General features: G+C 31.3%; 1 protein-coding gene across 1 annotated transcript; it reads left to right on the top strand.

The window, feature by feature from the left end:
• Positions 1–13560: 13560 nt before the first annotated feature.
• On the top strand, positions 13561–71089 carry LOC129221012 (wings apart-like protein homolog). The gene is made up of 18 exons (XM_054855448.1): positions 13561–13798; positions 31387–32543; positions 32893–32949; positions 38515–38658; positions 38732–38868; positions 39223–39334; positions 47983–48249; positions 49511–49622; positions 50987–51102; positions 51213–51289; positions 54761–54924; positions 57126–57241; positions 59180–59314; positions 63050–63197; positions 64970–65058; positions 67386–67481; positions 68371–68618; positions 70489–71089. The coding sequence occupies exons 2-17, from the start codon at positions 31395–31397 to the stop codon at positions 68434–68436; spliced, it is 2985 nt and encodes a 994-aa protein (XP_054711423.1). The 5' UTR covers positions 13561–13798; positions 31387–31394; the 3' UTR covers positions 68437–68618; positions 70489–71089.
• The last annotated feature ends 1000 nt before the right edge of the window (positions 71090–72089 follow it).

Genomic DNA, 72089 nt, shown 5'->3' with positions numbered 1-72089 from the left:
GGGAGGGCGCATAGGCCCACGGACCAGTCTGCCCCTGGATATAGCCTCTTATGCATCTCCTGCCCTTGATATACACAGATTCGGAGAAAACAAGTCATAGTTGAAAGAATAATAAAAAAGGTCATCATAATCAAAACTTACTTCCTTATCTCTAACATGCCTCACTGTGAAATCATGTACACAATCTTGAAAGCATCTTTCAGAAAGTTTGTTATAAGATATCAAAAAATCCCTAAACTGATAAAAAAATTGAATTAGAATATTCAAAAAATAATCAAGTACAAAAAACGTAGTTTTACTTTAGTAATATCGAAAAGAGTATAAAGTATGCAATGAAAATGGAATCATGATACATGCATGCACACAATCATAGTAAGCTTTTACTTGCAATCAACAATGTCAAATTTTTTATTAAAAAAATTAGTCTTCAAATTTAAGAACATGCATTTTATCACATTACAGTTTGAGTTGAACTCTATTAATACATACACGATTAATACAAAATCAAAGCTAAAACGTCTGATGAAAGTTTATGGGACAAAGTAAACAACACAGTTATTTTCATGAAGTAGCCAATTGAATTCTTATAAATCACAAGACTGCAATACACTCTCATAACCACTAGAACAGAGGTTCTAAAATTCAGGGTTCTAAAATATCATGACATTTTCGAAAATATCCGATATTTTGATATATTTCCGATATTTTCAATCAGCACAAGCTAAGGACATTAAAATAGTAAATGCATCCTCAAATCGCTCTTTATTTTCTTAAATTATTACAATATGTAGACTTAAAATTAATGTTCTTTCAAAATTTATATCTAATATTTCATTTTACATTTCTATCAATTTTAATGGAGTTAATTTAGCATTAGCTGTTTTACTCATTTTACTTCTTTTAGCTACTTTTAGTAATATGATTCAGAAATAAATAATATGCATTAGTCGGTGAACAGTAAGGTGTCCCAAAAAAATGAAAGTCGTTTTTTTTAAACGCATACCCTCTTATTTTTTTCCTTTTATATCAAAACTGTTGTAAAAAAAGTTTCATGCAATTTGAAGCAGGGTAACCCGTGCCGACTTGTGCCTAAAGGTCTAAACGTGTAAATAGCATGTGTATTCATAAGCAAGCGAACGCTGGCGACGCGATACTTTGCAAAGCTCAAAACAACTGTAAATAGTGCACAGAAAACAAATGAAAACAGAAAAACATATGTTGGGGGAGGGGGGGGACTTATCCGTAGCAATTTGCAAACCGTCAAACATGTCAGTACGAATACATTCCGGTCAGCGAGCCCAGTCTAGTCCTTCCATAGGGAACGAAACATGGCAGTGGAATTGCAAAGTTCGAAAAAAGAGATATTCTTAATAGGAGTCGTAAAACACCAAACTACGAGCTTGCAAACTTCTCTCTAACGGACAAGTTCTGTCTGTTTTGTTTTATAACATTTGAGACGCAAAATTTAACCATCAGTGAAAGTGCAAATCTCGCTATTCGGGAATGCATCATCTTTTGGGAAAAGGCACGCATTCCCACCAAATCGTTGCCAAATTGTGTGAATAAACTTAAAAACCTAAATCAAATTTGGAGGGACTTAAAAAAAAAAAAATGCAATGAAACAGCAAGTAGTATTCAGGCAGCGCCAACAAGAATTTTAGAGTAATTCAAACAATTTATTCATCATTGCACATGTTGATGAACTTCAGTTAATCAAAATAGAGGAAGATGGGATTTTCTTGCAACTCCAAACAGAGACCAGCCAACGTGGTCACTTTAGGTGGAGTGGATGAAAAGACTTGCCAACAAAGAGGAAAGGGCTCGACTTTGAGCTGTCAAAGAAGAAAACAGGCGCATTAAATACGATTCCACTTTAATATCCGCAGAATTGTATGAGCAAGTATACAAGAAGATTCCTTTTCGAGCTCTAGTGAAAATATTAATTCAGAAAATTTCCCTGAAACATATAAATCAGTATCTGGAACAAGTTTATCAGAACCTGGAACAAGTATATAAGAACCTGGAACAAATATATCAGAACCTGGAACAAGTATTCCAGAACCTGGAACAAGTATTATCAGAACCTGGAACAAGTAAATATGTAATGAGGAGCGATTTTATTACTCCAAAGTCAGTTGCTGCATTGGACAGGTGTCCAAGTATACGAGATTATGTGTTTATTCTTGAAGCTACTATTGTCGCACTTGGATGTAACATTGATGAATGTCCCATAGGTAAATCTTCAATTCAAAGAATTTGAACCGAAAAGCGGAAGGAGCACGAGGAAAGAAGAAAAATTGGTTTTCAGTACGAGGTACCTTCTGTTGTGAATTTACCTAGGGATATGAAACTGTTGCATGCTTTGAGTGCTCAAAAATCAAAAGAAGATCGCTTATCTATAGTTATTTTATATGGATGTGACGGAACAACTCATTGCTGAGTCTAAACTGGATAATTCCATAGGAAAAGAACAAACAGAGGCTGTTTGAAAGGCAGTTTTAGATTGGAATCTCGAAGACAAAGTTAAAACTCTCTATTGTGATACTACAGCTTCCAGAACAGGTCCTTTAAGTGGTACTTGCGCTATTCTTGAGCAAAAATTTGATAGAGAAATGCTTTCCTTTGCTTGCCGCCGTCATCTATATGAACTGATCTATCCCACTAAAATACAGTGCTATGGAGGAGCTACGGAGTTGTTCCGAACTGTACCCTAACTTGGAAAATTTACTTGACTTTTACTGTGCTAAACTTAGTAATATGACTATCAAGAGTTGATAAAATTGCCTATCATATTTTTAGGTGGAGATACAGAAAATGAATTTAAAATAAGACCTCCGGGAGCCATGCACAAAGCACGATGGATGACTCAAGCGATTTACTCCCTAAAACTATTACTATTTTATTTCGTTCACAACTAAAGTTAGATACGAAGGAAAATGAAGCATTGTTTGGTGTCTGCTTGTTTGTAGTGACAATATACGTGAAACCATGGCTTCAATGCATTTTGGCAGCCAAAGCATCCAACAAAGATTTGTGCTTTTTGATAAAAGTGTACGAAAATGTGGACCCAATTATCTGAAAAGCTGCTCTACAAAAATTAATCCAGCTTTTATGATATGGTCAATAATATTTCATTCCTTGATGTGAAAAAGACTATCTCAATGCTTAGAGCAGTAAACGATGCAGCTGAAAGGGCTGTAAAAATGATGCAGGACTTTCATGGTTTGCTAACAGCTGATGAGGAACAAAAACAATCTGTGTTACGTTGCGTTCAAGAGCAGCGGAAGCTCTATCCTGACTGCAAAAAGCAAACAGTGAATTAAAAAAATGTGCAGTAAAGTTTCTTTTAGTCTAATATTGTTGTAAATATCTGCTTTAAATAAATTGATGTCGCGTGTAGTAAGGAATCATGCAGTTAGCAATCTTTCCACTGTAGTCGCCGTACAGGATTTCAGGTCCAACTTTGACCTCAAGTTGGCACGGGTTCCCGTTATTTTATTGCAATGAAACTTTTTTCTCATGTTTCTGAGGTAAAATGGAAAAAATTTGGAGGGTATGCGTATTCGATTTCACAATTTTTTTTTTCACCATTATATCTTGGGACACCCTAGTGAACAGTTATAAGACATTTTCTTTTTTTCTGAGCAATGTTTAATATTTAATTAGGCACTTTTAATATGAATCAAAATTGGTACATTACTAATAATTTTATGAATATAAACTACAAGTAAAAGAGGAATATTATATTACGTTGTTATATTAATGATGTATAAATACATCACAAAAATAGACTACATAACTTTTTGGCTATTTTTAATAATAAATGAACATTGAACAATATTACTATGATTAATGTAATTTTTATATTGAAAATACCATAGTTGAAACAATAAATATCTAAAATATAATATCTTCAAAATAAATATCCAATATATACAGTAGGCGCCGCTTAATGTGATCACTTTGGGACAAATATAATTTGATAACAATAACCGTCTTATAACATTAACCGAAAAGAATCCAGGAGACACAAAATAATGATTTTTTTTTTAAATTAAGGTGCATTTATTTTGGCAACCTCAAATTAAAATCGTAGTGACTCAACTAAACGCACTTTCAAATTATAAATTCTTAAATTAACAGAATGGAAATATCTGCATTATAAAAAGTTAAAGCTAAATTATGCAATTTTTAATCACATAGTAATAGGTGAAGTAAAATATGACCGTTTTCCCTGACATTCGTAAACCAGTTTCAAAGCACATTCTGCTTTTCTATCTTTTCCAGCATGGTTTTGCATGTTGTTTAAATTTTAATTTAACTTCGCTTTGTTTTCAATCTCGACACAATTCTATAATAGTTTACAAAGTAAAGGCAACAATGGAGGTCCTACATCAATGCCTGCAACGTATCCAGTGACTGAATTTTTTTAGGTGCAAAAGAAAGTTTTCTTAGGGGGAGTCTGTGGTCACTGGGGGGGGGGGGGGGGGAGAGAACTTTCTGTAGCTTCATTCCTAGAAAAATTTTGAACTGCTATTGAAAACCACAAAATGCTACACAGAAAGTTAGTCTCATCAGGGTTTGCCTATGTATTTCTGTTAATTGAGGAATAAAAACGTGGAAAAAATTTAAAGTTTATGAAAAAGTGATAACAATAAACAAAGACGCTGATTCAATATGCGACTTTTTTAACGTGTGTTAACATACAAGTGTTCCGGGACTTCGTGATTCTGATAACATTAAGCGAATGATAACATTAACCGAGATCACATTAAGCGGCACCTACTGTATCTCAATATATATCATGATATATATTGGTGAACTCTGCTAAAACTTCAGAAAATGTTTATAAAATATACATTACATACAGTGTTGTAGTTTGGGGGATAATATTTGTTTTTTTGTTGAAAAAATAATTCTAATTGGTTTCAAACCACATTTTCTTTTAGTGGGTTCCCTAAACCACAAGATGAATTTCCCCCAAATATTTTTTTACAACTGTAACACTGATTACATGTATATTACTTCTATTTAATCTTTCATAACCTGATAAATACAGCCGAAGATTGTTATAACGCACACCTTGGGTTTAGAAGTTTTGCAGTATAAAAATTAAAGAAAATATCAAGATTTTAAAATGCTATTTGTGAAAACTGCTCAACTTATACATGTATAACAACCATCTGAATAAAAATTCATTAAGTAAGGCCATTAGAGTGATCTTTTGATAAGTTTTTAAGCCCTCCATAATGAAATTTTTAGTAGCCAATCAAAATTGAGCAAATTGAACTGTGCTTGATCTCGTTGTTGGCATATTTGGAAACCTTAACTGCATTCAAAATTGACATTACATGCATGTAAAAGAAAAATTGGGTAAAATATCAAAAGATATTCTTTACTAAATATTAACAAGTAATTAAGCACCAAACATTAGTCACCTGCTGTATTTGCTCCGCTTCAGTAACTTGTACTTCTGTTCCAGACATTGAATAAAAATTCTGCAAGAACAAATTAGAATCGTTAGGCTGTCATAGATAAAATGCAGCGTTAACACATCAAACAAAGTGAGCAATTTACTTCAGCGATTTTTATATTACTTTAAAGTTTTTCCCGTATCTTTTCATTAATAGAACTTTGATAACATAATATTTTCAAACTGGAATAACCCTTTTAAAAGGTAATTTACAAAAAATCCTACAAGCAAAAATTTCCTTCTTCTAAAGATTATGCAAACTATTTTTTTTAAATTCATTACAAAAAGAAAAAAAAATGTCTTACTTGCAAGCCAAACTTTAATTCTTCTAGAATGACAATTTTGCTTGTAATAAGAATGCGAAAAAATAGTTTTCATATTCTTTAAAAACAAATATTTCAGATATTGGACATTTTCTCCCTCCCCCTTTTTTTAAAGAAAGGAAAAAAAGCACAATCCAACCTTTATCTTTACTCATAAGTTAAAAGAAAACTTGCTCTTAATACCCACTAGCAAATATAAATCATTAATGAATTTTAAGCCTACCTAAATAATGAATTATCTGTAAGTATTGAATTCCAACAAAGATCAGAATATTTTGTTTAATACCTAATAACTAACACAGGGTGGGGATAGGAACTGTGAAAAATATTTACCCGACTTTTCCCTGATTAAGTTCACCTAATTTCCCTGATTAACGTCGCCAATGATAATGGTTTCCTTTCTTTGCCATATTAAATAAACTGAAGTGTTTAAAAGATTTTAAACTGCTAACTAAAAATATATTTTGAAAAGATGCTCTTTTTTTTTTTTTTTTTGTAAAAATAGTACATTAAATTATCTGCAAAGAAATATTATAGGAAATCTAAAACAAATACTTTATTTCCAGTAACCAGTTAACATAAGAATTCTAAGAAACTATTAAAACTACCCTTAAAGACATATAGCTAATCAAGAAAAAACTAAAAATTTTATATGGAAATAATTTTGAACTAAATATTCAAGCAGTATAATTATTGCTGCAAGAATAACAAGTAAAAGCATAGAAGTAATGTAGTTTTACTTATGTAAATAAAAGACATAATTATGAAAAATAAATTGAAACATTTTAACAAGCAGTCACATTGAGCTATTCTTTAACCAAGAATTTAGGTTTTAATGTATGAATACAGTATTTTAACTATTTGAAAATAATAAAAGTGTTTCTTATGTACACAGCTCAATTTCAGGTGATTTCATTATTTGTGGAAAAAAATCTTAAGTTACTTTTGTAACAAACAACATTGAAATGCAAAAAACAATTATTAATTTCAAAATATATATATGTTTGGTTACTTGGTTTTAAAATAAAAGTATTTTACAGTCTGAAAAAAAAAAACCCTTTATATAATCTGAGGCGACAGCAAATAATATGATGGCAAAAAACAAAGTTGATTTTCATTTAACATTCAATTTTAACAATTAAATTAAAAACACCAAGTTATAACTTTTAAACTTTTATTAGTATTAATTTAAAAAACACAATAATAACATAGTGTAACAATAACATAATGTAATATAGTAATCCCTCGTTATAACACGCTTTTCGAGGGACAAAGAAAAAGACCCATGATATATCCAAAAGAGTGATATAACGGAGGTCGTTAAAAATAGTTATAAGTCCAATACACAAGTAAATAAGCATTCACTCTTTTTGACATGATTTTCTAATGGTTTCAATGTAGTTCACGAATGTACTATCACACCTATTGAAATTTGAATAAGATTAAAATTTAAGTACATTTTCACCGTCAGAAAGTTAAAAACATCAAATGGCGAATGAAGACGATCTTTTTGAGCTGCCGCGAGATAAGAGTGAGCATTCCAATACCCTCCTATTCCCAACAGACTTTCTAATCCATTTGAAGTCTTCTAATCCATTGCTGTAGAAACGATGTGAAAAGTAAAAGTAACCACATTATTAACAGAAAACTCTTTCGCCTGTCCAGACCATTCTTCATTTCTTTGATGCAAATCCCCGTTTGTGCAACCAAGCACAAATCTTTTCTGTCCTTAAAGAAGGGCGTATGTTCTCTTCTACATGGGCTAGTATGACACCTGCTTGACATATCTCAATCATTGTAAAGACAATGTATCAATACAAAAGAAGATGTCCAGTAGTTTACAGACTATCTGAAATATACTGTGCGAGTATATAAATTTGGATGACAGGTATTGCTGCTGCTTTTCCAGCAAATTCAGAAGAACAGCTTCCTTTTGTTCATTCTCTGAGCAATACCATATGTTTTCAGAAATGGTTTCAAACTTAAAGCGCATTTTTTTTTTTCTTATTTTAGACTTTAATATTTCGGGAGACAGAAGAAAACAGCGATATATCCGAATGAGGGATATAACGAGGGGCTACTATAATAGCATAAAGTACATAATAATAAATATTCAAAAAACAAAGTAATTTAATTTCTGAATTAATTTTTCTTTTGGTGGAATTTCTAGTCTGGTTTAAAGGCATGTTTTAGTTCAAGGGTCATTAAAAAGACAAAATATTATATTGTTTCACCAAAAAAGTAGTAATTATTAAACTCCAACCAAACATAAAATGAAAAATATTTGGCAAGATAAAAATGGGAATAGTGCTCATAATTCATACTCAACAAATTATCACACACTCCATAAAATTGGATCTATGAATGCAAACACTTCCATCATATCATAACACTTTGAGTCCCAAACTCGTCTTTAAGAAAGCACCTTGTAATGCACACAGTCTCAGAATTTGTAAAAGTGATTTATAAAGTACAAGCAGCACAAAACAAATTAAATTTGGATTAAAAAAAATATTGCGTTTAATGAAAGTTGCATTAGAAGCACACATCTGAGCAAAATTGTTACATTGAGTCATAAAAAGAGAAGAATGTTAATAAGTAATAAAACAATATTTATTCCGATCTGGTCAAATTTCAACAAAAACCGCAAAGCAATGGTGTGTGCTTACATCTGCTAAAAGAACTCCTGCCAATTATGGGGGGGGGGGGGGGGGGAGACAACCCCTACTCCCAGTTTGAAATACGAATATTATAACATAAGTTGGCATGGTTTCCGTTGTTTTCCGATAAAACTTGCATTGAGCTTTTGATCCCTCCTCCCCCCCCAAAAAAAAAAAAAAAAAAATTCGTATGACCAGTCTGGCTAAAGTGATACTTTATTAATAAATTTGAAGTAAAAGTACATGATCAATTTAAAGCATCTCTGCCAATAAATTTATTCCAACAATGCAAGCATTGGGCCTATCAATACGAAAAAAAAAAGTAATAATAATACATGAAATACACCGCCAGCTCAGTCATTTCCAGCCGAGGACTGCAATTTCGTGCTTATTAGCATTCATCAGTCCGGCATAGGAAAGTGACTGAGCTGGAGATGGAAAACCTCTTAAGGAAGCCCAGAGTGCCAAACAAACTGGTAGCTAATATGATTAGCACAATATATAAACTCCCACCTAATGCAATTAGCACAATATAGCTAATATGATGTGCTAATCATATTAGCTACCAGTTTGTTTGGCACTATGGGCTTCCTTTAGAGGTTTTCCATCTCCAGCTCAGTCACTTTCCTATGCCGGGCTGATGAGTGCTAATAAGCACGAAATTGCAGTCCTCGGCTGGAAATGACTGAGCTGGCGGTGTATTTCATGTATTTCCGCTGTAGCCCTGGCTAATGGGCCGGTAATTTACTGAAACTAATAATAATGATAATAATAATAATAAAGGGGGGGAGAGAGGGTCAAAGTGCACATGGGTCGTTCCATGTCAAATCAACGAAAAAAATGGCATTTTCAACCTGACCTTCTCAAATTTTTTTGATATTTGGCTCAATTGTTAGGTTTACATAAAAAGGAATAAATACACAATAATAAGTCTCTATCTATTTTAGTTTCTGAGATAATTCGATCCAAAGATAAGCAAAAAATGTAAAATTTTGCATTTTTCTAATCATATAATGAGTCATTATTTGTTCCCGTATTGTCGCAGTACATTACTTTTGGTGTTTTTAGAAAGTGCTTGAATAGACCTTTTATTTGATATGTTACATGCTTATATTTCTTGATTTTTTAATTTCAAGGTCAAACACTTTGACCTTTGACCTTCGATATTTCAGAAAGTGTATTTTAATTTTTCTTTAAAAAAAAAAATGTTATTCCTACATCTATTTTTTACAATATACGAGCATATAAACATGGGATTGCCATGGGATGCTAAGTTATAAAATAAAATGTAACTTACCATTTCAGTACAAAATCGGCATTTAAGTTTTATTTTATATACATATTTTTAAAAAAAATCAACCATACTGCAGCAAATATTTATTTCATAATATATTAAAATTAACACATTATTAAAGGGTATTTATACTATACATATCTACTGAACATAAATTAAAATTAGTTTTATTATATGAATTTTAAAGAAAAATTTTTTTGCTGGCATATTTATTTTTAAAATGGCGTAACATTTTTTTAAAATGAAAAATATTTTTTAGTATCCTAATATGTATATATCTACTAAAAATAAAATAAATTACATGACTTTTTCATTCTAAATTTTTCACCTTCAGTTCTTTTCATTTAAAATATTCCCTTGCTCTTTTTAAAATCATACACTAAACAAGAACAACACTGTGATCAAATAAATATGTTGTTGGTTTTTGAAGTATACTAAAGTTTATATATAGAGAGAGGAAATATACTAATTTTTGTTTGTAGCAAAAATCCATTTATAATATAAAAATTCCATATTTTCTATACTCACTTTTTTGCACAATTTTTAATAAATAAGTTTTATTAACTTTGGGGACATTAAAATAAAGATTTATTTCATTGAAGCATTACAAACCTCATTATTCTTGAAATTTAAATTTGACTTGTAAATGATTGCAGAATATTATATGTGATTGGGCTTTTTTATAAATTTTAATATCTGTCTTGGACAATATTCAATTTTTTGCAACTACTCGGTATTGGCCGAGTATCTGATCAAAATTTGGCCGAGTACCGAGTAGTTGCCGAGTAATCGGTACGTCTCTAATCAATATATTTTTTGAAAATCTCCCAAAACTTCTTCTTCACTCATTTCTTGCAAGTCAACAATCAAGCTATCTCACGCATCTAAAACAATCGTTAAAAGAAGGTGAATACCTTGAAATCTACGACTTTGCAGAGAATTATTCTTTCACCCTCCAGGATGCTGCCCAAGATTTCCATTGGAACAATGCTCAAGCTACAATTCTCCCCTTCACCATTTATTTTCAGGATGCTTCCACAAAAGCAGTAATGAATACATTTGTAGTAATAATTTCTGATTGCCTTGTACATATACAACAGCAGTCCATCTTTTTCAAAAACACCTAATTTCTTCCATGCAATCTCATTATAACACAAAACCAAATTTAATTTTTTACTATAGTGATGGTGCTGCTTCTCAGTACAAAAATCGATTTAATTTTCTGAATCTCTGCTACCATGAGTCAAACTTTGGTATCAAAGCACAATGGCACTTTTTTGCAACATCACATGGCAAAAGCCATGCAGTGATGTAGGAGGCACTGTGAAAAGACTAGCTGGAGCTAGTCTTCAAATGATACATAATGACCAAATTATGACTCCTCGACAGCTGTATGAATGGGCAAAAGATCACATTAAGACAATACATTTTCAATATAGTACAACTGAAGAACATAAACAAGAGGAGACTTTGAAAAACAGGTTAATGACCGCAAGAAGAATACCAGGTACTCAGAAACTGCATTCTTTTGTTCCACTGAACATGAATCACATCAAGTCAAAATATTTTCATTTTCAAAAAAATCAAGAATAGAATATATAAGAGCTGCTCGGGATTATATTGAATTCGCAGAAATGGTCGGGGTTTTAATCTGCAGGTATGATGGACATTGGTGGTTAGGTTGTGTTTTAGACTCTGATGAAGAAAATCAAACACTTAGATAAAATTCTTGGATCCACATGGACCTTCATATACTTTTTACTATCCAGACGTAAAGGATATTCTGAATGTACCTGTAGATAATGTAATATTAAAAGTAGATCCCAGGATAAATCCCACAGGAAGAGTTTATAACTTGTCGAAGGAAGAAATGGACAATGCTAACCAAAAGTTGTAAAAATAACTTGTGTCCTTCTGTAAATATTTTCGGAAACGCTACAAATTGCATTTAAGTAGTAAGTAGATATATGTTCACTATTTTATTTTATCATGATCCCATTGCAATCCTATTATGAAATTTTTTCCACATATACAGTGCATTAGTGGGTAAAAAATATTTTTTTTTCAAATTTTTAAAAGATACACTTTTTGAAATATTCAAGGTCAAATTATATTTTTCGTGACCTTGAAATATTAAGGACCCCAAACCTTATAATGTGACATATCCTATAAAAGCCCATTTCAAAAGCTTTAAAACAAAACCAAAATGAACTCTTTAGCTCCAATAGAAGCTGAGAAAATCAACTTTTTGTTCTAACCAAAACCTCGTTTTTTGCATTTTTTCCCCTTTTTTACATAGCCCTACACAAAAAACCGGGCAACTTAAAAATCTGAAAAAAATATTTTTCTGTATCATTTTATATATATAATCAATCCTCTGAAATTTGTTGGAATCCGTGATGGTCAAGTTGTGAGGCTCGTTGATTTGACATGGAATGACCCACATACTCGGTGCATATTGTATCAAAAAACAATACAAATCACATCCATATATATGAAAATATATTTATTTCTCAAAGCCAGAGGGGATCAATTGATTTCTCTTAATCTCCTAAATGATGGGCCTCTTTCACAATACTGTTGAAATACTTGGTCCTTTTTGCAGACGGCAAATTTTGTCTAAAAATAATTTTGAGGATTTCAAAACCAATAATTCAATTTCAAAAACGCCAGATACTTACTCAGTAATAAAATTTATTTTCCCTCTTTATGATTAATTTCTCAAAGCTAAGTTGACGGTTTTGTTCACTTTCAGCTTAAAAATCTGTAGATAGGAAAAGTTATACAACCTATATAAAAAAAAAGAATTAAAGCAAACAAACAACGCAAATATTATTCACTAGATTACAGAATGCAATTGCAAATAATTAATACAAAAGAAATACTTTTATCCTTGTGCTTTAAATACAAGTTACTTGAAAATAGGAAAGTGCAATGCCTATCTATTTGTTTATTTTATTTTTCGAGAGCGGAAGGTTGGGGGGAGGGGGAGTGAAGTGATGCGGTTAAAGAGAAAAAAGAGTGGTGGTATTTTGGAAGGAAATTTTATTAGGCTACACTGGAATCTAATCGGCCCCCCCCCCTCCCGAAAATTAGATTTTGTTCACCTTGCTGTAAATGCTGACTAATTTTTTAAGAATTGCTTCGTTTAATATAGTTCAAAATACGAACACACATTGTGATTTCAATTGTGCACTAAGGCTCCTCAGTAGGCTTAGCTCACTGAGGAGCCCCTAGTCAGCAATTTTATACAGTAGTGCCCGAGTTTGTTAGATTCCCACCCTAGTACAAGCTGCAAATTTTCCCTTTCTGATCTTAAATTGTATTTATTCAACTGTTCTTTTTTACCATCTGTATTTTGTGGCAAAAAAAAAAGTGGGGAAGTGAAAAGCGTATGGTCTGAGTTTGTGCTTTTTCCCCCCACAAGTCCTCATCAAAAGCTTGAGCCAAAGCTCCTTATTTAATAAATTTTAGTAAAATTGTAACAAAATTACAAATTTTAAGTTTCACAACTAACATATTAACAGTGGGAATATTACGTATTATTACGTATACAGCATGACAGGCAGAGAAATATTGCAGAGCTCATATGCTCGAAGAAAAGAATGTTCTGACTTTCAATAAAGATCTTAAGGCCCGAAATTGAAATAATAACCGGATTCATTTCTCTAGCAAACGTTCTTTTTGCTTACAATCGCGAACATGGACAACTTTCTATAAAAGTTGAATGAACGGAAATCGATTTCATTAAATAGTATCACAATCAAAATGTTTCTTTCTGTAGCAAGATGAGGTCAGTGTAATGGCGGTTGCAACGTTGACTCGGTGGATTTTAATGTTTATTGTCAATAAACGCGTCACAATGCTTCTAAGTTCATGCATTTGACAATTGAATTTAATTTCGAAGGACACTAATGGATACCCATTATAGCATTCTTGATTTTATTGGCCTTCATAATAACACTTGAATGTAGGAAGGTGGCTTGGAAGGCTGTCTATTTCCCGTTCTGTAGTTTGTAAATAAGAAGCTTTCTGGATAATTTTCGAGGTAAGTTCTCCAAGCAGGTTTTATTTGTATTTGTTTCCTTTATTTATGAAATGTTTTGATCTTGTTCACGAATCTCTTTTTACTTTGATTTCCATGTAGCGTGTTTACATTTTCAGCAATCTTTCGCAATAGTCGCATGAATGATTTTTTGTTACCATCAATAACATTTGACATCTACCCAAAGAATGTTGAATAATGAAAGAATAACAGTGATTTCGTTCGAAAAATCAACCTGATTGTTTATGTTTGTAAAGAAAAATAATTTTGATTCGCATCGTATTCTTATCTTGTTATTATGATAATGAATGACATTTTGATTAAGTTGAAAGACCCTTCTTGAAAGTTTAAATATCCCTTCTGAAAAACTTGCATTCCGACTTTATTTTGCATTGAAATTCATTGTTAGCATCGTGAAGACTTTTTCTCTTATTTTACATAATGTAAATCGCAGGTCACATCAACGCATTACGTAGTTTGTATGTTGTTCTTGCATGAAATTAGTAAAATATTTTAAACGATTATCTGATTGCGTCGTCAGGAATTGACATGTAGTTTAAAATTCGTTCAAAAGTTAATTTGGGGGCGCCATTATTTCGTAACACTTATTTCTCTTAAATATATGGTCAATTTTGTAAACACCATTGATTGATTGATGTTCAATTGATTTTCAGAAGTAAATAGCAAAAATTCTAATTTTTTAAACTCTCTATTGTTTTTGGATGTTTTTTATATAGATGCAATTATTCTGTAACTTTTTTAAACACTTTTTTTCTGTAAGAAAACTTTATTGATATCCAGTATTTTGAAAGTGTTCTGCCCAAGATAATCATGAATGGATTAGGTTTGATCAAAAAATATTTTTTTTGTTTTCATAAGAAATCTAATTTTAAGTAAGAGTTTGGATAAATTCTTTTCTGGTCTTTTTCAAGTAAAGTTTTGTTCTTGAGTCAAGCCTGAAAATTTAATTATTTAAGCATAAATTTATAATATGCAAGCACTCCTTTATTACTGCTCGACTCATGTGAATACTAGGGCTGGGCAATGTAGGTATTTCTACATCATGATGTAGCGATGCATCTTGATGTAAGGTTCTTTTTTTTAAAAAAAACTAGTTTGTATAACAGTTTTACAAAATATATACAAGGTTTAAAAATTATATATCATGCCAGATACGAATTAACAGATTTCAGCCCAGAAAGAAATTTATTTGTTATAAAACTTTTAAAAGCGCAAGTTAATGTAAAATACGGAAGTTTTGAGACTACAGTAACACTTTTTTTCAATGCAAAAAGATGTAAGTAAATGGATGCAAAGTAGAGACGTACCGAGTACTCGGTAAGTACTCGGCATACTCGGCCAATTTGCCGAGTACTCGGTACTCGGCCAAATTTTGATCAGATACTCGGCCAATACCGAGTAGTTGCAAAAAATTGAATATTGTCCAAGACAGATATTAAAATTTATAAAAAAAGTGCAAGCATTTTTAATATTCTGCATTCATTTACAAGTCAATTTTAAATTTTGGGAATAATGAAGTTTTTAATGCTTTAATGGAATAAATCTTTATTTTTTATGTCCCCAAAGTTAATAAAACTTATTTATTAAAAATTGTGCAAAAAAGGTAAGTATAGAAAATATGGAATTTTTACATAAAAAATAGATTTTTGCTACAAACAAAAATTAGTTATAAGAAATATAAAAATTCCTTTGCTTAAAAAAAGGGAAATAAAACAACATTAAAAGTGTAGTGCAGGAACACTGCAGACACGTGTTTTGGCGTTACAGGAAATTCCTTTTTCAATGCACAAAATGTGAGCTTGTAGATTTAAAGGCATCCGACGAAAGTCGGATTTTTTTGTCGAATGTCTTAACATTCTTTAGCTCACATTTTATGCACTGATAAAGACGTTACTTGTAACACAGAAACACGTGTGTGCAGTGTTCCTGCACATTTGCTTTTAAAAATTATTTATGTTTGGCGGACTAGAACTAAAATAGATTGGTATAGTTTGTCTTAATTCCAACTTGATGAATCATACCTTTTATTTATTTATTTTTAATTTAAAAAAAAATTCTTTTGTAAAATTTTTGACGTAAGCAAAATTTTTTAAATAATGCAAAACTAAATTTCAGCAGGAATTTAGTTTTAAAAACTTTTATATGGATCATGTGTGTTTCAGTGGTTCTTCTTAAAACATAATTGGTACTTGTTAACTTGGCCGAGTAGTGAAATGCCGAGTACTCGGTAACTCGGTACTCGGCCGAGTAGTGAAAGGCCGAGTACTCGGTACTCGGCTACTCGGCCAAAGTGCTACTCGGTACGTCTCTATCATGCATTCCATTCAAAAACTCACATATTCTTGAATTAAAAAAAGGTTCCTTGTAATCAGTAGTGGGAGAAGGGGACCACATGGGGTGACTCAAAGAGGATTTTATAGTTTATGGGTCATTCCGTGTCAAATCAACACACTTTTTGCAAAAACTTGACCTCACCATCTCAGATTTTAAGGAAATTTGGCACATAGGTAACATCTATGTAGACTAAGAAAAACACCAAATTTCATTAAATTATATCAACGCATTTAGAAAATATAGCAATCCAAAGTTACCAAAAATCGACCAAAAAAGCATCACCTTGCCTTCTTGAAATATAAATTACTCCTCTCCCAATTGCACTAGAGATATGAAATAAGTGTCATTTTGTAGCAATTGTTATGCTCTTTCTTGTGATATACAACAGTGCATATGTTGTAATTGAAAATTTTTTTGAAAATTTCAATTTTAAATTTCAATTTAAAAAAAACGCATCTTTAAAAATTTTGAAAAAATTCCAAAAGATACAATAGCTTATTGTTAAATGTTACAAAAAGTTTCAAAATGGGAGGGCAATGGGCTGATGGTTAAAAAAATTTAAAACTAAAGTGGTTTTATCAAAATTTCAACTATAGTAAAAGTTAACTTACTTTGCTATAGAAAACGCAACTTTCGGACAGTGAGATGAAGAAAGTTGAAACTTATTCCATGTGATATAGAATGTCCATATACTTTGCATAGTTAAAATCGTCATTGAAATAATTAAAAATAAAAGTCTTTTTTTTTAATGAAGACGTGGGAAAGGAATTAACAAATCACTGTCACTTCAGTCTAAGGAAGTTCATTATGTGTTATTGGATAGGGCTTCATTGCTTTGTGAAATATCATGTTCAGGAAGAACATACATTCTTCCAGTAGGAGTCACAGGACTTACTACACATAGGACATCAGTTACAATTACATGTACCCACAGTACATCTGGTTTACTTGGATAATTAAATGATGGGAATGGCTCATGTGGATGAAGGCATGTAACTTTAACCTCGTCATCTTCTTCATTTTTCTGCATTGTAATGTAACCAGGGTTGGCAAGTTTCTGCCGAGGCGGTTAAAACCACTGGTAGAAACCGGTTAAAAACCGGCATGGCAAAAACCACTTTCTGCCACTTTCGGCAGAAACTGGCTAAAACTCACAAAATAAAAAATTAATTCTTGGTATATAACTGAAAATGCATGGAAAAAATAATTAATTGTTAACCAAAGTACTGTAATTTTATTACAAAATTATCACAATTCAAAATTAAATGTTACATTGTTTGGACCCTGCAATTGCCTCTTAGAAAAGGTAGTTTCAAAAATCTAAACAGGTTCTCAATGTACTACGCACAAATGAAAAATTTTAGAATATTCTTAAAACAGAAGAGCTAGCAGACAATGCATCAAGGAGCAAGCAATGTTCGTGAAACTTTCATCTATTGTATAACTGGTCCACCATGTAGTAACTGGGGTTGTGGTAAAAATTTGACTGGAAAAATAAGTTTTGAGAAATGGGGCCAATTTGTTTTGCAAAGCTGTGACATTAGCTACAAAATTTAGGCAAGTAAAATTCTGGCACTTTCTTCTTGAAGCACATGACATGATAATTTCAATCACAAACATTTTAGAGCTGAAGCGTATAAGTGAGCAAATTATAATCAGTAATGCCTGTATGTCACTCCTCTTCCCTAAGCACCCCTGTGTGATTTTTTATCGTTTGTTCAATCAATCCAAATACTACAAGCCTCTGCAATTGGAAAGTTCCCTTTCTGAACTAAATCAAGGGCACTAGCATGGGATTTCATTTTTTTAAATGATGGAATGATGTTTAATTTTTTAGTTTACTTAAACAAATATCATTTTCTAATTACTTGAGTTATTAAAGACATTTTTAAGTTTTTGCCAGTTTCTGCCGGTTTTTACCGGTTATAACCAGTTTCTGCCACTGGCACGGCAAAAACTAGTTTCTGCCGGCAGAAAGCCAACCCTGAATGTAACCGTTACAATCTGATAATTTCAGTTTATCTTGGGATCTTGAGAGATATACTTCAGAAGAGGTTGTATCATATGAAAATATGTTCACTGACAATTTAGTTTGACTTGATGCAACAGGAATGAATGCATGAAGTTGCTGTGTACCTTTTATTGTTACTGCTTCTTTAAAACGTTCTTTTAGGAATGTTTCTGATAAAATGTAGTCTTCTTGTGTACTAAATGTAAAATTTATTCCACAAAAATTTTTATCTGCCCATTCATACAGTTTGAGAGTAGTCAAGATTTGATTCTCATATGGTCGCTGTAAGCTGGCTCTGGCAGTCAGGCTTTTCACTGCACCACCAATGCCATCACAAGGCCCTTTACTGTGAGCAGTGGCGAAAAAGTGCCATTCTGCTTCAATTTTAAAATCTTGTTTCTGATGGCACAAGTTAGAAAAATTCTTTTTATTTTTGTACTAGGCAGCTGACCCATTGGAAAAGTAAAAGATCTTTTTTGGAGTATTTCCAAATTTTTTTGTTAAAGAATTGATAAATTGTTTTTGAAAAGTATGCACACCAATATAATATGTTCAAGGCAATCTGAAATAACAACACAATTCAGATGCTTCATTTAATTTTCCTTTTTGTAGTGTACTGCAAAAGGATAACTGTGGCATAATTACTAGCCCAATGATAACTTTGAGCTTCATCCTGAACTACCATATTGTAATTTTCTGAAAAATCTAATGTGACAGCATACTCAGATTCACTTAAGTTTTCTTTTATTTGGTTCATGAATGCTGTCTGCTGTTTAGCTATGAAATCATGTTTTACTAGAGCTGACAGCTTATCAGAAAGAAGGTCAATGAATTCGGATGATGTTTTCTGCAATGTCTCTAAATTACAACGATAAATTAAGACTACTTAAAATTTAATTTTTTTATACATTTAATATCTGACAAGTACTTAATGTTTTTAATGGTAAACATTATTTAATTCATCATTCACTAACAATAAATAAAAATTATTTGGCATTGAATGAAGAATCAAAATTGATTGTTATTTAAAAAATTAATTAATTTGATTTTTTTATGTCTAAACTAATAGTATATTAGTATTCACATGGATATTAACTAAACATACATTAATATACTATTTGCTTAGACCTCAAAAACAAATCAAAATTAATTAAATTAATTAAATTTTTAAATAACAATCAATTTTGATTCTTAATTAATCCAAATGATTTATTCATTGTTAGTGAATGATGAAAAATGTTTTCCATTTTGGGTTATTTAATTTGCTTAATTTTTATGCAAACATTCATGACAAAATTTAACAGTCATTTATATCAGAATTTTGATAAAACCACTTTAGTTTTAAATTTTTTTACCATCAACCCATTGTCCTCCCATTTTGAAACTTTTTGTTACATTTAACAAAAAGCTATTGTATCTTCTGGAGTTTTTTCAGAATTTTTAGAGACGCGTTTTTTTATTAATTTAAATTTAAAAATTAAATTTAAAATTTTCAAAATATTTTTTAATTACAACATATGCATTGTTGTATATCAAAAGAAACTGCATAACAATTGCAACAGAATGACACTAATTTCATTTCTTTAGTTCAATTAGGAGAGGAATAATTTATATTTCAAGAGAGCAAGGTAATGCTTTTTTGGTTGATTTTTGGTAACTTTGGGTTGCCATATTTCCAAAATGGGTTGATATAATTTAATGAAATTTGGCATTTTTCTTAGTCTACATGGATGCTACCTATGTGCCAAATTTCATTTAAATCTGAGATGGTGAGGTCAGATGGGTGTGTTGATTTGACATGGAATGACCCTTATAAAAAATATTTTAAATCTGAAAATTTCCACCAATAACAAATTTAACAAAAATAGAGTGCCCAATATTGCAGGGTGAGGGGAAGGTTACATTTTTATCATCTTGGAAAATTTTTGCATAAAATGGATTCGCAGGTGTTAGGAACTCCACTTCCTGTAACACCAAAATTCCTTTTTGCATTTTTTGTTGCTAATTTGCTTTTTTTCTGACAAGTGATTATATGATAAACTTACTAGTTCATCAACATATCTTTGGTCTATAACTAGGAACACATGTGCAATTCTTACATGTTTTAGGAGAAATGAAGCTCTAACTCTTTGCACCTTTATTCGTAAAACAGATTGTATTGACACACTGCTAATTTTTACATTAGTGTGAAAGAATTAGAGGTTAAAACAGCAGCAACCTTGGACCGGTGTCTCTACATCATAGCAGTATTGATGCATTGGTTTAGAGAAAAATTCTAAACCCGTTTAATGATGTAGGATACACACCGGCTTTTGGCAGTGCATTGCCCAGCCTTTGTGAATACTTTATAAGCAATGTACCTACACCTTGGTTATGACATCCAGAGACCGAGGAGCCAATCACCTTTCTCACTTTTAGTCACATTCTGAAATTTTGGTTACTTTTAGTCACCTTTTGCAATTTTTGTCACCTTTCTCACTTTTCTTGAAATATGCTTGCTCTTTTTTTTAAAATTAAATTCTTGAAAAGTATCTGATAGCTTTAACAGTGAAAATAATTTGAAAAGTAGCATTAAATATTATTGAAATCAACATTAATTTTCAAAAATGTGTTAAAAGACATTTTTGCTTTAAACTTTTGCGCAAGTGATATAATTTTAAAGCAAAAAATTCCTAACTTTGGCAATTTCCATTACTTATTTTCTTAAAGTTGTTAGCATACTATATTGCAATGTAAAGCAGAAATCTTTATTTTTAGATTAATTTTTATAAAAGCTTAAAAATTACTTCCTCCTATTTTTAATTTAATTGCTTGATGGAATGTTAAATATTGGTAGGTGGTGTCCTAAAAATCCTAAAATTTCAAACGTTGTGTTAAAATTCCTAAAATGTTGAGTTTTGTCCTAAAATTTTCATTATTTTATTCCATACTTGCCCAGATAAAGAAAATTCATCTAAAAAATTAAACTTTTTACCTATATTTTAGGACAAAATGAACTTGCTTGGCCCTAAGAAATTTTCTCTAATAAAGGAAAAAAGAAAAACCTATGCTGCTGCTGCCTTTTTTCTGGAGAAAGGGGGGGGGGTGCATTTAACCATAACATATGCTCGATATAAAGCTGTTTAGTTTATTTGTACTTTGTAACTCTTGCAGTCATTTCTCTTCTGCGAAAAATATATTAAAATAAAATAATAAAGAAAATTAAAACAGCTAGCAGCAGACCTCCTCCCAGAAAAATTGTTAGGGGAGGGGAATAGGATCTGATATTTTTGATTTTTTTCCCCCTTGAAAAGAAATGAGAAATATTTAAACCATGTTAGCTGACATATTGCTCACTAACGGGGGTGCCTATCCCCCCCCCCCCAAGCTCAATGGTGCAAATTCCCCCCTAAAATTTTTCTCGCTTTTGAATGGGGTAACAGTTTTTAGAGTATTAGTTTCCTGTCAAATTCCGGGGGGGGGGGGGTAGTGCTAACAAATACCATTTGAACTGAAATATTGTTGGATTGTTGACCCGCCTCGCCTTTCCAAAATTTACAACGTGGACCTTGAGTAAACATGTTTTGGAGACCCCCTTTTATTGCACCATTTTTTTTTTAACATATGAATAATTACAGGTAAAGTTGATTCAACTTTCTAGTTTGGGATGGAGTCATTACTAGATGTATACAATATAAACCTTGAAATGGAAATATAATAGTTACTTAGCTAGGGCGTCCAAGGGTTTTTCCATCGGAAAGTTTTCAAAATTGTAGCTTCAAAACCAGTTTTAGACGATCTCTGGTGATGTTAGGGGGATAAAAGGTTCGATGGCCCCTTTCCAGTAATTTTTCAATACTGAAACTTCAAAAACGTAATTGTAGATATAGTCTACCGTTGTGTTAAGGAGAGGGGACAGGGGTTTGGGAGCTCTCCTCCAATAAGCTTTCAAGAGTGTAGTTCTAAAAACGTGGTTTTAGACTGTTTGTGGTAATGTTAGAGAAAAAAGAGATTCAGAGCCTCGCCCCGGAAATTTTTCGCAATTATAGTCTTAAAAACGCTATTTTAGGCTACCTATGGTTAGAGGACAGGCAGTTTTCTCAAATTGAACCTCTAAAATAGCAACTGTAGCCGACCTTACGACGTTAAGAAAATGAGTTTTCGGAAGCTCTCCCGGATATTTCTCAAAATTGAAGCCCTGAAAATCAAATTTAAGACGATCTTCAATAATGTTGACGAGAGTGGGGGAAGGGAGGAGGGCGCTCCACTTAAATTTTCGAACTTGTAGCTTTAAAAACACCATTATGATTGATCTTGATAATGTTAGTGAAAAGTGAATTTCGGTGCCATTGCCCCCACAATTTTTTGAAATTGATACTACAAAAACGCTATTCTAAGATTGCCTTTGATTGGGTTAAGGAGAGAGGGTTTAATCAAGGGCTCTCTCCTATAAATTTTTCAAAATTGCAGTGCTAGAAACGCAGATTTAGATGATTCTTGATGATAAAGAGGGTGTCATTCGGCATTACAGTGGGGGCACTCTCCTGGAAGTTTTCCAAAATTGAAGTCGCATAGCCAAAAAAGATGGCTCACACACAGATATCCTGTGACAGATATTTGCCGGAAATCCTCAAAAATGGATTCAGACACAGACGAATTCACGCATTGAAAATCAGAACTTGAGAATTTTAACGAATCAAATATCCTTCTATGCATATCAGATATAGAAGAAAGTATAAAAATGATTTACGAAAAATAATCAAAACACCTTAAGTTGTTGTTATGCTTCTATCAGCAAAAACCAACATCATAAAAAGTTTTAATAAAAATCATCTATAATGATAAATTGAAACAATCAGTTTAAAAATGATAGAGAAAGTGATAGTAAAGTGAAATGAAAAATTCTACATAAACTTAAGCTAGTTTATGAAGAAAATATAGTAATTGTTGATCGGAGGGAATAAAAATATGTTATTCGCAAACTTTAAAACTAGTTCTTAACGATTGTCAAGGAGCAAATGAATCAATGAAAGACTAGAGCATAGTGAACAGAATTATTACAAACAATAAATAAAAAAGAGGGGAAACTTTTTATTTTAGTCATTTTTGATCTCTCTCCCTCTCATCATTGTTACACGTATTCATCATGCAGAACTGTGCTACCTTCCTGAAAATTTATAATGTAAATTAAAAAGAAAGCAAATCACCTGATCCAGCTTTGAAACAGACACCAACTCCATCCCGTCTCTGGTGTTCCCTTTATTGAAAAAGAGACATGGTCATTAAATTTTGAAAAGAGTACATGAAAAAAGTATGATTTATGTATCTATTTCTTGTTGAACAAGTTTAAAATTTTTTCCTTCCAAAAATCAAAAATTTCGTGTTCTAAAGAAAAAAAAACTTCTGAACCCCCCCCCCCCCACAAAAATAAAATTTTGATGGCGCAACTTGCGCCGTAATCGACCCCCCCCCCCTGTGGGCACCCCTGCTCACTAATCTGGTTAACATAGGCACTTATTTCATTCCTGATCATGTCTTTTTACAACATGTTGAAACAACGTAGTTAACTCTTTGGCCTGTATGTGATAGTAGGGTGGTCCTTATATGAGGTTAAAAAATAAAATTGTGAATTTTCAACGGGTCACCCCCTAGTTTTAATGTAGTATATAAAAAAGAATCACTAATTTTTTGAGATTTTTAAGACAAATTTTAGGGGTAACTACCACAGCTGAAATTTTTGAAGTTTTAGAAAAAATTTCGAAAATTTGCATTTTCAGTAAAAACAACACTATTAAAAATTTCTTACAATTTATAATTAAACACCTCTATTAAGATTTTAAAAACTCTTTCAATTAACATAAATAAAAAAACAAATCACAGTATATTGCCTTTTAAGACAATAAGGTGCTTTTTTTAGAGTCCTGATATATTTGCTTCTGAACTGTTTCACTAACAACAAACTGCTTTTGTTCTTAGTTTTTTGTAAAAATTTTATTCTATTCTTCCATTAGTGAAACTTCAAGTTCCGATACATTATATTTACAACTTTTAATGAACTAATAATTTCTTTACTTTGCTTGTAGGATTCATCTTTTTATTCTGTCACATGTTTCTGTAGAAATTCTGAAGATATACTCAAGGTTTTAAAAAAATGCATTGTGTTGGCTCGATGCAGAATCATTCAAACCCTTTTTAAGAACTGCATCTGGATCTATTCGGGCTCTCTTTAAGGCTTTATCATCTTATTTTCTTTTTAAAACATAGGTTTCATCAGTCAAGTTTGTAATCATAAGACTTTCTTTTTAAAGCGTCCACCATCTTCCCTTTCATTTCTTAAGGAAAACAATTGTCAAAAAATGCTACAGAGACCAGCTCCTCTGATAGATACCACAAATGGCGAACAAACTTGTTCATTGCACACTTTGAAACCTCATAATTGATTCTTTCATATTTTTTTAGGCTTTTTAAGAGTTGCAAAATAAGCAGTTGCTTTTTAAAACCAACCCTTTACATAGTGTTTTACTACAAATGAGCATATGTCGCGAATGCCAGCTTTTTCTTGTTTGGAAAGTTCAAATTGATCTCTAAATACTTAAATTTTAAGAGCTTAAATTGTCTTTCCTTCGAACACGATGTAACTCCTCTGGAGCTCTGAAGCGTATTTCCCTTTTGGGAGTTCCTCTAAGAAATATGATGGTCAAATCTAAAAGTTCTTTGTAGTCCTCTTGAGATTGGAACTGGTCAAGTTTATTCTTGGCAAACTCGACGATATCTGGTGCATTTTGCATTACTTTCTCATAGATAAAAACATCAGATATGGCAGTTTAAAAACTATTGGGATTGATGGAGCTCCAAAAATGTTTAAATTGTTTGAATATCAGTATTTCAGGCCCTATTGATGATCCAATATTTTAAACCACAACAGCCTCATACATTATTTCAAGAATATGATAGTGACAAGCCATCAGGAGAAATTCTCCGTTCAGTTTTCTTCTCAATGAGGACACATGCTCTTTTCTTGGTCCTGTGTTCATCAAAGTTGTATCAAAACACAAGCTTTTGACTTGGTCACTGATTTCCCATGATTCTAGGGTTACACGAACAAGGGAAAGCTATTGCTTCTCCTGTTCCCGATTGGAATTTCGGCACCAAAAGTTATCATTCAATGGCTTTTCCTGAAACGATTGGTATTCGGTCAACAGTTTCAGTACCTACAATGTCTTCTAAATGTTTTTCATCAAAGTGAACGGTTAACGAAACATCATTTGAGAATTTACTTTTTAAATATTGGGCTGCGTTCTTTCTGCTTTTCATTCTGAAACGCTCGAATAGAGGATTTGTTTGAGTTATATTCCCATGGACCACAACCTACGCTTTTAAGCGTTGTCAAAACAGCAGCGGCTTTTCTATCACTCAACTTCGCTGCATCGAGACTCACAGCAGCATCATTATTTAGAACGTTTTTTTTACATCTTTTTCTTTTGCAAGGGGTTAAGTCGCACGATAAACTTTGGTCTGCATTTTAAGAACAGCTGTAACTTTCAAACAAGTCACATTCACCTTCATTTTCCTCGAAGGGAGTTGATCCTCGTTCAAACAACAGTCTTGTATTTTCTTCCTCACGTTGCTTCATTTTTTCACGTTGCTAATCTTTTTTTTTAATGAGCATTGCTTCTTTCTTCAACAATTTTGCGTACCCATTTTACCGAAACAGCAGCCCCATTATTAGTATTATTCTCCAATGAAAGAAAAGAAAGTTCACCGGTCTTGCTCTCTGAACATATGGTCGTAAAATTTCATATCAAAACATTAAACTTGAATTTGACTCCCCCTATCCTGTACGAGGGGGACAGGCCTGGATCTGTGTACCTGCAAACCCCACGGTGCGGGGAGGGGACACCCTTAGAGGGCCCAATAGCCCAAGAAATTAAAAAAAAAACTATCACCAAGACTTGTTGAAGTTGCAAATATATACTGCTGGCTTCTGGGGAGGGGCCCTGCTGAGCTTGTTCAGTGGGGGTCCAAAATTTATAGATCCAGGCCTGGAGAGGGAAGGTAGACTTCTTGTGTAAACAGCAGGTGGTATTGAATTTTTATTTATGCATTTTTTAGTTTACAGTAAAGTTCATTTGAATTTTGGGAAAAAAAAGCTGAATTTGCACAACTTTGAAGCTCAGTAGCGTCCCCTAAAATACATTTCTTTTGCCTGAAATTTTTGTGGAATTCTTATTTTAGGCCGTAAACAAAAATGAGAGGGTGCCCCTTTCAAATTTCGAAAGTTCATTTTTAAGGACCACCCTAATGTGATAGACTGATTGAGCAGTATTTAGTTATTGAACTTTATTTCTTAAAATATATATCTGTTCAGTAGTATGAAGGTGGCAATTTAGATAGATACAATAGAAGTGCAAGTTCATTAAAAAATCCATTTAAGTTTGTGCAGTTACAGTTTGTCTCATTTCTCTCTGACCTGCTCAAAAAATATGTAGGCTGTGGGACGAAGGTATAAAAGATGCTTAAAAACATGGTTTCGTTTGCCAACTTCGGGGACTACAAAAAGTGATATTTTTCTGAATCCTTAGTGTTTATAGATGAAAAAAACCCAATGTTCACAAAAAAATAGTGTCTCATAATTTTTTTACAGACCATTAGAGATACATGAAAAGGAGTGGAACTGATAAGCAAGGGGCGGACAAATTTTAAATATATAAGAAATATTATACTTGTACATTTAAAAAAGTCTGCATTGTACATTAAAAACATTATGCATGTACATCAAAAAATAGTTTTTTCCAAGAAGCAAGCTCTTCATTCTGAAGTATCATCGTCAGAATCACTGGATTCATCCATCCTGTTTTTGCGTATAGAGTTATTTTTCTCCTGAGAGTTTATACAGCTACAGTCACTAGAGGAAAATTATGTGCATGAACAATTTTACGTCTTTCATGTAATACATCTCTTTGAAGAACACCAAATTTTCGGGCATGCATAGGAGACTAGTTTTGAACATTATCAGATGTAATGGGAATAGAGCTCCATTGTATTTCAATACTGCCCGCATTTATAGTTCATCCAATGTTCTGATGTACTGGGATCATTGATTAAATTACTGGTGCTCAACCTACAGCCCGGGGATCAAATCTGCCCCCTGCTTTGAAGCTGACCCATGCGCCCCATCGTTGTATTCAGTATTAAAAAACAAAAATTATGTTCTTAAAACCTTCCAAAACTACTAGTAATCTTTTTTCGGTGTTATGAATTTTGAAGTCAAGTAGTCATAGATTGATTTCTGAAATACAGATGCAATAAAATAAGCATGTAGTAATAATGACAGCAATTCTGGTTTGTAATCTTTCGTTTCCCTTGTTTTCCCATGCTATCTAGAAAAACTTAAATCATAAATAAATTTGATATTTGTTCTGGCCCACGAGATTCCTATTTATGTGAATTGTGAGCCACAAGAAAAAAAAAGGTTATTCACCACTGTGTTAAATTATTCAAGCATCAGCAATGAATATTTGCTTGATAGTTAGTGCACAAACGAGGGGATAGGGAAGGAGTCAGAGTCCGGAATTGGTTCTTTTCCACTCCAACTCCGTAGCCCTGGTAAAAACATTTGTGCTTTAAATTCATTTCATTTTGATTCATTCATATTAATCTCTGGCTTTCGTCAACGTTAAGTCTATGAGATATGGTATTTCTGTATTTATTAATAACATTTATTTTTATTTCTTGTCACCAAAAATTGAGAATGTATTCAGAATCTTCTCCATTTTGTCAATTTTTGGTGACATAAAATATTTTTTTGCTTTGTCGTTAATTAATAAAAAAATTTAACTGTCAAAAAAATGCCTTAAAATAGCTAATTAAAAAAAAAAATCTTTTGTAAAAATGTTCTCATCAAGAGCTTTTTCCAACAAAGTTTTTCTTAAACAAATCCGCCTTTAAGTTTGCATTTTATATTTGCCTTAAATTTTTCCCGCAAGCTCTAATATAAAGTGCTTTGAACTGTTCAAAGTTGAACGAAAAATTATTCAAATAAAAAAATGAAATACCAGAATAAGGTGTCATCGGGGAGATCTTTCAAAAAAAAAAAAAAAAAGTTTGTTTGAATTGAACGATTTGTTAATTTTTTTGGGGGGGGGGGCAGGGGGGGGGGGGAGCACATACGTCAGACAGACACACATTTTCCCCATCTCAAACCCCTACTTTCGAATTTGATATATATTTTATTATTTTATCTATTTTTTTGACTTTTTTTTTTTAACTAAGCAATATTTTTACGATACCTTAGCCCACTAAACCACCTTTTATGTCCTTATTTATTTTATATTACTTTGACAAGAAAGTAGGCTAAAAATGAACTCAAAATATCGTCTGTACCAAAAAGCAATATTATTCAAAAAGGAAAAGATAAAACATTGTGATATGAAATTGAAATATACTTTTTAATTTTTCAATTTATCGTCTGCTAATGCTTAATTTTTTAATATTTTTTATACGTGTATTGGCATCTGTTAAAGTTGTTTATATTCTTAAGGTTTTGTAGGTCAATTATTACTATTCGGTGATTCATTAATATCTTTTTGTGCAGTGAAGTGCCTTCTAATTTTTTGTGCTTAACAATGTCTATGTGCGCTGGCTCTAGTGTAATAAACGAAATCTTGAGATTAAAGATCATTCAGAGCTGCGGATTGATACAATTTTTGATTTCCTTTTAGTTACAAAATTACTAAGCAGAATTAAGTAGTTTAAAACGTATTAATATATTTTGCAACGAAAAGTTGAGTAAAACAGCAAAATTTCAATTGAAAAACTGTTTATTAAATTTTTAGATTATAAATATTGTGTTTAATAGCGCCATCTAGAGACAATTTTTTTTGTGTAAGTGCTAACAGTCCACGGAACGTAGTTCCTATTTCAATTACTAATTAAAACTTAATGAGACAGTTCTAGCTTGTGAACATTGTATTTTTCTATTGAGTTCATCATTTATAATAGATTTCAAGCATGTTCACGTAGTCCCTAAGATTGGTAAACGAACTTGAACGATATTTGCACTCGGCCCATAGACTTTTTTATGTAAAAGTAGTAAGTACTACTTTTACATAAAAAAGCCCAGTTGTTCATTTTTTCAACCTAAAATTGAACGAACTTATTGGAAGTATGTTTTTAAAGTTGATAAATCCAAAGTAGTTGAAGACATAATAGTCTATTTCTGTAATAAAATGCTTATTTGTGTACATATGATAAAGTCGAATATATAATTTTAAATTGGTTTGAAAGGTTAAATTTAGATTAACCCAGCTCAGGATTGAGCGATTTAAATCAACCCGATTTAAATCATTTAAAATCAGTTGATTAAAAAAAAAATCATTGGTTTAAATCATGATTTTTAAAAAATGAATTTTTAAGTTCAAAAGAATGAATTTAATGAGCAAAGTTCGAAGTATTTTTAACAGAAAAAACCCAATAAACAAGCAAATATTAATTATAAAAGACTTTACCAAAAGAAAATAGAACGATTCATATAGTTATCAAATAAAGTAAATTGAAACCAAAGAAAAATAAAAAAAAACATGATCTCAATAAAATTGAAAAGAAAAATTTTAAGAAGTAAGATGTTTGGATTTAGAAGGGATTCATCTGTTAGGAGTTAAGCTATTCAAGTAGTCATTTAAAAATGAGCTTGTCATACAGTCCTCTTCAGTAAGTCAAAACAGTGTTAAAAAATAAAATATGCATATTAATAGGACAAGAATTCAAGGGGGAAAAAAGTCTGCTTTTCAGTTCTTGGTGAATTGCGTTACAGATTTAAAAGTCAGGATGTAGATGTTTTTTTCACCTATAAAATCATTGAATTTAACTCCTGAATAGAGAATATTGTGGTTATCCTTTAGTCTACTTCATCTCTCTAACAATTCTGTAGTTGAAGAAATAAAACATCTAAATTAACATAAGGCATATAGATAATTAAAACAAGGAAAAATCTGTTCATTGTAAGCGATTAATTTCTACTAATTTATTACTTACCTACTCTTATTTATAGATTTAGTTTTACGTATTTTTTCAATTTATATTATATAAAAAAAGAATCTGATTTAGATATGTAACTTGAACAATTTAATTTGTTAGTATTAATCATACTTAATTAATCTTAAACTAAAAAAATCCGATGTTTTTGATTTTTTAAAATAAATTATGATTTTTATCAACCCTGACCTAGCTTCAAATCGAAAGATAAAATATTTCTACTTCATAATGTGTCACATAGTTGAAGAATAAAAGATTGATTGCATTCTTTTGTAGTTTTCCAAGATTGAATTTGAAACCTTTGATCATCCACTATAAAATTCAAGCTTATAAATTACATTTAAGTTATCAAAACTTGATATTTGTTGTCGTAAAAATGTTCTAAAATTTTGCCAAAATTATGTCCTAAAATTTTTGCAATCATCACTCCGACCCCTGGTTAAATCAAAATCAGATTTGCTTTTTGCGGTTGAATTAATTGCTATCGCCGCAGAATATATATTGTTGGTGTTCCAGGGTTGCCAACTCCTCCGCAAAAATGGCAAAACTATCCGCATTTCCCGGCCGAAAATTTTAAAGCTTAAATTTTGCTATTTTATCTAACAAACTGCTGCATATGAGAAATTAACAAAGCTTATGCTCAAAGATTGAAATGGTGTTTAAAGCTGTTTTATTAATTTAAAAACGACTATTTTTATATTCATGCTTGAAATGATTTATTAAAACTATGAAACAATTTTAGATAAGTGGTTTTAGTTTATTGTTTTCAAAATACCAAACTGCTCTGCAAAATTTTAAATTGTTCCTCAAAATCACCACAGATGCTCCTCAGATTTTTCTCCAAGGTTGGCAACACTAGTATTCTGTCAAAAGTCATTACTTCCACTTCAAAAAATTTCATTACTCGCTGCAATGACTATGACTTTTTACTTAGTTATTTTATGATATAACTGACTTGGCCTTAAAACTAAAGCTTTATAATTAGTGACTTTTGCCTGAAAGCCGAGGATATGAGGATGTCTCAAGTCTCATTATTTTGATCAGCCTTGATGTGTTTATTAATCCTCAAATATTCCCAATTCCCATGTGTTTATTATTCCTACCCAAATTCAGGATCAAGTTTTTTTACTTTAGGTCTTTGATTTTCATTCTTATGCTTTAAAATCATTTTCATGCATTTTAATTTAAGCCCAAATTTTATGTTTTTTTATAGCTGCAGACATGTCTAAATTAGCTACTAAAACGTACGGTAGAAAGCCAGAATGCCGTTCAAGTGTGCAGTTCGATCATCTCCTCGCAGAAAAAGGCAACAAACCATCAACAGCCAAAGTTTCTGTTGCAGGTGTTCACAGATGGGGAATGACATCATTTACTTCCATACGAAAAAATCGCATCAATGGTCAGAAAGAGCCTAATGTGGACACAGTGAAGCGAGTGAAATTAGAGCCAAATCCACCCCCAATCCCTTGTACAGAAGATCCTTTCTCATTTGAAACTGATATTGAAATTTCTGCTGCAAAAAGTAATCATTCCTCTAATACTGTAAATAGTGGTTTTACATCAGAAGCAAAACCTGCTGCTGCAAAACCAAATAAGTTTTTCAAAAGTAGTGGCTCTCGTTTGCTATCTGGTGCTTCGCGTCCTCCAAAAAATAGTGATTTTGATGCGCTAAGATTATCCGTGGCTTCAAATTTTAATGTACAAAATAACAAAAATACTCATGATTTCTTTTTAAATATGCAAACCAATTTCAAAACTGATATACCACATGTGTCAGAGGATCACAATCCTGTATATCTCACGAATTCACCAAACATTGTTGATTTACGCTACTGTTCAACTATACCTAGTGCTTGTGCTTCCAACAAGTATACAAGTAATCCCAGTGTTCATTACCTCAGTCCATTCATCCAGCCAATTTCTCTGACAGCCGATTCTTCATCTCAAGCATTTGATGCTTTACGAACATTGGATCTCTCTGCCAGGACATCTGATACTGAGCATAATTTCCAGTCAGACAATGGCATTTTAAAGAACTGTGATTTAAGGCCTGAGAGTTCTGAAAGTGTTTTCATTTGCAAGGACAACGTAGTCTCTACTATTAGTGAAACTAATCTCGTTCATCAGCCGGAACATCCAGTTTCCTTCGTGCACGATGTTTTGCCGGAAAAGGATTCATGTGAAATTGAGTTTTCATCCTCTGCTTATTCGGAGAGCGATGCTTATCCATCTGATTCAAAAAGTCAAACTGATTCTGATGCATTTCCTCAAAGTCAAGAGTCTGGCATAGGCTCTCAGTCACCTGAAAAAATTGAAGAATTTTCTAAGCAGTCGGCTCGTCCCAAAAAGATATTCAGCTCATCATTAAAAGTAAGTGTCTTGTTTTTGTTTGTATGTATGTGCAGTGGCATACCTAGCACGGGTGACACCCGGGGTGTGAACTTTTGGTGACCCCCCCCCCCCCTTCCGCACCAAGAAAAAAAATGGTTTTAATGTTCATTAGTAAACTTAAAAACATGAAATTCATGCAATTTTCAGAAATGTTCTCAGTTAAAGTATTAAAATTTTTTAAAAATTTGCAATTCTATTTTGGGTGTAACCCGGGGTGCCCCCCCCCCCCATCAATGCCACTATATGTGTACCTATACCTGTGTATATAGCTTTAACATTCTTTGTTTCTATTTTGTAATCCACATCTAATTATTGTCTTACATTTCAGTTTAAAGCAGTTTATAATCATCGACATTGGCATTCATCAAAGAAAGAAATTGATGAGGTAAATATTTAAAATTTTTTTTAAAAAAATGAGCTTCTGTTTAATATAACTTTATTTTTCAAGTTTTGTTAATCCAGTAAATAGTTTTGAGTTTGCATGAAAGCTCACATTCATGTCATTGGTCACATCTTGATTGTATGCTGATTAAAAACTAGTTGGGAATTTTTGATTTGTTTTAAAATGTTTTCAACATTGAATTACATACATCTAATTTCTAATTGAATCAACTCTTTTCCTCGGAGCATTTGGGCCTCTCTTCTTCAACATACTTGCATCCTTTTTTTTTTGACTAATAGGATCAAAATGTAGAACCATTTAATTTTTAAGATGTCATTATGACTCACCGAAACTGCAGTGTAACATTAAAAAACTAAAGATTAAAAGTAGGTTGTGTCTATAGTAGAAATGAAAACAATCGGAAAAACCGGAAAAAAAAACGTTTTTTTTCCGAAGGAGTTTATTTCCACTTCGGAAAGATTAAAAAAATAATTTTTTTCAACTTTTCAGGACGTTTTAATTGAAAGTTTCAGCAAAGAGTGATTAGAAATTTCTCATACTTAAATTCTGGTGCAATTTCCTCCCCCCACCCCCTCCTTGTACGTTAAAATACTGTCTAACTTTGATAATGCAAGTTGTTGTACGATAAAATAATTTGCATATAGATCAAAAAAACATTTAATACTTTTTTCCAAAAAATAAATAAATAAATAAACCAATATCCTTCGTGAAGAATTTATCTTCCTTCTTCATAAAGCAAACAAGCATAACTTTAATCACAGAACTATGTTTCTGCTGACTGTGCAAACCAAATGTACAGAGAACTGACAAAAAAAAAAGGGGGCAAGTAATTTTCCATGTAACTTTATTAAAAATAAATAAGTTAACAAAAGACAAAAAGTAATAATATGAGAAGACCTTTAGCAATGTATAAATTATTTGGTTTCAAACTAGCTGCCTTTTAAACTAAAACAGAGGTGCAACTGATAGAAAATTCAAGGGCCACAAGTCCTTTAATCAATCCTATTCCCTATAAAGTAATTGGTAAAGAGAGTCCAAACTTATGTGTAGTTTAGGGTAGACTTTTGATTCTGAAACAGGCCATACAGTGTAATGAAGGAGTTTGAGGTCTGGCGAGTAGAGTGTCCACTCTAAAGATGATATCATGTCAGAAACAATGCACCTTGTACCACTTTTGTCTTTTTGGCCGTATGAACTGCTGTGGAGTCAAATTGAAATGTTCTGTCTACATTGGTGTGCTGAAGTGCTCTTAGATCCACAGAAGTACACTTTTTGATTCATTTTATAGCTCTCATCCACAAAAAAAAAACCACACACACACACAGATTTTTTGTCGCTTGTGCTGATTCCATCACAGACAAAGCCCGACTTCGAATTTTGGCTATGTTTTACTAAAATGTTCACTGTTTGTTTTTATACTCTTTCCAGACATCGACTATAATTTCTAAGCCACTTGAAGCGGCATAGCTCTTCAAATACTGTTTGTCGAGGCACAATAAGCAAAGGAACTGTCATTCTACTTGCTTAAACAACTTTAAAATAGCAGGTCTTTTGCTTAAAATCGTAAGAAAACCGAAAAACAATGCATAAACTAGGAGATACAGTGTAAATTATTTTCTAATAAAGTGAGAGAAAAAAGTGAATAAGACGCTCATTAATATGAAGTTACTTTACTTCCATTCGATGATGCAATCTTTGTCTTTTTTTTTTTTGCCGCACATTGTATGCTGCTGTGCCAAGCGCAAAGATGGAATCTGCAGTTGAACTCAAGCAGAGAGATTGTGTTTTAAAGTTTGGCTATTCCATATATTTAATTTAGGTCTCTCTTCTTTTTTTTCAGAATTTATAAAAAAAAAATAGTTTCTGATGACCCTAAAGCATTTTATTTATGAAGTAAAATACAAAACAGAGAAAAACTTGGTTATAATAACTCAGTTTTTTTCAAGAGTGTAGGTATGACTACTTTTACTACGTGCTTAGCACGGCCGTATGAATAAACTGAAACTCCAGTTTAAGTTCTAATTCAGCTTTAGAAACCATTACGCAGTTTTTCTTTGGGGTTTCTGTGGGAAAGGAAAAGAAAAATCAATTTAGTTTTGATTTGTTCTTAGACTGGATTGGAAAAAATCGAAACTCAATAGCTTTTATTTTCAGACAGTAAATTACACTGTAAGGAATCGAAATCATACGTATTTTTCTTTCAAACAATGTCAATCATGTTTGAAAGTCAAAAATTATAATTATTATTTCAAGTTTCAAAAGCAATATAAAATATAATTGTTATGATTAGACACATATTACTCAATATTATTGGTTGAACGACAACTTGACTTATTTCTGGTGTTTGATCAAGAAAGCTATCAGTTATAAAACAAAAGGTTTTTTTTTTCTAATTAAACTTACTTTTATGTGTATTTCTGTCAAGCAGAAAAATAAGATGTGTAGATTGCATATATTTTTTAATGCTTAACCCTTTATATGTTCCAAAAAACCCAGAGCTATTAAGAAACTCTATTTTTACTCATAAAAAACATCAATTTTCCCATTTTTTCCAATTTTTCCCGAAAAAACCCAGTAAAAAGTTTTTTTCCACCACTTCAAAATTTCCAGAAATTTTACATCTCTAGTCATTAGAATCCTTGATGTTGAGCTTTTGTATGGTGATATTGTCATTTTGCAATGCCTTAATGGCAATTCGGGTGACAGTGCAGAAGTAATGGATCCCGGAGAACCAGACAAATCAAAGCCTCTTTGCCCCTTGTTACCCTAGCAATAGGGCATTACAATACAACTAAAGATACCTTATCTACAATGTGTGTGGCAACAAATTATACAACATTGTCTCCGTTAATGTTCTGCCAAACAGCAAGAAATATTAATGAACAAAATTTTTTGGACAATTTTGTGTGTATTCATTGTCAAGAAATGTAATAAGTCTTAAAAAAGCACTTTTCAATACATTAAAAAAAAATTTATTTCAGTTAGTTAGGAACAACTGCAGCATTTAAACGAACATTTTCTAAAATGAACTAAATTTGTACATTCAGAAAAGCTCAAATTGTCAATGCATCAATAGAAACATGAAAATCTCATTTTGTACCCGAGTTTAAACTTTCATATTGTAGGACATTTTATATTTTTTGAGAGGCAATAAAAATTTGCCAATAAAAACTGCTCCCAATTACGGGCATCACCGCCAATCATTAATTGGTTTACCAGACATTCGGATGGACCATATTTCATGACCCCCCCCCCCCCCCGTCCAGGTTAATGTTTGCATTAAAGATGGTAATCCAAAATAAGGTTTTTAAAAAATTTTATAATGAAATATCTAACAACATTATAAAGTAGATATGTTTCTGGGCTATCAAGAACCCTTTGTGAAGTTGTTCACTGGTTTTTTCTAAAATAATACAATTCTTTTGAAAAAAAATATTTATTTTATTTTCAATTATAAAATTTTTTATATTTTGGTCAAAATGTAAGTGTGCTATTTAAAAAAATTGTTTACAACTCTATGAAATGCAAAATTGCTGAGCATTTTCCAGCTAAACTTCATGTTGGCATAATATTATACTGGTACTACTAGACACTCCCTCTCATGAAAGGTATCTGGACTTTTGCAAATTACAGTCCCTTCCTAAGCAAGTATATTGAAAAATTTGTTGTGTGTTGTAAAATTCTGTAATTGACACGACTGAGTATTTTTCAGCTTAACTTCTTTGTTGGTACATCATTACTCAGTTTTTAGTTTTGATGATTTTATAAAATATGTATTCTCGTATCTAACTTATTTTTCATGTGAAATATTGAAATTCTTACATTTGGTGACATATTAAACTTTCAAAAAAATACATTCCTCTCCCCTTTGGCCTGTCAGTAATGTATTCTGATTTTTAGTTTCAAAAATCTGGTCACTTTATGCCTGCAATATTCATTACAAAATTCTCTCGACCTTGAACAACCAACAGTTCCAGTTATGATTCGTTCACCAGCACAGCCAATGATGTTTTAGAGCCAACACCTGTCCATTTTTTAAGGAATTTTCTGAGCTGTATTTCATCTCGCCAATGATTATCCACATCTTGCTTGAAACATAGAACCCTTCTTTAATTTATGACAGGCAGAAATCAGGATCCTTAACAGCAAAACAACGCAATACAAAATTTTCAGACTATGCAGCAATATGCAGAGCAATATTTAGTGTAAACTGGGAGGGGGGGAGGACACAAACCTTATCACAAAAAATTCTGAATGAGACTAAAATGCATTTAACTTTTCATCAATTTTTTAGAAGGAAGATTTGTTATAGTTATTGTATTGGCATTCAAAGAGTACTTGAATTTTTAAAAACTAGGACGACACGTTTTAACTGTTGTACTAAACGTTGGGTTGGCCGGATTGGACCCAATTGGGTTGGACCCAATGGGTTTTTTTGAAAAAACCCATTTAATAAAACCCATTATTTAGCCCATTTTTGGGTTTTTTAAAATTTTCTGAGAACTTTTTTTTAAAAAATAATTAATTTAAATACTTTTACAATTTAAACTTCTTTTTTATTTCTTCTTCACAATAGGCAATGGACATAAAAAATGAATTTTGAACTTTAATAGTATTTCTTAACTCTTAAGGACATTAAAAAATGCTTCAAAGATTTTAAATAAATATATTTAACTTTTTTCCTTCAACTGGTCAATAAGGTACTCAAATTATCTTGACTAAGTCCTGTCACGTCAGATTTTCTCAATATTTGCAGATTGTACAAAGGATACTACTTTAGCTAAAAGGCTCTTATGTGAATTATTTTCTGCAAACCAACACGTCACAAAACTCGAATAAACAAGGTATATTTTTTAGAAATTAACAGGTTTTACAAATGGTCGGACAGAAAACGGAATAGCATGTACAGTATTTTCATTATCTTACGAAAAGGTTTAATATTTCTTACTCCGTACACAGAAATAGAAAAACAGGTAACATAAAATTCAAAGAAATGTCTTGATTAAGCTGGAATTCAGTAAAAAGGGATTTAAACTACTTGAGGTTCTACAGTAGTTTTGCATAACAAAATGAAATACAATAAAGTAAAATACAAAAAAAAAAAAAATGTCGAAATTAAAAACGAACAAATAAACAATAGGTTTTATCACTCAAGAAGTAACTTTGCCTTAACTGTTAGTAACCATGGAAACTAAAAAAATCTGAAACTTCACCATTCTTGAATTTTGTCGTCTTTTATACCTTTCTTCAGAAAACGCTGAATTTTCCAGCTTTTTTTATCAAGGCAATTTTTGTGCTTTGTCCATATACTTAGGCTACAATATGCTACGAGTACCCCACCTTTCTCCTAAAAAAAGACAAAAAAAAGCCACATTTCTTTTAAAAAACCCAGCTTTAGTTGGGTTTTTTGGGTTTTATTTAAAACAACCCAAAAAACCCTGGGTCCATGGGCTTTTTTAAAAAAACCCGGGTTTTTGCCAACCCTGAAACGTTCTGCAGAAATCTTTCTCTCTCAACTTATGCGTGCATTTTTCATATTTTGTTTAGAATTCAGCTCAGCAAGGACCTTCTCTTGCGGATGAATTTGAAGATGAGATTGAAGAAAAATTCGAGGCTGTTGTTGAAGATGTTGCTGAAGCTTCTTCATCAGGAGACATTAGATCTATAAAATGTCCAAAACCATCTAAGGAAGTATGTACTTTTTCTTCAGTAAATTTGTTGCAGAAATGAACATATCAGAGGTTAATTGCTTTTTCATTTGTAGTTTTATACAGTTATCAAAAATGTTAAACAAGCTTACCAGTGTCATGAATCTGGTGAAACTCAAGAGTTTAATGATGATATTGAGTATTTGTTGGAGTGTGTTCAAGAATGTAATGCTATTGGGACCAGATGTTTAAGGTAACTTATTTATTTCTTTTATTTATTGTTTAAATCAACTTTATTTACATATTTAAATTCATGTACTGCACACGTTTTTTATTTTTTTAAACATATAATTGAGGCATGTTTTAAGCTGAGAAAGGCTAACTTATAGATAAGCGCACCATAGCAATTCTATAACATATAATGCTTGAGCGTTGCAATCCTTGCTGCTGCTGTAATTTAAATTTTGTATAAAATATAACATTAAATAACTTTTATATCCATTTTTTCTGTGAATAATCCAAAATGAATAGTACAGTTGTTGAATATTTGTTATATTATTCATTTATTTAAAAATATAAAAATTTTGTCAATGTAATTTTTTTTTAGTGTTTTGAACCTTGCTGCCAAATGTATGGGACCTGCCTTCCGAATACACCTTCGTGCCCATGGGACTATGCCTAAAATATTTAGTGCCTTAAGCGATGCTCCTTCTGATCCGGTAATTATCATTTCTGATTCATTCTAATTTTTCTCATACATATATATATATATATATATATATATATATATATATATATATATATATATATATATATATATATATATATATATATATAGTAAAATGTGTAGTTTCACATACACGGGTAGCACAGAAATAAGTGTATGTAACAACGAAGATAAACAACAATAACAACAACAAAAATGAACATGGAACGTTAAAAAATAAACTAGGAACATTGAAAACAAGAATTGATGAAATCATGGGTATTAAACTGCTGCTACGTTTACGAAGAGCTGGAGCAGCTGGCATATTAAATATTCTGCAAGGTTTCTGTGCGGGTCAGTATCATACATGCAGCAAAAATTGATTAGAAGTAAAAGTATATGTATTTGAATTAACGAACTAATATGTGTAGCTACTTATAAGGCTTAATATAGAAGGCAGGAAAATTATCAAACGTTATATATGCTTATTTTTTGTATATATGCAATAATTTTTATAAATGTAAATAGTATGCTTATTAGTAATATGCTGTCATGTATTACCAACCCCCCAGCTCTGACCTGCAAAATAAAAAGAAAAAATTACATACCACATGATTTCAAACATTTCGTCGACAACAATGTCTATGTCTAGGTATCCATTTGCCAGAGACGAAAATCCGATGCCACGCCAATCGAACAGGTCGCTGGGGCAGGGCATCCAAAAAGCACCTTCCTGTCGAAAGGATTTCAGCACTCTTTATCATCAAAGTTACCCAGTTACACTGTTGCCAAATCGCAGTTGTTTGGGTGGAAACTAAATCTGTCCTTGTTGAAGAAAAGATTTCTTGAACAAATTAAGATAATAAAATGTGAAATTGGCAGGATAAAAATTGTAATAGTAGAGATTTGCAGCAAATTTGAAGATTTGTTTATTAAATTGAGAATTGTTGCTACAAATTTTAAAGAATCTGCTTAGCTGTCCAATTATAATATTAATGAAGATCTTTTTATGTAAATTACTGTACCAATGTGGCATACTTTTTGTGTAAAAATTGAAGTTATCTTTGATATCTGTAATAAGGTTAGAATCAACAATTTTGAAAGAAATGTCCAGAAAATCGGCAGACAGAAAGTTGTCATTGGCTTTATTGAGCTGTAGATTTTGTGGATAAATTAAAGGGAAAATGTCGTCCATACTTTTGTTGAAGATAAGGATGTCATCTATATACCTGAAAATATCATGTTTTTTATTATACTGTACTGTGTATTTAAATTCATAGAAAAAGAGATACAGATTAGCAGCTGTGCTGGAATAGTTGGTGCCCATGCCAATTCCATGTATTTGTTTAAAAATAAAGTTGTTGAAAGTCACAAAATTGTTAAAGAAACAGAAATGACAAAGACTATTGAAAAAATTCCTGTCGATGCCCAATTCCTCACCAATGCAAAATATGTCAAAAAGTTTTAACAAAGTTGTATATAAATCTTCGATGGGAATGTTGCAGAACAAATTCTCAAAGTCAAATGTGTAAATTGATTTAGGTGTGCGTTGTAGATTTTTAATGATTTCGAAACTGTTGTCAATGCACCAGAAATAGCTCGTATGCATAAATTTGACCTTCATAAAATCATAAATTTTTTTCAAAATAGACTGTAATTTGATGTTGATATTTTTTCCAAAACTTTTTGTAGTAGAACAAATGAAACGAAATTTAACTGGTGATTTGTGGAATTTGGGCGTCATAAATATGAAAGGCAGATTTTGACAATTTGAAATTGTAAAACTGTATGAAAAATTCGATTTGCAAAGTTTATTGTATGCAATAAACTGTTTAATAATCACATCTGTAGAAAGATTCGATTTTTCGTAATAAAGAGACGAGTTAAGTTCTTGTAAGACTTGTTTAACGTAGAAATGTTTGCAAATGATGCCATAATTATTGGCAGCTTTATCAATTGGAACAAAGACAAAGAATTTTTTTAAATTGTTGATATATTCGATTTCATCTTTTTTCAAATTTTGATATTGGTGTTCTGCGTTGTTGATTTGTTTAGCTAAAAAAGTTTTAAATTCAATGGTTAATAGATCTTTCCATTCTTGGAATGCTTCAAAAGGTATTGCGTGCGAGTATGCAACTTTTTTAATGAATCGAAGAATGTTAACTTTAAAAATATGAACTGCTTTACTGAATTTGCAAGTGCTGTTGAGTCTAAATTTTGCACCGAGATTCATTAAATATCTGACATTTGTGTTTTTTATAATATGTAAATTACCAGTAATTACGTGCTTGTGATCAGCATCGACAAATTCCTTAAAATTGTCCTGATTGCATAGACATGGAAAATCATCAGCAGTATGCGAAAAAGCAACATCACGGTAATTGTAAATACTTTTGCAAAAAGGCTTGCAATACTTAAAGGCAGTTATGATTTGTTTATTTTTTAGTGGAAAATAATTTGTCAGCTTATTTATAATTTTGTGAAATGGAATATTATCGAAACTTTTCTGTTGGAAGGAAATAGTGAAATAAATGTTTTCTTTAGCTGTAAATTCAAACCCGATTCTGTAATTTATAAGATCAGAGATCAAATCTCTACATTGTTCATTGACAAATTTATATTTAGAAAGATACGGTTTCAATTATTTCAAAGTGGAAGTTTTTAACTTGAAAATATAGTTTTTGACTTGATTAATATTAGATAATTTGAGAAACGAATCTTCGACCTCTTTGCACCAAAGGTTAAGGTTAATGCTATTGATAATTTTACTGTTCTTATGTGAGCCTCTATGTCCTCTGGAAATTCGAGTTTTAGTATTAAAATTGTAAAAAAGTCTGAAAATGTTTTTTGATATCCTGCATATTAAAAAAGTTAAGATAGGTATTCAGTCCATATGGATAGAGTGATTTGTTTTTAAGTATAAGATCATTTTCAGCCCTTAATCGTTCATTTGTATCTTCATGATGTGCAAGTATATCAATTTTGATATTTTCAAAAGAATGTGTTTTAAAATGGTTAATTTCGAAAGAGAGCCGGGCTGCTTTGTTAATTTGTGAACGATGTAGATTAATGCGTAAATGCAGTTCGTTAGAGGTTTGTCCGATGTAACATTGAAAACAAGTTAAACATGTAATTTTATATATCACGTTATTTAATTTTCAAAATGGGGTGTGACTATTAGATACAGCAACGACAGAGTCTCCACTAACTGCACAAGTTTTACAATTTTTCTTTTTACATTTAGCAGCCATAAGAAAAAGTTCTGTGTGAAAATTTTTTTAAAGAATTTTTTGTAGGTGTAACCTAATATGCGAAAAGAACATTGAACAAAATACACTCAGACTATGCAAACCCAATGTGAAATCAGGAGAATAATACAAAGCGTAAGCGCAATAGCAGCATTAAATTCTAAGTATTATATAATATAATGATCAAAATTGATGTAAAATATTCTACATTTAAACAGCGCAATGTTGCAGCTAAAGTAGTTAAATGTATTGAAAATATAGTAAAATGTGTAGTTTCACATACACGGGTAGCACAGAAATAAGTGTATGTAACAACGAAGATAAACAACAATAACAACAACAAAAATGAACATGGAACGTTAAAAAATAAACTAGGAACATTGAAAACAAGAATTGATGAAATCATGGGTATTAAACTGCTGCTACGTTTACGAAGAGCTGGAGCAGCTGGCATATTAAATATTCTGCAAGGTTTCTGTGCGGGTCAGTATCATACATGCAGCAAAAATTGATTAGAAGTAAAAGTATATGTATTTGAATTAACGAACTAATATGTGTAGCTACTTATAAGGCTTAATATAGAAGGCAGGAAAATTATCAAACGTTTATATATGCTTATTTTTTTTGTATATATGCAATAATTTTTATAAATGTAAATAGTATGCTTATTAGTAATATGCTGTCATGTATTACCAACCCCCCAGCTCTGACCTGCAAAATAAAAAGAAAAAATTACATACCACATGATTTCAAACATTTCGTCGACAACAATGTCTATGTCTAGGTATCCATTTGCCAGAGACGAAAATCCGATGCCACGCCAATCGAACAGGTCGCTGGGGCAGGGCATCCAAAAAGCACCTTCCTGTCGAAAGGATTTCAGCACTCTTTATCATCAAAGTTACCCAGTTACACTGTTGCCAAATCGCAGTTGTTTGGGTGGAAACTAAATCTGTCCTTGTTGAAGAAAAGATTTCTTGAACAAATTAAGATAATAAAATGTGAAATTGGCAGGATAAAAATTGTAATAGTAGAGATTTGCAGCAAATTTGAAGATTTGTTTATTAAATTGAGAATTGTTGCTACAAATTTTAAAGAATCTGCTTAGCTGTCCAATTATAATATTAATGAAGATCTTTTTATGTAAATTACTGTACCAATGTGGCATACTTTTTGTGTAAAAATTGAAGTTATCTTTATTATCATAGATATCTGTAATAAGGTTAGAATCAACAATTTTGAAAGAAATGTCCAGAAAATCGGCAGACAGAAAGTTGTCATTGGCTTTATTGAGCTGTAGATTTTGTGGATAAATTAAAGGGAAAATGTCGTCCATACTTTTGTTGAAGATAAGGATGTCATCTATATACCTGAAAATATCATGTTTTTTATTATACTGTACTGTGTATTTAAATTCATAGAAAAAGAGATACAGATTAGCAGCTGTGCTGGAATAGTTGGTGCCCATGCCAATTCCATGTATTTGTTTAAAAATAAAGTTGTTGAAAGTCACAAAATTGTTAAAGAAACAGAAATGACAAAGACTATTGAAAAAATTCCTGTCGATGCCCAATTCCTCACCAATGCAAAATATGTCAAAAAGTTTTAACAAAGTTGTATATAAATCTTCGATGGGAATGTTGCTGAACAAATTCTCAAAGTCAAATGTGTAAATTGATTTAGGTGTGCGTTGTAGATTTTTAATGATTTCGAAACTGTTGTCAATGCACCAGAAATAGCTCGTATGCATAAATTTGACCTTCATAAAATCATAAATTTTTTTCAAAATAGACTGTAATTTGATGTTGATATTTTTTCCAAAACTTTTTGTAGTAGAACAAATGAAACGAAATTTAACTGGTGATTTGTGGAATTTGGGCATCATAAATATGAAAGGCAGATTTTGACAATTTGAAATTGTAAAACTGTATGAAAAATTCGATTTGCAAAGTTTATTGTATGCAATAAACTGTTTAATAATCACATCTGTAGAAAGATTCGATTTTTCGTAATAAAGAGACGAGTTAAGTTCTTGTAAGACTTGTTTAACGTAGAAATGTTTGCAAATGATGCCATAATTATTGGCAGCTTTATCAATTGGAACAAAGACAAAGAATTTTTTTAAATTGTTGATATATTCGATTTCATCTTTTTTCAAATTTTGATATTGGTGTTCTGCGTTGTTGATTTGTTTAGCTAAAAAAGTTTTAAATTCAATGGTTAATAGATCTTTCCATTCTTGGAATGCTTCAAAAGGTATTGCGTGCGAGTATGCAACTTTTTTAATGAATCGAAGAATGTTAACTTTAAAAATATGAACTGCTTTACTGAATTTGCAAGTGCTGTTGAGTCTAAATTTTGCACCGAGATTCATTAAATATCTGACATTTGTGTTTTTTATAATATGTAAATTACCAGTAATGAACAATGTAGAGATTTGATCTCTGATCTTATAAATTACAGAATCGGGTTTGAATTTACAGCTAAAGAAAACATTTATTTCACTATTTCCTTCCAACAGAAAAGTTTCGATAATATTCCATTTCACAAAATTATAAATAAACTGACAAATTATTTTCCACTAAAAAATAAACAAATCATAACTGCCTTTAAGTATTGCAAGCCTTTTTGCAAAAGTATTTACAATTACCGTGATGTTGCTTTTTCGCATACTGCTGATGATTTTCCATGTCTATGCAATCAGGACAATTTTAAGGAATTTGTCGATGCTGATCACAAGCACGTAATTACTGGTAATTTACATATTATAAAAAACACAAATGTCAGATATTTAATGAATCTCGGTGCAAAATTTAGACTCAACAGCACTTGCAAATTCAGTAAAGCAGTTCATATTTTTAAAGTTAACATTCTTCGATTCATTAAAAAAGTTGCATACTCGCACGCAATACCTTTTGAAGCATTCCAAGAATGGAAAGATCTATTAACCATTGAATTTAAAACTTTTTTAGCTAAACAAATCAACAACGCAGAACACCAATATCAAAATTTGAAAAAAGATGAAATCGAATATATCAACAATTTAAAAAAATTCTTTGTCTTTGTTCCAATTGATAAAGCTGCCAATAATTATGGCATCATTTGCAAACATTTCTACGTTAAACAAGTCTTACAAGAACTTAACTCGTCTCTTTATTACGAAAAATCGAATCTTTCTACAGATGTGATTATTAAACAGTTTATTGCATACAATAAACTTTGCAAATCAAATTTTTCATACAGTTTTACAATTTCAAATTGTCAAAATCTGCCTTTCATATTTATGACGCCCAAATTCCACAAATCACCAGTTAAATTTCGTTTCATTTGTTCTACTACAAAAAGTTTTGGAAAAAATATCAACATCAAATTACAGTCTATTTTGAAAAAAATTTATGATTTTATGAAGGTCAAATTTATGCATACGAGCTATTTCTGGTGCATTGACAACAGTTTCGAAATCATTAAAAATCTACAACGCACACCTAAATCAATTTACACATTTGACTTTGAGAATTTGTTCTGCAACATTCCCATCGAAGATTTATATACAACTTTGTTAAAACTTTTTGACATATTTTGCATTGGTGAGGAATTGGGCATCGACAGGAATTTTTTCAATAGTCTTTGTCATTTCTGTTTCTTTAACAATTTTGTGACTTTCAACAACTTTATTTTTAAACAAATACATGGAATTGGCATGGGCACCAACTATTCCAGCACAGCTGCTAATCTGTATCTCTTTTTCTATGAATTTAAATACACAGTACAGTATAATAAAAAACATGATATTTTCAGGTATATAGATGACATCCTTATCTTCAACAAAAGTATGGACGACATTTTCCCTTTAATTTATCCACAAAATCTACAGCTCAATAAAGCCAATGACAACTTTCTGTCTGCCGATTTTCTGGACATTTCTTTCAAAATTGTTGATTCTAACCTTATTACAGATATCTATGATAAGAAAGATAACTTCAATTTTTACACAAAAAGTATGCCACATTGGTACAGTAATTTACATAAAAAGATCTTCATTAATATTATAATTGGACAGCTAAGCAGATTCTTTAAAATTTGTAGCAACAATTCTCAATTTAATAAACAAATCTTCAAATTTGCTGCAAATCTCTACTATTACAATTTTTATCCTGCCAATTTCACATTTTATTATCTTAATTTGTTCAAGAAATCTTTTCTTCAACAAGGACAGATTTAGTTTCCACCCAAACAACTGCGATTTGGCAACAGTGTAACTGGGTAACTTTGATGATAAAGAGTGCTGAAATCCTTTCGACAGGAAGGTGCTTTTTGGATGCCCTGCCCCAGCGACCTGTTCGATTGGCGTGGCATCGGATTTTCGTCTCTGGCAAATGGATACCTAGACATAGACATTGTTGTCGACGAAATGTTTGAAATCATGTGGTATGTAATTTTTTCTTTTTATTTTGCAGGTCAGAGCTGGGGGGTTGGTAATACATGACAGCATATTACTAATAAGCATACTATTTACATTTATAAAAATTATTGCATATATACAAAAAAAAATAAGCATATATAAACGTTTGATAATTTTCCTGCCTTCTATATTAAGCCTTATAAGTAGCTACACATATTAGTTCGTTAATTCAAATACATATACTTTTACTTCTAATCAATTTTTGCTGCATGTATGATACTGACCCGCACAGAAACCTTGCAGAATATTTAATATGCCAGCTGCTCCAGCTCTTCGTAAACGTAGCAGCAGTTTAATACCCATGATTTCATCAATTCTTGTTTTCAATGTTCCTAGTTTATTTTTTAACGTTCCATGTTCATTTTTGTTGTTGTTATTGTTGTTTATCTTCGTTGTTACATACACTTATTTCTGTGCTACCCGTGTATGTGAAACTACACATTTTACTATATTTTCAATACATTTAACTACTTTAGCTGCAACATTGCGCTGTTTAAATGTAGAATATTTTACATCAATTTTGATCATTATATATATATATATATATATATATATATATATATTGAATATTGTTTGTATTTCGTTAAATGGAGTCATGTTGATCAGAATTTGCAGCTACAATGAAACCTGGAAAAATTGAATCATACTTCCTCTGTATGAAAATCAAATATATTATGTACAAAATTGTTTGATTAATCATCTTAAATATCTCCCCCTACTAAAGTTCATTCAAGTTCTTTTTTATTATGCAATGTGTTTCATAAATATTTAAAAAATACTTTAATGTGAAAAATTTCTTTCAATTTTATTTTTCTTACAAATTATGTTTGTTACCATTTATCATATTGCCACCCCAGAAATCTTCAAACCTGTCTTAGTGGACACTTACTGGAGAGATAGATTCCTGAATTTCATCAGAATGAAATATTATTGTTTTTTCTTTCATTATAGAACCTGGCTTTGTGCACTGCTACTTTAATGTTTGTGTTGAGCCAAGATCGTCTAACCATGGACATTGAAGCGAGTACACTGTCATTAATGATACAACTTTTGGAAACAGATCAAGAGTTAGAAAACCCAGAGAAAGAAATGGACCTGATTCTCAAAGATCCAGCTTTGTGTGCTATGCAAGAGAAGCACAGAGAGAAAGTTTATCAGCTCTGTGAAGAAATGAAACAGAAAGGGCATGCCAAACATTTAAAGCTGGATAACATTAATGTAAGATCTAATTCTAGCTATATAAATAAAGTTTCAAACTCCTGGAAAAAAAAAAAAAAAAACCCTAAATATTCCAATAAAATTGAATTGAATGAAAGACTTCTTAATGCAAGTGCAATATTAATGCACTTGTATTGAGAATTCCTTGGATTAAAATGTCACTTCATAATTAACTTCTTGATGTCTGAAACATAATTTAAAAGAATTATGTTATGAATTAAGTTGGTCATTTCCCTTTTCAGCTAGGTGGTATTAAAAAATGCATAAACAAAATTTATTCCTTTTAAGACCATAAAAATAGCTTCAGAGGTTGTATTTTGTTCTGCGAGGTGTCCTAGGTTTCATATAATTGTTGGAAATGAAGCAAAAAATTGCCAAGGGTATTCAACAAAATCTCCTTTAGTTCTGATATTCTCCTTGGGGACAAAAAATAAATAAATAAAATAGAAAGACTTTTACCTTTAAAAACCTTATTTTAATAAGTACATGATGAGTGGAAACCCTAAGAACTACATACTTACTGATTTTTTCGACAAAATTGTACAAGCACTCTGAGAGCTAATAAACACACATAACGAAAATAAGTAAATCATTGATTGAAAAAATTAATAACAGACTTTTGATTATGCTGTTTTCAGCAAGCAAATCATCTGTAAAATGCACATAATGCTTACAAATAATGCTGCTTGCAAAACTCTATGGCATTGTGTGTTTCTTTTTCTTTTTTTTGTCTGTATATCCATACAAATGATTTGAAATGCCTCACTCATCTTAGCCAGGGATGCCCACCTAGGTTGGGGTCATGGCGTAGACTGCGCCATTGAAACTTTTAGGGGGGGGGGGGGGGGTATTTTGAGGGATATTTTTCTCATTTTAGGGCGAGGGGTTCCGAGAGTCTCTGCAATATTTAGGGGGGGGGGGGGTGCGCCCATGTTTTTTTTTTGGGGAGGGGCACCCCTGTCTTAGCAGTTATCCGATTTATCTGCTCATTGAAACTTTTCAGTTCATCATCATCAGAACCTAATGTTGAAACTTAAACTTGGGTTACAATTTACCAAATATTGTCCTCATAACATTTTTGTGTTCATAGCTGAAGTTTTTAAGTTCTCTTTGATCACTATAATGGCTTTGAAATCCTCAGCATTGTAGTGTATGTCTAATCATTTTTAAAAATTGGAGTTTGAAAGTTGTAAAGTTTTGTTGAAAAAAATTGTGTACATGCGTCTAGTTTCTATTTCTGACTAATGTATTTTATTTCTAGACGGGTATATTAGCGATGGAAACTTTGCTTAGTTTGACCTCTAGGAAAGCTGGTGAATGGTTTAAAGAAGAAATGAGGACATTACATGGATTAGATAGAATTGCTGATGCTGGTAATTAATTAATTTTAAGTCTTTTGCTAATAACAAAATGTGTCTAAGTTATGTAGAACCATGGCCCCATTTAATTCTTATAGGCTGTGGCAATTGCTGAAGCCTATGGCAACAAACAGGGCACTACGGGATACCCCTGTTTCCATTACTTTGCCGTTGATTGGTGGATGCAGGGGTTCCCTGTGGCACCCTCTTGCGGTCAAAATGGGCAACGTTCAATCAAAAATAAACAAACTTTGAAACATTGACATTGATTGGTGGATGCATGAGCTGCATCGGTTTAACACAGAAAAGTCGAAAATCGTCAAGGCCCATAAGCTTAGCGGAAATTCAGTGGGGCCAAAGCAAGAAACCAAAGCATTCAACTCATTTGAGCCATTCCATGTGACGAAATGGGACATTTTGTGTAGTTTAGTCATAAGATTTTGTTTCATAAATACAAATAATACAAGCTAAAAATTTCATTTTTGATAGCAACAATAAAAATTTGTCATTAGAACAATGTGGAACATTAAAAGTTAGTCAGTTTGAAGAAAATAATTGAATGACATGCAATAAAATGCCCCTGGCGGATGGGACTTGTATGTGTCCTGTTCCTTCACGGGCATTTTATTGCATATTCATCAATTATTTTATTTAAAAATGGTAATTTTAATGTTCTATTGAATTCTTATAACCAATCCTTACTGCTGCTATCAAAAATAAAATCGTCTAGCTTGTTTTATTCATATTTATAAAACAATATATACTGAAAAATGTCCCGTTCCACCACATGAAATGGTATAAAAATATAATGCAAAACACAGTCTCTACATACATGGACAACTCAAAGAAAAATGTCCATTGCCATTTTTTCCATTGAGCCCTTAAAAAGCTTTCACAAGATGAAATTGATTCAAACAATAATTGCAACGTAAGTAACATCTGCAATTTTCATTCAAAATGATCTAAAATGAAAACTCATATAGACTAGTTAAATTTTTGTAATAAGATATTCAAATGCTCATGAAGATAGACATAAATCATACTTCAGTTTTTCAGCTTTACTTGATTTCATCTGTGCCTACTGTGTTCTGATGATCTAATAAAAATATTTAAAAAAGAAGTTCAAATAGTTATAAATCTTATATTTTACAGTATTATTATAAAAGGCTTAGGAACAATTGACTAAATATATATAAACTGATAAGCATGTTGCTATATGCAAATTAATGCACAAGGCAATAGTGATATTCAACTTTAAAGTGACAGATGAATATTTTTCAAGAAAAATCTTGCATATTTGCCTTATCATGTGATTAATTATTATACATTGAAGTCAATCATAGATTATTTTTTAAAAAAATTCTTTTTTTTTATTGCAGTAACATCTTCTGTTTCCTTACTAATGTCAGAAGAAAAAGAAATAGTTGCTCTTCCAAATGATGTACAGCTCGACAAACTGCGAAAAATTGACAGATGTTTAAGAGTTCTAGAAAATGTATGATGCAAGTTTTTCTCTTTGTTCTTTTAAAAGGACTAATGGAATTTTTTTTGTTCCTGTGTTTACTTTTTTTTCAGCATGGAACATAATCTGATTTTGTGTTTCAGGTGACTCATATGAATTCCGAAAATCAAGAGTACATAATGAACTATAAAGATTCATCCTTGCTCCTGTCATGTATCAGGTAAACATAATTACTCTTCTAAAGTTATTTCCAAATTCAAATGTGGGTTATTGTATGAAAGAATGAAATTTAAAATGAAATAGTGTGACATTAATCAGGGCTCCCAAATGGTCCGCTTTTCCCGCCAAAATCTGTTTTTTAGGTTTAAGTCCGCTTTAGACCGCTTTTTAACTTTTTAGTCCGATTAGTCCGCTTTTATATTGTTTTTACTTAAGAATCAGATTTTAAAAACTTGGGAGTTGTCGCGAGTTGACTGTAATAGTAACGCTGCTATGAACCACCCCTTTTTTTGCAAATGAATTCGGAAGTAATCTCGTGGCGCATGCGCCCTTTTTTTTACAGGCGCATATGTTCGTAAATTTTACGCCCTTGAAAAGTTCTTTGGGGGGGAGGGGAGGGAGAGAGTTTATTTTCCATGTGCTTGAAAACCTTGAAAAAGTATGAAAAGTTTCTTGGTTGAATTCTTTCAAAAATCATTACAAGCAATTTAAAGCATACTTTAGATTGCTTGTAATTCTTTTAAAAATATTTCATCAGTGCAATTTTCTGAACATATGTTGGATATGCAGTATCGCAAAAAATTGCTTTTGTGTTTGAAGTTTCAATCCTTTCGCATCTTGTAAATATTTTCACGTTTTTTACAATCAGAAGTTATTTTGACATGTGCTACCTTAGATTAGCTTATTTTTCGTTTAATTTCTATAATTAACAAAAGGAATTAGTTTGGAAACCATGACAACATTGAACTTACTCTGACTTCGCGGAAAACTGGTTCTCGCAATGGAAAATTTCAATCCTTTTGCATCTTGCAAATATTTTGATGTTTATGACAGTAGGAAGTTATTTTGACACATATTACTTTAGATTAGCTTATTTTTTGTTTAATTTCAATAATTAGCGAAGTAATTATTTTGGAAACCATGGCAACATCGAGCTTACTCGGACTTCGCGGAAAATGGCTTTTAGTGTTTGAAATTTCAATCTTTTTGCATCATGAAAATATTAAAATATTTTGCCCAATCGAATGTTTTTTTTCGAAATGCTACCTTAGAGTAGCATGTTTTATGTTTAATTCAGTAGAAAATAAATAAATTTATTTTATGGGAAACATGCCAAAATTGAACTTGGTTCATGAAAATTTGCTTATCTGAGCTTTCAATCGTTTTGCATCTAATAAATATTTTTATATTTTTGGCAGTTTGAAGTTGTTTTGACATGCTACATTAGATTAACTCGTTTCAATTTGTATTTAAATAACTAAAAAATTAATATTGTTTTGTTTTTAATTCATATTTCTAGTTTTGCAAATTTAGTTTTAATTATTTTTAGCTTATTTTCGGTTATTACTGTTTTTTTTTTTTATTGGGGTGGGGGGATATTTAATGCAAACAAATTGAGTGCATAAAATTTTAACTTAGTGTTTGTATTTGAAACAAAGTTGAATTATAAAATTTTATAAAGTTGAATTTATGTGCATCATTTCATTGTCATGCTAAGAGGGAATTAGTCCCCCCCCCCATAAAAGTTCAAAGCACTCATGGCATTGCAATCATGGAGTTTTTTTTTTTTTAATTTAAGCTTTATGATTCTTGAAAATATACTTTGAATATAAAAATTGCAAAACTAAACCTCAGCTGATCTGCTTCTCTTTGTGATTAAGCATTTCAGACATTTTTAGGAAAACTTTCAATACAGTAGATCTTTTATCAAAGTGTCTCTTGTAGAAAAAGCAGTTTGTTTTCCTATACTTTTTATATTACTTCCTGTTATTTATGTATTAGCATTAAATGAAATCTGCATGCAATATTTATAGTGCGAATTCAGGGTAGTACCTTGAAAAATATTTTTTTACTCTTGAAAACTGCTTAAATTTTTTTCTCCTTAAAGGGTATGAAACCTGTGATAAGAGATTAAATGTAAAACTCAAATATAAAATAATTTTACTATAAACTCAGTTGTAGCTACATAACAATATTTTTTAGGTTTCAGTGTGAGTCATGGGGAAGTGCAAATTTCTCAGCAAATGGTTACATGAAGATGGGAATAAAATTAGAGACTAGGGAAAACAGCAAAAGAATAACTTTTTTTGTTTGGTGTATGGTAGATTAATATTGGTTGAGAAGGGATATAACGCTATTAAGAAGCATTACAAGACAGAAAAACATAAAAATAATTTTAAACTAAAAAAAGATGGAGCGCAGCTTTATCTATCCTTCAGTGAGACTAGCATCCCTGATTCAAGTCAAAATGTATCATTATGCCTATTTAGTTCTAAAGAGGCTGCCTTAAGTGCCCACTCCCCATCCAAATATTTGTGTAAATAATATTATTCAATGGATAAAAAAGATCAGTTTCACAGGTGATAAAGGAATTATATCATTATTATAATTAATTAACAAATTATCTTCACGAATTTAGCAGCTGGCAACTAATTTGCCTTTTGGTACATCCCTGTGTTTAACTATGAGTGGTCCTCCCAAGATCCTCTTTTTGATCCTATCTGGTCCTCTTTAGTCCCCTTTTTGATTGAAAATGGTCCTCTTTTGCAATTTTCTAAAGCTAAAATGTGTTGGGAGCCCTGCATTAATTTATAAATAGAATTTGATAATAAGTTCAAATGAATGTATAAAGCTTAAAATTGATGACAAATGTCACTTAAAACATGTTTGTCTTTTTTAATGATACATATAAAAAAAATCAACAGTTTGATACTTGGAAGAAGGGAGGGGGGGGCGGCTAGGGGAATAAATAATTTACACATTTTAATTTATATGTCCTTTAATGTAATTATTCTTTGTAGTGTCATGTGAATTTCAGCTGTGCGAATTATTCTTTAATATTTCACTCAGTTTTCACTTTCTAAACTATTTCTTTTCACTCTGTACACTTTCATTCTGCAGTTCCAAAATAATGTTTGAAGCAAATTATGTTTATTTATTGTCCATAAATGTATTCATCATAGTTTCTTGTTGAAGGTATGCTTTAAAAAATTTTAAAAAATATTTTTCCGCAGGTTAATTGGCAAATATTGGCTGATTATAAATAATTGGTAAAGTGGCCGATTATGGTAGATTAATCGTTACTGCCGATTAATCGGTGCATCCCTACTGCAAAATAGCTGTTGCATTCAGGGTAGCAGAATAAATACCTTCAATTTTTATTCCACGCTCAAATCTTTTTTCTGGGGTTAACACCCCCTTTTTTTCTTTGGTTATATTTCTTAATTTTAAACTTGATGCATGCATTCATTTTAGTTTTGTGTTCAGATGACATTTCTTATGAGTGTGCAGTGCTTCAGGTTTTGATTTTTATTTTGACTTTTTTTTCTTTTTGCAATTCTAAAATGCTGTAATAATGTGTATGTGTTTATGTTTGGCAGAAGTTTTGTAATGAAAAGTAAGAAAATTATTGGTAAATAATACTCCCCGTTTTGTTGTGTTGTAGTACTAAAAGTGTGTTTTTCTTTTCCAGATTACTAAAACTATGCAAATCTCATTTCCTTCAACAAAAACCAATAGATACTGATAATACTTCAGAAGAATTATCAAGTCAAAAGCCAGCAAAGAGTGAATCTCCAGTTCTTATGTGTTTGTTGAATTTGTTAAAAATTTTAAGCAATATAACTTATAAAATTCGTAAGTATGATTCTTGTTATATTTTGAAATTTTTAGTTTTGGAATTCTATGCTTATGTAATTTTGTTCTTTCTCTTTCACAATGTGTTATTTAAAAATTGCAACTCAATCTAGCTCTTAAGAGCAACTAATAATTTCTAACCTTTTTTCTGTTGAATTTTATATCTGTTAAAATAAAATCTATTGGAAAATTTCCTTTTTTCCTTGGTAAAGTGTTAAAAGTTAACAAAGTTATGACACGAATGACAGTTATTTATTTTCAAGTGAGGCTTTTTTTTGTTTTACTTAAATGTTTTTTAAATTTTTGTAGTAACTGCAGTGCAATGTGCACACTCTGTACAGAATTGCTTATTCCTAAAAGTTGTTTAAAATTTCTTGGATTGTTTTGTCGAGCAGTCATTAGCTTGGTTTCTCTTAAATACGAACAATCCCTATTCTGAATGAATATTTTCCCAAGAATACTTCTATAGCAAGCATTTCTACTTTTAAAAATATTTAAAAGTACATTAGTTCATGTGCTAGATAGATTTTCAACAAAATTGTCTTCCATAATAAATGATAATTTTAAAACCATGTTGTTGATCTGGACGATAAAGCAAGCATTTTTTATTCAGATTTAGTCTGGATTTCTTGAAAACCGTTATTTATAATTATGGAAGTAATGTTATATCCAACTGTTAAAAACTCACATTGTGATACACATTTGCTATCTAGTCATATCTATGAAAAGTAAAATTACCAATTGATTTAATTTTGATTGGTTGTTCTAGCTGTGTTAGAAATATATAAGATAAACACATGGGTAGTTGCCAGTACTTCAGAGTGCTTCTGTAGTGGCCCCTTCAAGGTTTATATTTGAAAAAATAAAAACGAGCAGGAGGTAATACCTCCCTAAGTGCACGTTTGATGCACTTAGGGAGAACGGGAATTCTATTTTTCTTTCAAATACTAGGGGACTCTGCCCCCTGCTTGCTAATGCTCACCAACCCCTGAAGCCGCTTCGCAATCTTATTTGATTCGCAAAGATTTAAATCGTCAATTAGAAAGAAACAGATTAAAAACGCATTATGAGCTCCCTTTGGAACAAAAAGCTTCCGTTCCCCGGGTTTCAAAATAACTCGTACCAACTTGCAGAGCCTTAGGGGCTAAGGGGCTTCTGAGGATTGCAAAACTGCAGTTTTGTACGTTTGAAAAGTCGCTTTCATATTCGTGGTTTCTAGTAATACATTTTGTTCTTTAGCTCGGGGCTTGAATTGAGTTGAGCCTAAGATTTTCCGTTAAAATCGAAACCTTTAAGGTTCATGAATAAAAAAGCAAACAAGTGAATCGAAAAGACCTAACTATTGCAACGCCAAAAAAACATCAATAATTTTAATGGAAATGAAATTATTCAAACTTAATTTTTAACGGCTTGTAACTTTTTTTCTTAGGAGATAAAAGCTTAATTTTTCGACCATAGGTTGAGTTAGATCTGGAGCCAAAAAAGCTGCTCTTTCCAGTTGTGTCAAAAAGAAAACTGTGGGACAATTCCTTTGCTTTTTACTGATAGATTTAATGACGAAAGTAGTGCCTAAATTTTAGCTAAGCCTATAAAAGTTCAAGCTTCAAATGCAAAAACTCCCACCGTATTTAAGTTAGAGCTTTGAAACCAATTGCGTCGAACGCTGAAAATTCTACCCTTCCCAACGATATATAATATTAATAGGTGCAAGTAATTTTTTACCTCTTTAATAGGCTATAATAGGCAATTTACATGAAATTTGAGCGTAAAAAATTAATTATAAAAAAAACTAATTCGAATTTTAAAAAAAACCAAGTGCAAACTTCCGGGGCTCAAAGTAATTTCGTACAAAATTTCAAGGCTGTAGGTGCTATGGGGTCTCCTGGACGCAGGTCTGCCACAGACTTCCTTCCAAAATTTCTTTGAAACCTTACTTTTATTTACCATAAAGAGATAAACCTTGAAGTGTGTATATCTTATGTAGTGAATGCAAAGACTGCAAAAATGGTATACTTTTTAATTACTTCTCATTCCTCCCCCCCCCCTTTGCACGCTCTCTTAGTAAAAGTATATTGAACAGCTTAGAGCATATGACTTAGAGCAAATCTTTTCTTACCTTTTTTTCTTAATACTTTGCTATTGATTTAACATTGTAAAGTTGCTCATAAGCCTTTTTAAAAAGTTATTATTATTGACTTTAGCTTTGGATGATGAAAGGCTTTCATCTGAGGGAGGCTTGATGGATCATGTGCTTATGTCGATTCTCCAAGTACCTCGAGCTGTTCCTTTAGACAAAAGATTTGATCTCTTAGTTCTTGTAAGTTCTGTATTTTTTAAATGCTTATCCACAAATTTTAGGGTTAAGTATTTAATTACTTTTTCAATTGCTTCACCGGATACAATTGTTAAAAATATCCTCACTTTTACACTATCCAAGCTGCCAACTCTCTCGATTCGTTTGGAAGACTGCCGAATTTTGATGCCTTCTCCCCAACTCCCTAAGGAAGTAAATATCTTCCGAATTTTCAACAAAACGGAAATATCTCCTAGAAAGGGATTCTTATGTGGTTAGATTTTGAGGAACAATCCTTATGCTAAAATGATCACTTCAAAAAAAAAAAAACTTTTTCATACTCGAATATGAAAATTGTGTACATATGATCATTTTTGAAGCATGTTAATTTCAGTTTTCTTCTTTCTAAAACTTTTATTCCCCAAAAAATGCTAAAAGCATTCCAGATTTTTCTCATAACTTCCTAAAATGTTTACCTGCTGCAAGGAATATAAACTAACTAGCTGCGTGCCCGGCGTTGCACGGGCTACCTAAAAAATGTAAGAGCAGTCCAGTTGATGCTTTTGTAGTACACTGACACTAGTTTCTAACGCGTTAAGGAATAAATAAATGCGCGTAAAGCAAGGTTTGCAAAACACCAGTAAAACATATTTTTGCCAAAACACCTCATCAATGTTAATAATCGTTATCAATGATACAAGTTATTTTTCAGTCAGCACAAAAGGGGAAAATATATGCATTATCAACTATAATCTTTACTCACGTTAAACTGAATTACATCTGATAGACTATATCGGAAATATTTATGCACAATAACAATCCGCTTTTTACATAAAATAGTCTGCTACCCGGCATTGCCCGGGTGTTTATTAATGCAACATACCACTCAGATAAATATTTGGATGGATTCTATCCACATGGTCGTACAAGAATTACATCAATCCGTTTTCCAGGTACAAACCCTCAAAGAACTCAAATAACTTGTAAATCACTCATTTACTTTACGACGTGCACGGTCCTCCTCGAAAATGAAAGTTATGTCATGTGACGCGTATTTAACAATCAGGCTTGAACAAAAAAAAAAAAAAAAAACAGCAAAATTTTGCTGCAGATTACGGCAAAATAATCGAAAAGTAAACAACTTAAACACCCTGATTACAGGAAAAGCCTTAAAACAAAAGCCTAATTTTATTTCTTTATATTCGGGAAAAAAAATTGCAACAGATGTTTCATCTCAATGATTTTCTTCACGCTGTAAATTTTAATAAAAGCGTTCATCCGGAAAGTTGAGTTGAAGCACTGAATAATAATTTGAATGGAGGAAAGCCTTCGAAAAATAGTGATTTGATTTTGAAATCTAAGAGTCATAATTAAAAGTTTTTAATTGATATCTCCGCTAATTATTATCGGAGAATTATGTTAAATAGCCAAACATGAAGACGGGAGGATTACGAATCCATCGATACCTGGTTCGATGGTCAGTTCACTGTCGTTCGGGAGAAGAAGCTTGGACATAGATAGATAGATAGATAGATACTCAGATTTTATATGTATAAGATACCCCCTTTTAAAACTTTTTTTTCAAGCCTAAAATCCCAATTTCAGAATTTTGGGTCCTACCAGATTTGCAAATGCTAAATTTTGAGTCCTATAGTAGTTTAATTTACGAAATCCCTACCTATATTACAAAAGTCCCTTTTCAGTCTAATTTTATCATTAAATTCGTGCAAAATTTCCCTAATTTTCATCTTTCATTCATTATGCTTCTAATTAATCTAAACTTGCACTGCTGATGCTAAAATTGTTTCTACTGCTAGTCTACCTCATCGAGTATAAAGTTTCCTAAATTTAGTGGTCTCTAAATTTCAAAAAATTTCACTCTTATAATGTCATAAGTATTGTATAATTTTGATATCAAATATGTTATATTCTTGTGGATTTACAATTGTCTAATTTTTGTAGTGTTTGGGGCTGATGATCAACTTAGTAGAATATTGTGGCGCAAATAGCAAGAAATTTATTGAAATGTATGCTTTGGGTTCATTTGATACTGTGAACGATGGTTATGAAATGATAGCAGCTGAAGCATTAGTTGAAGTAAGTTTTGTTGAAGAATTTGTTGTATTTACTTGCTTTTGGGCATTAATTTTAATGATATTAGTAATTTATATGTAATTGATAAAATATTTTTTATATAAACGAAGAATTTTTAAAGCTAAGACTATTAAAAACAAGTTGGGAATTTCTGTATGAGGTGTTTGATGCTTTTAAGAGCTTTTGGATCATCAATTATCAAACTTTGATATAAAACTTCGAAGAAATTGTAAAATGCGAAACGTAACATGAAAGATAAGATTCTAAATCAATGGAAAAATCTCAAAGCAACTTTCGTGTTTGTATTATTTTTCTTTTTACTGATTTGAAAAGGAAGAAAAGTGTTTAGATATGTTTAAAAAGTTAGCTTGATTTTCATTTACATTGTTACTAATGCAGATTAACATGTTCTTGTTTTGTTGTCAAATAGAAGTGCTATATAAAACAGGGTTCGTACGCCCTTGAAAAACCTTGAAAAGTGCTTGAAAAAAGAAAGTTCATTTTCAAGTGCTTGAAAACCTTGAAAAAGTTTTAAAACCTTGAAAAAGTTTCTTAGTGCTTAAATTCTCTCAAAAATCAACGAATTGTGCTTAGAAGTTTTAAAAAAAGTATTTCACTAATGCAATTTTCTGAACGTGTGTTCAGTATGCAACATCGCGAAAAATTGCTTCCCTGTTTGGGATTTCAATCCTTTTGCATCTTGTAAATATTTTGATGTTTTTTACAACCAAAAGATATTTTGACATATGGTACCTTAGATTAGTTTATTTTTTGTTTAATTTCATTAATTAACAAAGAAATTAATTTCGAAACCATGACAACATTGAACTTACTCGGGTTTCGCGGAAAATTGCTCTCGTGTTTGACATTTCAATCTTTTTGCATCCTGCAAATATTTAAATATTTTGGCTAATCAAATGTTAGTTTCGCATATGCTACCTTAGATTAGTATATTTTTTGTTTAATTTTAATGAAAAACAAATAAATTTATTTCATGGGAAACATGCCACGTCGAACGAACTCAGACTTTGCGAAAAATTGCTTCTCGTGTTTGAAATTTCAATCTTTTTGCATCTTGCAAATATTTAAATATATTCACTAATCGGATGTTATTTTCATATTTGCTACCGTAGATTAGCATATTTTATGTTTAATTTCAGTAAAATATAAGTTTATTTTATGGGAAACATGACAACATTAAACTTAATTCGCGAAAATTTGCTTCCCTTGTTTGAGATTTCAATCCTTTTGCATTTTGTAAATATTTTTATATTTTTGGCAATTAGTAGTTATTTTGACACTGCTACATCAGATTAGCTTATTTTATTTTTTTATTTTAATAACTAAAGAGTTAAAGAATTTATTACCTTGGTCTTGTTTAATTATTTGCTTATTTATTTTTGCAATTTTGAATGATTATCTTTACCTAATTTTTGGTCATAACAGATTTTTTTTTTAAATTTAGATTTCAGCAGTTGAGCACCTAACAAATTAACTTAAAGTTTGTATTTTAAATATAAAGTTGATTTATCCTCCTCGGTCCCCTTGTATCACATGTGATACATAAGTTTCATAATTTTTTGTGAAGCCTGAAACGCAGAAACAAATTTGGGACCGGTTGTATTACATGTGATACAAATTGAAATACCGCATATAAATAAAATATCTGACATTTAAGCATCATCCTATTCATTTCACTGCATTTTTACTTTACTTATATTTATATGATAAAGTCAAATAAGAATAGTTTGGTTTTTTAGGTGTACACTTATATTTTTCTCATTACGAGTAAGTGCTTCAATGAGGCTGTAGCATTCATGTAGACGTTTTGCTAATGCTCATTTCCAAAAATTATCAAGTTTGAGATTAAATAGTGTTATTTTTTTCGAGTAACGAGGTCATGAAAATTTTCATTGAAGTCATGAAAAAGTCTTGGAAAGGTCATGGAATTTTTTCATCCAAATAGAGTATGAACCCTGGTTATGATTATTCACTTGAAATTCAGTAGTGTTCGTTTTTATGCTTTTACCTCCTTACATCTCCAATTTTCCCCTTTTCCTCAAATGTTCAAAATTACTACTTTATTGAGGTTGTGGGTACTTGGAGCTTACTGAAAGAGGCTTTAATCAGCAAAGGGGTAGATAGCTTAAGGAGGGTCTTTCATCTTCATTTGGATCTAATAAATTGACCAGAACCAGCCTAGCTAGGCCCAGTGCCTGTTGCTGGTTATTAACAGGCACTGTGCATGGTATTTCTATGCAGAATATTTTGACTTAATAAACTATTTTATGAATTGTATGCATAGCAAAAGTTATTGTTGTACATATGTATATTCAAGTAATAGGGGTCTTAGTTTTAAAAATTATTCTCCCCCCCCCCCCCCGCCCCATTTTGCTCTTTGAAACTTTCAGGTAATTTTTTATGAACTCACAAATCACAATTACACCTGAATATTATTGCCTTTCTAAATTTAAATTCTAATTTCAACAATAACCCATTTTTTCCCAAAATAAAACTACTTTTGTCATAATACATGTCAACTTCTTTTGAATCTTTTCAATTTCGAAATATGGCTCTATAAATCTGAACTTGCACATTTATTGTCTATTGCAAGTTAATCAATGAAAGCTGAATAGGCTCAAGTTTGCATTCAGAGTATTTATCACTGCTTAAGCTGCTTTTGTATATTTTGAGGTGTAGAGACTGGACTGTGGACTTTCATAAACTTTTCTTACTTCCTAATTTTTAAATTTACTCGAGGACAGTTGAAATGCCTTATTGGTGAACAGCTAATAAATACATACGAATAATTGATTTGCATACTTATAAATGATTTGCAAACCTAATATTTTTAGAACTTAATAGTGCAAACTGAAATAACTTTCGGGGTAGTGTTTTTGTCCTAATCGCCCTTATATTGTAATAAACCACTGTATGGATATTGGAAAAAAATGTTGAAACCGGGGGGGGGGGGGGGGGGAGTGACTTCAAAAACTTCTCTCTGGCAATGCCATTGAACTTGGGTATTTTAGTTTCTTCCCATAAAAGTTAAAAGCACTTATGAAAGGGGTTTTTTTTAAGTATTAATTTGCTGATTCTAGAAAATATACAAACCTCTGACTGCTGCAACCTTTGAAAAACCTCAAAATTAAACCTCTTGGTATCTGCTTCTCTTTATGACCGAACTTTTCAAGCATTTTCAGAAAGACTTTCAACGCAGTAGATCTTTCATCAAAGCGTCTCTCGTCGTAGAAAAAACAATTTTGTTTTCCTATACTTTTTTGTATTATTGCCTTATTTCTATGTTTTTGTAGTAAATGAAATCTGCATACAATATTTTTAGTACAAATTTATGATATTGCCTTGAAAACAAAATTTTTTACCTTGAAAAGTACTTGAAAAGTGCTTGAATTTTTTTCTGCCTAACGGGTATGAACCCTGTAAAAGATTATAGGAAGAATATTTAAAAGAGCAATTTCGCTTACAATCGAAATGTCACCTCATTCAAAGTGGATGCAGTTTGCAATGATAGAGTTAGCAGTATTTTTGCCGATAATGGGGGCACTCCTAAACTGGTTATAGTAAATATTTGAGAATTTATTAAACCTGTCTGGGCAGAAATAGAATGACATGTTGACATAATGACAGAAAGTATTGAGACCTTTGTAAGACGTTTTTCTTTTCCATTGAAATGCAGGTTTCCATGTCTAATTTTTCAATAAATATCCTTTATTTAAGGTGATGTTGTCTAGACTTGAAGCAGCAAGAGTTTCAGAAGAACAAGCTGATGAATTGTTGAGCTCACAAGAAGAAAAGCACGCAGCAGCAATAGAAAAGAAAGATGTTGAAACTGCTGCTGATGATTTGGAAGAAACTCTAATGAAAAGTAATTACCTCATTATAATAATAATAAAATTTAACAGTAATTAGCAAATGAAATAATATCAAACTGTTAAATATTATATGCAAATATTTTTTTTTTTTAAAGAAAGAAATGCTGTACATGCTATAGAATTCTCGCATGTGAATAACTTTAAGAAATCACTTTTTCCCCCCTTTTCGTTGTCAGTAGCATGCATGCAATCTAAAGGGTGAAAATCATTAATTTTCGATAAAAATTAGGTCTCACAGGGAGTTTTTACTGCCAAAATAAGAAATTAGTGCAAAAATGTTGTTTCAAATTGAAATTAAAAGGAAAAAAATGCTTGAAAAAAAAATCATTTCGTGCACATCAACTGCATTGCGTAGTTCAAATACAGTAAACTCCCGATTATCGGAGGCTGGATTATCTGCGGGTCTTTTCCCATTTTTTTTTAAAACGGTCATTAAATGTTTTTAAACTTATAATTGTGTTATTGTTCGTTTTTCCCTTTTAAATATTATATTTTCATTCAATGTAAGTAGATGCAATGTAGCAATGTTTTTAGCTATACACCCAAACCTGTTTTTATGCAGTGGATAGGGACCGCATAAAAAAAATTGCTCGAAACTTCACGAGTAGCTATAAAAAGTTGCTTTTGCAACACATAACTGTATAAAAAATATTTTTTTATACAGTGAATAGGGACCGCATAAAAAAAGTCTCACATAGAAAATAACCCAAAATCTTATATTTAAACGAAATCAAAACAAACCAAGTAATGATAATTTTGCCGACTCCCTAAAATTTTACCAAATAAAAAAATTTTTTGGGAGTCACAGTGACTTCCCATCGGGATGCAACTGTTGTCACTTGAAGATACTACCTCACACTCGTTTTACAAATAATTTCCGCTTGTTTAAGAAATATTTCATATACTGCACCAAAAAAAAAAAAAAAAAAAAATCACACACACACACAAAAAAAAAAAGACTGCACAAAAACAGGTTTGAGTGTAACTTAAATGCATGTGTGAGCGTTATTCATATTTTTTAGCTATTGTATGCAATAGTATCGTTTTTACCTATTACTCTGATTATCTGCAGTTAGGGTGCCACCCTATTCCGTGGATTATCGGGAGTTCACTGTAGTTAGTCCTGTCCCCCTCTTCCCCTTCCTTTAAATTTAGTACAGCATAAAAAGAAGAGGGAGTTATTTATATAATGATGTTGATACTATTTAAGAAATGATTTTATAGACTTTTTTCTGTCAAAAACTTTACTTGTTTGGAAAATATCTCTTACTATATTTTCTTGCATAAGTATTGCATGTGATTTATCTCCAGTTAAAGTATACTGAAGTAAGTTAATATGGATATTGTAAAATTACTTATTTTCATTAGGCTTGAATGTTCGCGATCATAATAGCAAAAATGTAAGATTCGCAAAATGTTTTTTTTAACTTTTGGCTCCGTTCATTAAAAATTCGTGAAATTTCCAACTTGCGAATGCACCGATATCTACATTTTTGTGAAAATAAGTGCTTTTACAGTATTTGAAATCTTATGAATGAAGAGGGGAATTATGCAAAGTAGTATAAGTTAAAATGTAATTTTGGAGTTTCTGAAGTTTGTTTTTCCTGCTTCTAATTTAGCCACTGGCATGCCTTGTTTTTTCTTTTCTTCCAGTGATCCTTTTATTATTATTATTATTATTTTAAACCTTGAGGTTAATTCTTGATTGAAATTTGAATTTAAAAAGTTTTTTTTTTAATTTTAATACTTGTTTTTTTTCCTTTAGCTCTTCAAAAAGCTGGAAAACACATGGAGCATAGTATCATAGCTGCATATATAGCTATTTTGTTGGGCTGTGTTTCACAAAGTTATCCTGTAAGTTTATATTATGAGTGTTTTCATTTTATAGTTTGAGCTGGGCAGTAAATTAATGTCCTGAGCAAGCAGGTTTGCTTTCAAGAATTTAAGCAGGATAAGTTAAAATCTTAATAATAAATGGTTATATACATATATATGGTTATATAATAATGGTTATACAATAATTGTTATATAACAAAAACTGATTCAAGAATGTAACTCAAAGTGATCATTTAAAGGATTATTTATTTGTTTTTTAAAGCATGTCCTTAATGTATATAGCAAAACTTAAACACCATAACTTATTTATTGTATCTATATTTATTATGCAAGTGTTTGTTCGATTCAAGTGCTAAACTTATTTTACTATTGGAAATTAGCAGGGACATACTTATGAATTAGTAATCCAATTTGTTTTGTAAAGTATGCACATACACAATAAAAAATACTAAACCATAACTGAGACAAGATTTATGTGATGCAATACTTTAGAATATGGGTTTTAAGTTGCTGTTAAAATATCTTATTAATAATTTTGTTTACCAGAGTTACCAACTGCTCCACATTTCCAGTTTGGCCTTAATTCTGACCAGGCTTACCAAAGATTCTAATAAAATTAAATTTATTTTTATTATATTTTGCTAGTTTATTATACCAGGCATGTAAATATGGGAAATTGAAGATGCTTACTCAAAGCATGACATACAGTCAAATCCCGACTTATGCAAGGAATGCATTCCAAGACCCCCCCCCAGCTCAAGTCAAAATTTCGCGTTGTGGAACAACGTATGTTTTCAAAATTTTTTATAAGCATACCCAATTATTTCAGACACGCGTTGACACCCCTTAAATTGTTTAAAACCATTTCTTAACTATATATTAACGTATCTTTTATAAAGAAATGATTTTTTACTGCATTTTAGAAAAAGCGTTACAATAAAGCACAAAATCAGTGATCAATGAGAGACATGAATTAAAACAGTGCGTTACTTATATTGAGTACATTACTGCATTATAATAACACTGAACGGTAGATATCGTAAACTTAATTATAATTTTTAAAATAATGAAGATAATGGTTTATGCAGAGTGGGAACCACCCCTCTTTTTGGTCTCTTTAAGCCACAATGAAAGAGCAGCTTCTATTTTCATGATGTTAGTATTTTGCTCAGACACTACTGTGCGAGCTTCAGTATTACAGCTAAGTTCTGAATTTTTACAGATTTCCTTTTCTTGAATTTTAATTGCATGTATCAAAGATTCACTCATACGTAATCGCAGTGCTACTTTCGATCCACTTTTTAATTGTTCAAGCATATCGGGAATCTTTACCTTTTCTTTAATGGTCAGAAACTTTCTCATTTTCTTTCCACTTTCGTTAACTTCAGATGAAAAACTGCGTTTGGGAGCCATTCTATTTTATCAACGTTCATATGTAGAATGAAAAAAAAAAAAAACCATAAGAATCAGAGCAGTTCTAAAGCATGCGAAAGGGATGAAAGTTCATCCACATAACCAATATTTAGTGTCAACAAAGCCCATTCTAACGCTCCGCTGCTCCTTTCCAAAACATTTCATGTTGCAGGCAAGCAATTTGCGTCAGCAATAAAAAAAATCATTACTTAATGAAAAACTCGCGTTATAGCCATTTCATGTAAGTCAGGTTGCGTTGTAGCGGGATCCGACTGTAGTGCTTAAAGTTGTTTTATTAATTTTAAAATAATTATTTTTATGCTAGTGCTTAGAATGGTTCTCTAAAACAATTTTAAAATAGAGGTTTAATTATTTTATATTAATTTTCATACGAAATCCTGAGCTGCTCTGCAATATTTCAAAATGCTCCGCAAAATCACCATAGATGCTCCTCAAATAGTTTCTCCACGGTAACCCTGGTTTACGTATTTTCAAGTTCCTTTTTATTGTCTGGGAGTGGGATTTTATATTGTTTTAAGTATAATGAGCTCATCACTTCAACTTTATTTATTGCAGGAGGTAGAGCAGTGGGATTTTCATTTTGTTCTAATCGTAACATGTTATAATCTGATCCGGCTAAAATACCATATAAATGTTAGCGAACCAAATACAATCTTCAGGGTTAGCGAACAGCGGGCGAAGCCCACTAGTTTTGCAAAAAGAAAAAAGGGAAAAAAAAGCCTTTACCAATCCACAGACTGAAACAGATTGAGAAACACTCCACTAAATCATTCTATTTTAGCCAGGACTTTTTGATTTTTTAATGACAAAATCTTGCAAACGCTGGATTATTTCAACTAAAGCACTATTGTTTGAACTTAAAATTCATTCAATTTATTTTGTAAAATTCTAACAAAAATCTTCTTCTTTAGGAATTTATTGAAATATTGAGAGAATATGTACCTGATGGAAAATTTGATGTAATGGTGGAAGTTTTAAAGAAGTTTAAGAGCTTTGTTACACTAACTGTAAGTACTCACATTATGAATATATACTGCTTATAATGGTGAAATTATTTTCTTATTTATATTTTTATTTATTTGTTTTATTGCTCCTTTGTTTTTATCTTTTTAGTATGAATGCTCATTTTTTTTTTCTCTTCAACAATTTAGCTGGATTCTAAGATGCCTATGTAAAAACATTAGTCTTGCAATTAACCGACCATTCAATCTGTATTCTAAGTTGTGTAGGAGCTAATTTTTTAAAAAAGAATGTAATAGAATTAGCAATCAGCTCTGTCATAGCCACCTTTTCCCCCTGGGGTAGAATTTGGGTTGTAACATTTTTTTTGGGGGGGGGGGGATACAGACTAACTCATTTGTATTATAGGTATATATATGCATATATATATATATATATATATATATATATATATATATATATATATATATGTAGAGGGTGTCCGCCCTTATTTATGTTCAATAACTAATTTCTAAACTGTTCGAGTTCCAATTGGTAAAAATCTTTTAATTGCATGAGCAATTATAATTTACAAAGTTTGTCAACATTTAACTTTTTATACAGCCTAGTTTCCTAGTAATTGTAATTAGTAAAAAATTCTTAATGCACAAATATATTTTTTTTAAAAAAATCTGTTCTTCTACAACCAAAACTGACAGAGTTCTAAAGCTTTGAAAAGTCACAGTTTTCAAAATATTGTACAACATTAGCATTAGAGTTCTTAAAAGGCTGTTTTTGAATTGACAAAGTGTGGTAATTTGTTTAAATTTATTTCAGTTCTTGTCGCTAGGAGTTATTATTAGACTTAATATTGAATTTATCGCATGTTACAAAAGTATAAATGCTATCCCCTAATATATTGTTGTAATACTATAATGTGCTTTTCTTTTCCCATAGGGTTCAGTGGGGAGTAGAGAACTTGTATCTATCCAAAAAGTTATTCAAGTTCTTGAATCCAGTTAACAAAGAAATGTGATGTTTTTAATGAACTTTCTCCAAGGTCACATTTATATTTGGAAAAGGTGGTCCTATTTATTCCTCTGCAGTTGCATAAGATCATTTTACAGTAATAGGTTTGAGCTTCTGAAGGTATTAAAAGTAACTAGGCAATAATATAAACTGTTTGCACATTTACCACTATCCAGGTACTTAAACTTTCTATTTTTATTTCCATAAAATAATTATAAATTCTTTAAAATGAAATATTAATAGTAACTCTAATAGTCGTTTATGTTTCTATTTGCAAGGTAATAGTATGCTCTAAAGACAATTCTGCATGTTTATGTTAAAAATTTGGAAATTAGTGTTTACAAAGAGAAAAACAATAATTGACATTACAGCTGATGCAAAAGAGATTGCATCACTCCAATTTCCACTGAATCATAGAAAGCTTGAAATTATCAGAGGAAAAACAAGAGTTTTTGGAGACAAAATCCCAGAGAGTGAATTGTAATCCTTTTTTAGTATTTAATTTCTTCGTGGATTTATTTTTGATGAAGGGTTAAGAGTACTTGTTATGCCGTCAGTGTTTTTCTACTCAGTTTTTTTAATTACTTGATACCTTTTAGCATGGGCTCCTAAGTTTCTTTTTTCTTTTGGTCCTAAAAATTCACTTTTTTTTCCATCTAACTTTTCTTTAGACCTATTTTTGCTTTGCTTTTTATATATGTAACATTTCATATTTAATCATCCAAAAAACAATTTGACAGTTGAAAGATTTGTTTGAAATTCAAGTTTGTTGAGAAATTATTTCCTATGCTACTCTGAAACACATGTATGCAGATCTCATTGCTGATTTGGGCCAATTGACATTGGATTTTTCACTGCACTGCTGTTTTTAAAGCTTTCTGCTCAGTTTCATCTTTATTTTGCTTGGAGATTCATATTACTCTGGATCAGGTGTTCTCAACATTCCAGGCTCTGGAAAAGTTAATTAAAATTTTTACTTTTTTATTCTATTTTTGATATGCATACATGCTTCCCTTGAACTCCCCTCCCCCCCCTCCAGGTTGAGAGCTGTTACATTTTGGTATTTCATTTTCATGGGTATATTTCCCTTTGTGTTGCTCCTTTTATTTTGGGCTTACAAGCCTGTTCCAGATCAGTCTTCCAAAATTGTTAGGGCCATTTTGCAAATGGCCATGACTATCTCCTGAGGGCACCTCCATTGTGGTGGGAGAAAGGATACTCCTGGTTTTCCTCGGTGTTCCACTGGAGAGATTAGGAACTTTAACCACTTGCCTGTTTGTGCCACTTTGGCTTTAGAAAAATCTATTTATCATAGATTAAAAAATTAAGCAGATGTTCTATCTTTTAGTGAGGCCATTTTTACCTATTGCTTAGTTTGAAGGGGGGGGGGGATCGGGATCATTAAAAAAGACACATATAGGGTATTTAAAAAAGTTAAGACATAGTCAAATATTTAAAAAACTTGTAATACACTGTCTGTTCTCGAACTCTGCGACTAGCAGTTGCGAACGGTTTTAATTAAAAAAGGGAATTGAAAAAGATGGTTTCAGGAAGCGCACTTCCCGATGCATTCAGTTTTTGCTTGCTCGTTACTTCCTTCTTGCTATCACCCCTGTTTTGATGAAATCAGAAGAGACCTGACGCATGCGCAAATTCGAGTAAGGTTTCGGGTTAAAATATCGGGCAGTACAAAATTCAAGTACAAAGGAAAAACTTAAAAGAATGCGGCTCAAAACTTGTGGTATTAAAGTGATAAAATAATTTATTATACGTAGTCAAATTTGATGGATTTTGTAGGGTCATTTTCTACTGCTTTATTAAGTGTCACTCCAAATATTTTACCTGTACATGACTAAACTGCATACAATACCAGAAGATTGAAACAAATTTTGTAGTTGAGTTATTCTTGTACATCTCTAAGATTTTTTTTTTTTGTTAAAGTTGGCAGTCCTAAAATATACCAATATGATTATCTTTTTATGTATTACTAGATATTATATTTAATATCCGTTTTGGAAGATTTTTCTGACCATTATTTTTTTGCAGAGGATATATCTTTTCCAAGAGTTATGTGACCTTCAGCCTTTGTGAATAATGCTCCCATGAGATTAAACAGAATTTCGGGTTTGACTTCATTGTAAATGAACACATTTGTATAGGAACTAGATAATCGTTGAATATATATTGAAGAATACTGCATTCAGTATCTACAAGTGAATATTGTGCCTAAACAAAAACTTCAAATACTGGAGTCTGATTTAGTTTTGTTATGATTGAATTGCCAGCAACTGACACTCACGTTCGTAAGCTACAAAGTAAAATATGCAATGGCAAACTGAAATTTGAGAAGTAAAATGTGCACTCATGTATTCCACATTTTGTGATTTAATTTCAGAATTTCTGCACCTCATCTTTAGCTTAGCTTTTTAATTTAAAGTACAATTTTGATTTCTTATTTAATGCTGATATCTTTGTTTGTGCTTGTAATAAATGCACTGGGGTTTTCATGTATGTTATCCAAAGAAACAATTTTGTTCATTTGTAAAAAAGAACATTTATGTATGACCATGTTGAATTTTATATTATATTATTATGGAACTTGTTGATTTGTGATATTTAGTAAATAAAAGAAACTGCATTATCTTGGTATTTGTCTCTAATGTTTTCATGTATGTTTTAAAGATTTATATTTGTGTGATTTTTCTTATGATACAATTTGATATCTGTTGAAATATTCAGTTTCACAATATTAAATTCTTTATGCATGATTGTAAAATGTCTCCATAAATTATGTATTGAAATTTATTTTTTCATTTTATTTATTTATTTTGCCTAGCACTGTCTTTATATATTTTCACAAATTGAAAAATCTACTTTATTTTGTTAAATTTTAAGGCTTAATAGTTGTCATTTTACAACCAAAAATATGAAATTTGTACATTATGCAGCATATGTATGATCATATAGGCTTTCCCTCACCATAAGTATTGAATATCCTAATTATGCATAGAAGGTTTTGTATGAATGTTAGCTTTTAAATCTTATTTACACTGTCTACATATTTTAAGTACCTTTTGAAAGAAAAGAAGAACAGCATTGGACTACAACACAGTTCTTAAAAAGTTATGAATCAGTTTTTGGTTCTTCTGAAATATACATATTAGGGTGAATCAAAAAGATTGGTGGGATTTCAAACGTTTACTCGTTTACGTAAGAGTTAGAAAAATTTATTTTTTTTACATATTTAAATCATTCTGAAGGGTGTAATATGATCCCTCTTCCTGATGCTTACATGATATCACACATGTACTCAAACTCCTGCCATACATATTGTAGCATGTACACAGTCACAGAAGCTATTGCTGCAGAGATCCGAATTTTTCGGTCTTCGAGGGGGGGGGGGGGGGTATAAATATAGCATCTTTGACATTTCTACAGGAAAAAAAACCTCATGGTGTTAGGTTTGGTGACCTAGAGGGGTAAAGTGCTAAATACCTTCCATGATGGCCATTTTGACTAATTGAATAAAAAAATAAGTGAGACCTATGCAATAAAACGCTGTGGCATCTAATGGTAGTCAATTGAAACTTCATAAACTTGCTCTTTCATTCAATTGAACCAATCCAAAGTATAAAATTTAGTTTCAC

The sequence above is a fragment of the Uloborus diversus genome, chromosome 4 (assembly GCF_026930045.1).
Source record: "Uloborus diversus isolate 005 chromosome 4, Udiv.v.3.1, whole genome shotgun sequence".
NCBI classification, from domain to species: Eukaryota; Metazoa; Arthropoda; class Arachnida; order Araneae; family Uloboridae; genus Uloborus; species Uloborus diversus.
Note: the sequence above shows the minus strand (reverse complement) of the source record. Positions and strands in the feature narration are given on the sequence as shown.

What these genes read in the sequence shown, in the direction of transcription:
- LOC129221012 (XM_054855448.1), top strand. Translation starts at nt 31,395, where the DNA reads ATGTCTAAATTAGCTACTAAAACGTACGGTAGAAAGCCAGAATGCCGT. An exon ending in ATTGGGACCAGATGTTTAAG is followed by an intron (nt 38,869 to 39,222) that starts GTAACTTATTTA and finishes ATTTTTTTTTAG; the next exon opens with TGTTTTGAACCTTGCTGCCA. An exon ending in CAATATAACTTATAAAATTC is followed by an intron (nt 54,925 to 57,125) that starts GTAAGTATGATT and finishes TATTGACTTTAG; the next exon opens with CTTTGGATGATGAAAGGCTT.